Below are 61,694 nucleotides of genomic sequence, written 5' to 3' on the forward strand. Positions count from 1 at the left end.
AAATTTTAAATTTGTCTGAACATGCTTGAATTATGACACTAGCAGTCTGCTTAATAAAATAAAGTGAATAACTAAAATGAATTTCCTTTTTGTGAAATATGCTATCATAGTTCTGTAAGGTTAGTTCATTTTTGCTATTACCATAATTTAACCTGATATGTACAACACCGAATTTAGCACAACTTGAATTTTGAGATCATGATGTGTATAGGTGGTTAAAGAGATTTATGCTGTCTTACAAACAAGTTTCAAAAGGAGCATTACACTTTTTCCATGCATCCTACGACAAATCATTTGCTGTGCCAAAAACCCTGTTAGTTTGCAACATTTTAATTTTTCAGAAGCAGACTGCTACTGTCATAATTCAAGCATGCTCAGACAAATATGTTTCCATTTGATAATTCAAATTTCACTTCTGCTGCCAGCCACAGCTCGCTCATTGTAGCTTAAGCTGAAGGTTTTAAACCGTTGTACGTGAGCCGCATGGCTAAACGTCAGCTGGCTTTGAAACAAACAGCCTGCAAATGCTTTAAGTATATTATCAGCCAAGTTCTTTTTAGGGATGTATTGCTAAAGCAGCTTACCATTTAATTAATGTAACTTCAGCGAGATTACACCCGGCCCAGTCTTGTAAGCAGAGGCAGAGTCTTATTGACCTCCTATGCAAGAGCTTAAACACACAAGAATGGAGTTTTTACTCAACTTTGATGGGATAACTAGTATAATCTTTCACAGCAATGGGAGGAATAAAGTGTTTTAAACATAATACTCTTCCCAATGCTGAGTGGGCCCATGTGACACTCAAGAGTCACGCTGTGACACAGAAATGTTGTTATTTTGTCAACTTGACTTTTGAGTCTTCTTTATTTTTCTTTACTGCTGACAGAAACAAGTGTGTTGACCGTGTGTAACTGTGAAAGCATCCAGATAACCTTGTTTTCAGAACTGATTTATTAATGAATAAATTGTAAAAACACCATATAGATATTGTTAGTAATATATAGTTAAGTAACAAGCATTTTATTATTATTATTATTATTATTATTATTATTAAGCATTCATGTATTAAGTGGACTATTAAGGTAGTAAATGCTTAGTGACACATCTGTACCCTCCTGTTTGAAACACATTAGTAAAAACAACACTAGACATTCAAAGTCCATTTTCGGTTTCTTACATTTTAGAAATGTTGTTCTATTTAGTGTTCATATTCTTTTGATTTTAGGTAAATAGAAAATTAAATTTATACTAGAAAATATATGCTTTGTTTAATGCTCACACACTTTTTTTTTTCTTTTTTTAGTGTTCAGTGTCACCCTTTCAAACATTCTTTAAAAGTGGGATAAAGGGGACGGGAGGGATTGGTGGAGATTAGGCTACAGGATCCTCCAGGCATTGTCTGAGAATCTGCAGATAAAAAAAGAAAGAAAGAAAGAAACGCATTGGTTTAGTTTTGATTTGGGGATGGGGGCAGGGACAGAGTGGGGGTGAGATGAGAAGGGGGAGGATGGGGATAGCACATTTGGAGGCAGGTGGTGGTGTTGGTGGTTGGCCGCCTGGTATCTGGGGATTCGGAATAAAAGGAGGTTGGATATCTGGAATTGATATGCTGCTGTTTCCTGTTTAATGGCAGAAAGAGTATTTTCTTGCTTTAATATGGTTACTCATTGAGCTTCATTATTTTTGAATAATTAGTGGAAATACTAGTTTTACTTTTTTAAAGGGCTCTGTCCTTATTTGTTTTATTCAACTTTTTTATTCTTTTTTTTTAAGCAGAGGGAAATTTGCTTTATTTCAAAGACTTAGATAAGTCTCAATCTACTCTAGTTCTCTCCACAGGAAACAAAATCCACCTATTGTCATGGTATCACATTATAGAGTTATAATGATATGTATTCAGTGTTATTGCAAGACGGCGTTTAAGGAGCAGGAAGTGTGACTGGATGCTGTCAGAAGCACAAAGAAAATGACCAGCTTCTTTTTTTAGTTTCGTATGAAAACTGAGAAAAAGAGTTTGGATGTGAGAAGCATCCCAGAAGAAGTTAAAGACTATTTTCCAGTGAGTAACTATTTGTCAATGTGTGAGGGAGCATTTTGAGAGACAGTATATGGAGTTCAAACATCAAACTCTGGACATCATTGTTTGTCAAAATGTGCTAAAGTAGGTGGTGGTGGCTTAAGCTGACTTCAAACATAAAGTTGAGACATTTGACTTTTCCCAGTAAAACATGAGGGAGCAATTACAACCAACAACCACAAAAGAAAAGACATCTGAATACAAAGATAAATACCACATACTCATCTTATTTGGAAACCTTGCAGTTACACACAGATCAAGTTATTCATATACTGAAATTTGCAAGATTTAGAATCCCAGAGCAGTCACCTAACTAACAGTCAATAGTATAACAGTGACAGGAGGAAAGACTTTTGTAGCGTCTGTGACACCAAGCATGTCAAATCAAATCCACATAACCACCAAGAAAAAGGCATAGCATTAATATGCTAGAGTGCAACTCCTACAACACGTACTGGCATGAGCCCAGACAAACTGCTCATGAGATGAAAAATCCACACCACTCTCCTTAAAAATAAACTGATTCCAAAATATTCAGATAAAGCTCTAATCAGAGGCAGAAATGCTGAAGCAAAGCAACAACAAGGCCTTTAGTTTAACAGAAGACATGGAGTGTAAGACTTTCCTCCGCTTCAGTCAGGAATCCAGTCATGGTGGAGCTAATTGAGGATACGAAATGGAAATGACTGGTGTGCTTGTATCAGTTGTACTCTCCAAGAGAGGGAGAGATGAGAAGGAACAGACAATATTTGCAGCTGTGGATATCATCAGAGGAAGCCACTGAAACCATGCCAATGAGGTCAGAGCCGGTAAGAACAGAGACATGTCAACAGGACTCTTGTCAGAAAGACAGTAGCAGTGATGGATGTAAAACTGGAAAGTCACACTAAAAATCCTTTTGGAAAAATCCTATAAACCTGCTGTGAGACTATGTTGGTTCAGAGAAATCAGAAAACTTAGGAATCTTTAAGTGGAAAGACATGAGATCTTTATGTCAATGCTTTTATGTTATGAGAAACTTTATTAGTTAAAGTTAAGTTACTAATTTTAAGAGAGAAATATTCAAGTATGTATTTGGTTCTTTAAGTGTTAAGATTTAAGGTCACAGCATTATTATTATTATTATTATTATTATTATTAAATTAATGTTGCTATTTACAGATTTATATAACCAACCTTAAGACTGTAAGAGATCAGTTTATGGAGAACATGTCAAGGATTAGAATATTTGATATTTAATTACTTGTGTAATTGCAAGATGATTCCAAGGACCATTCAAACGTACATACACACCAAAGGACACATGTATGTAAAATAGTTGTGTATGGAGCTAACAGAGTTACATACTGAGTACAAATAAACGTTTTTTTATTCTACACCTGTCAGCATCTCTGAGTTCATTGATTAGCATTTTACACCAGAGCTGTTAAATGTCTGTGAAGGTACATGTGCTTATGTAATGCACAACTAATTAATGACTCACAGTGACCCAAAGCAAGATATATGAATTTCATGCTCACAAAAAATTATCACAGGTTTATTTGATTATTATCATTTTTCCATTGACTTCAATTATTAATGACTGATAATTCATCAATTTAATCCATTAAATTGATTACATAATCTGTGTCCATCCATGGGTCAACAACATTGCAACACTGAAACACTCAGTCAGAGAGAAACATAGGTTTGGCAATCAGAAAAGGAACCAACATGTCATCCTGTACCATGACTTTGACGGATGGATGGATGGATGGATGGATGGATGGCATTCTGCAGAACAGTAGACAGAGTGAAACTGGCATAGGATCATTTTAACTCACTTTCATCTAATAAAGGGATAATAAAAAGTGATAAATTACAAATGTTCGCTTGTTGAATGTCGATGTTCTCTTGCATCAAATGACCTTCACTGATATGTTTGAAATCTGATGGAAAAAGACTAGAGTTCAGAAGATGTATATTTGTCAGGCCATTTATACTTGTACTATTGAAACTTGTAACACTGATCAGAGGTTAAAGACAGTTATGCAGTTAAGTGATGATTAATCAGCTCCTGTGTGGACGTCACTGAGTGAGTTCTTTCTTTCTCACCAAAATGCATTTTAAAACGTCCTGCAGAAGGTTTTAAAGATGCATAAACGTCTACTACGCTACTTTACAAATCTTAAAGCAACTCTAGCACCCATCCCATTTTCAAAACACAATGTAGGTTTAATGTGCAAAGATTGTGGATAAGAGAAGTTCACTTGTCAAATATTTGTGCAGAGCAGGTAGATAAGTTTAAAACATAACAACAGTGCTGATGGATCAGCAGGTGGCTATCAACTGCTTGCCGACAGCCTGTCATCCTTTCCATATCAGTTAATCTGCAAAGACTGAATCTCTCCCAGTAATCTGCCTCCATTCACATGCTAAAAGTACCCATCACTGCCATTTGTCAACAGTGTTTCAGGAATTGTGATTATCACAAATGAATGATTTTGGTTTCCAATCGAACCAGTCCTTGAGCTAAATCAGATATTATTTTTTGTTTGGTATGACATGCTGAACATGAATATATAGATACTACCAACTAACTGTCTTTCAGATTCAGAAAGGTCAGCACTCAGAAAGTCACTACTAATTATGTATTTATCTATTTTGTTATAAAAATTAATCAATTAAAAAAGAAGAAAAAACAATTAAAAAAACAAGAAAATAAAAATGATGTTCTTGCATCGCTATTATTTGAATGTCAACGCCGTTGAAGTTCATTTATTTATTCCCCCAACTTGTTCATTTTATCCGTTTCCTTTATTAGTAATATCGTGATTTTACAGATGAGGTGAAATCTTCCTTCCCTGGTGGAATCTGACGCCTCAGACGGCTCCTTGTGCTAATGGAGTTAGATCATCCATTAGCAAAGCAGATTGATTCATTACACTAATGTGAGTCTAACCCTGTTGGCCCTGTTGAAATGCGTGCAATATGACACTTCTCAAATTTGTTCTAACACATGCCCTGGGGAGCCAAACAGAGCTGCGCTAATGGGGGAGGTGGAGTCAATTATGCAGGGAAGAGCTGACTGTCAACATATATTAGCGCTGTGTGCTATCAGCTGGCTCAGCCCACTCAAACACAGCAACGTCTCTTCTTCTCTTAGTCTGCAGAAAAGCAGTTTTACAGTTTCACAGTTGATAAGAAGAACTTTTTTTAAGTAAAAAGTACCTCAAACCCACCTGTTACTATCTTTAAAATTAATGATGATTGATGACGAGTCCGTCTGTAAGAACTGTTAGATACAAGGCCTTTAGCTTGTATTTATTGCATACCTTTATGAAGGTCTGCATCTGCTTACATCATTTAAATAAGTCATATTTAAAAGTATATATGGCCACATATAGATTTTGGATATATCAGTTACAAAAACATATAGGCATAAGTGATTTATTTTTCATAAAAAAGTATATAAATAGGAAGATAACTTCAGAGTATTTTAATTCTTTGCTTTTCCCTATGAGCTAGGAACTTTTTAAGTGATTTGTGTTGTTTTGACTAACAAAAGTATATAAAACAAAATTCTTGTACACAAACCTACCCTTGCTGCAAAATCCATACAGCTAGCACTGATGAAGACTATCAAAGTCACTGATGTCACCAAAACTGTAATTTTTATGTTATGTTCTTCCTGCAGACAAACTTATGGAGTATTTAAGTGTTAAAAGCATAATCCGTCAGATTCATAATCAACAGTGAAAACAGTAGCCAAAGCTGACCTGCTCCAAACATGGGTTGAGAAGAGAATATGCTAAGGCTGGGGGAGTGGAACAAAATCAATTTAATGGTATATAGTTCAATATAAATGCCAAAAAAATAAGTAAGACAGAAACAAAATATAATACAGATGCAGATCTATTCAATAGATGTGTTGCTTTTGGCCAGGACCAAAATAAATATCCTATCTACATAGGACCTTGGCAATAGTCCTGGTTCAAATGTAAAACTTTACATTTACATTGTCAGTGAATTTAAGAAAAGTCTGGCACTGAAAATAAACAAACTGGAACTAAACTCATACAAGACACACTTTCCTGCTTCAACATACGTTTCAGGCGTGTTTTTCTGGGTTCTTTTACCAGTTGCAGCTTAGATAATCTGCATAAACTGTTTGCTCTTTAATAGCATGTTTGATCATCTTTTTGTAACAATCTTTTAATAAATTAAACTTTGTAATAAACTTTCATATCTTTAGTTAAAGATCATTTTGTAACACTAAACTACAAAAGCTTAACTGTATGGTTTTGGGCATATTCCTCCATAGGTTTCCTCCACAGAATTATAGGTTGACTGACCTCATTCAAGATTCAAGCGTTTATTGTCATGTGTACAGAAAAGCATTTCTCTGTACAATGAAATTCTTTCTCTGCTGTCCACACACAGATGCTGGTTAATATGTACAATAGAAGTAGAATAGATACTTACAATGAGTATATGTAAGTATTTGGTTAAAGCTTTATAGTCATTCCCCATCGAATGACTGGGAAACAGATAACATTAGTGATTCCATTATTGAGGTTGATACTAGTGTCTGAAAACAAACCTTGGGTTCAGCAAACCACAGATTGTTGTTTGTTTTGTTTTTTGTTTTTGTTTTTTTATTTTATTCTGTAGGGAAACGATGTCTGCGGCAAGTGGAGATAAGGCCAGTTCTTGTGGATGTGAGGGTGGGTGGTCTCTATTTACCTGTAACTGAAGGGGATTTCAGCTCCCTGCAGGTCACTGCTTTACATTGTGTCCCCCTTTTGTGCTTCGTCAGCACTCACGGCAAGCACTGCAGAGTCAACGGACTCATACACAAGAGACCAAGGAACATATGGTCACCCTCTCCTCGTGAACGCTTTCATGCAAACAATGACAGGGATCAAAACATGGTGAAATGAGCTCAAAGTTTGCAATTGAGACTATAATATTTGGCTGTGGTGTATTCATAGTAGTAACTGACTATGGGACCGCACTGGTCTTCAAAAAATCCCAATGTGTGTTAAATAATAACTAATAGTAGTATGTTTTTTATTATAATTTTATTCTGATGGTTAGTTTCTGATGTTTTTCACAATAATTGTTTTCAGTAATAAAATATAGAACATTGGGTCTAATTTGGGTACTAAAGTAGATTTTCTGATAGGTAGTTACAGTATGCTTAATTGTAGAATAGTCACTATGCAAACACACTGGATATATTAATAATGTAGTATAATCCTAATGAAATTATATAAAAGCAAATTTTTTACATAGTAGTTTTTAATTTTGTTGTTTCTTATTGTACCATTTATTATATTTCTTGTGGAAGTGAAGTGTATTTTAAGACACTTGGACAATATGACTGCCAAATTAATGTAATGCAGTGTTTATTAGTTGTTGCTGTTTTTTAAATTTACTGATTTCTCATTCTTTGTGTGTTTGCTTACTGAGAGGATTTTTAAATGAAAGAGTTTTTTTGTAAAACACTATAAAACATCCTGACTCTTCATTTATAGTCAGTTTCTTTAAATGGGTAGACAAAACAAATCTGGTGGCATATATGTTTGAACCCATCTATTTAAAATCTTTTATGACAGAGCTTGCATCTTTGTTTACATTTATATCGATATATTTAACAACTTGTATGAAACACTCCAATCCAATCCATTATGTCTGCTTTAATTTTTGTAATGGTCACAATATTTTTTGGTCGTGAACTTCATGAATTAATTTTGAATCATGAAAAGTGTAATTGTTTTTGTTATATTACTATTGCAGAGCAGTGTAGTATCAAAATCTAAACAAAATTATTTTGAAAAAAATGGCACCTGTGACATTTCCTATAAATTAGCAACAAGTGCAGTTTGTTGAAATGATTTTCATAGTTTAAGAAAGTCAAATGCAAAATGTAAATTCAGCAATTTCCACACTGTGTTAAAGTTATTGTAGCAGTTATTAAAAATCTTGTGCAAATTTCAGGAGAATCTGAGAAAATCAAACCACTTCAGTTCGTCACCCCAGCTCCAAATTTATAAATTTTTGGCCAAGCAGTTCCTGCACTGTTTGTTCATTTGTGTGAATGGGGAGGTGTCCGTATTGCAGTACATCTGCTGTTTTAATAGCATAGCAAGGTCTGGCTGCTATGCCACGCAGGTGCGGCTCCTTCCCCCCAGAAGGCCAAATTCTTCTATAGCCATGTGCTGCCTGAGCAAACTGTGCTTCTAAGCAGGCCTATCCCATCGCTGACTGCCCACTGCCCTAGCAACATGCATTGTTGCTCTATGCAAATCCACTCACACTGGGACAGAGGGTTGGGGAGGGGTATCCTCAGCTCAGGAGCTGAGATAGAGAACGGAGGCCGGCCAATAAATGAAAGTTTGCCTTAAATCCTTTGGATAATAGAGGCAGAGGTTGGGACTGAGCTTCGAAGCCGAGATAAACAGAGGGATTACTCCTCGGTTTTGCATCGCTCAACCTCCTCTGGGTGGCCCTTAACCATCAGGAAAGCAAAGACGGGTGTGTGCGGGGGGGGGGGGGGGGGGGGGGGCAAGAGAAGAAAAAAATGTTTAGCTCATAGACATTCACACACCACATACGTGGAAAGAAGTGAGCCTAATTCCAACAAAGACTAAGAAATTAGCAATTAATTTATTCCAACCTCCCTGCCCTGGCTCCTTTTCTATTTTCAGCCCAATTGTTGGTTAGTTCGGCAACATCTGGTCCAGAACAGTCAGTGCGCCTGATGATGGATGCACCCTCCATTAAAGTAGAATGGCAGAGAAAATCTTCCCTTTTTCATTCATTTCTTGTCCATGGGAGATTAGTTTGGTTCGATGTGAAAAGTAATCATTAAAAATGTTGCTCTTTTTGCAGGCCATGCATATCCACCTCAGGCAGCACCTTTATTTGCAATTGTAATTTGAAGAATAATTAAAGAAGTTAAATGATTCTGTAAATGTAAAACAACTTGAGTCTTTGTGCTCAAGGGTGCATGAACCTGCGTCTTATGGCTGGTTGCTCTGATAAACTCAGTAATGAAAGAATGTCATTTGTGTCTAATGACAAATTTTGAAGTGTTTTGGATTTGCTCACTCCCCTGTCTTCAACTCATGCGCCCTCTCATGACTGACTTTAATCTGGGCAGGCTCTGGGGAAGACGAACCGCAAAGAAGCCTGCATCAGTCATTTCTATCAACTGGTCACTCAACTGGTCAATTTAGGATTTTATCTGTGAAATATGTTTGTTTGTTTTTTAATTGTTCATTCATTTGCAGATTATCAACACATCTGTTTGGTTTGTTTTAAAATTTATGAAATCCATAGAGTATTAACATATTTGAATGCTTCACTTGAATAAAAGAGAGAAATTTGTTGACTCAGCACCAACAAATTAAATCTCTAGCCGCTACTTTATTCAGTAAAGTGGAGAGGTGGCTTAATATCAGTCACGTCAGTCTGCTTTTGAGCTGCATCACCAGCACTTAATATACGCCTCTCCATAACAAACACTCTCCTGCACACACACACAAACACACACACTGAGAACGAGAAGGCCAGATCTCGTGGAAATGAGCTGTTGACATTATTTAGTGTCATTGTCTATGATAACAGGACCAACTGCTGGGATTTAGCAGATAAACCCTTTGAGTGAAACCCACATCCATTACAGTTTTCCATACGTCAGTTACTGTTGCCCCATTTAAACAGAAAGATTTTGGTAACATTTACATGGTTTTTAGGAAATTACTATAAGGAAATATGTTGAAAATCTTCCTAACGAGAAAGTGAGGAATAAAAGAACTCATGACATCGACCTTGAATGAAATAGTGTCTGACGCTAAAAATAGATCTTTTGCACTATTGCAGTCATCCCTGGAGAAATTTCTTTAACAGTTTGAACAATAAAATATCAGTTTTAATTTGAAATACTGGCCATTAACACACACATACACAGCTGAGTCAACAAACATGATGTTGTGACTACATTTGCAACATTTTTTGGCCATAGGGCCAAATTACATACAAAATAATAATAATGATACTCTCTGCTTGAGTAAAACCGCTATGCTGGATCAGAGAAAAATGATCACTGCAAGTTAGCTGCTCTTAATTTACTTTATTTTATAATGCAAATCCAGAAAACAGTTCATAAACCTATAATGGACTAAAGATTTTTTTTAATCTCTATTTTATCTCTCTCTTTAATCTCTGCTTTTAGCTAATTAGGTTGCCAAAATCCCAGGGCTGAAGGATGTTTCCATTGTTTGTCCTCATATCCCTGATATATCCACATATCCTGACACCCATTATTATTTTATTTTTTAATATAACCATACTGTTTCATTTTATTTCATTTATATCACTACATCTCTGCAACTACCTAAGCTTCATAGCCTGACACAATTCAGTGTTGGTAGTGTCATAGCAATGATGACACTATGGAAAACCAAGAGGAAATCAGTGTGTCCCATGTAACTAAAGGGTATGTAATCATACTATTTTGAGTTAATGTTCTAGGTTAACACAGTTGACTTTATTTATATGCATAAAGTCTGAGACACAAAGTCATATATTTAACACTAACCTGGAATAAAATGGGCTTATATTTAAATGTATACAAATCCAAAATAATCAAAGCTTTCTTCTGACCCACTGAGTTCACTTTGGGTACCTAATGTCTATTTGCTTTAACCAGATTTATTGCTGGAGTCTTCCTCAAAGCTCCCAGTACTTTTCCATTTGGAGATAGGACAATAATATGACTTCACTGTGTTTCATTGTGTAATTTCACTTTTATTTTGATCAATCCATTTTCCCATGATCCTATTTGCAACATCCCACCTAGAAAAGCAGCCGGACATAACAAAAAAAAAAAAAATCTTGAAAGAACACAAAGGCACAAAGAGGAGAAGGGTACAGCAGTTGAGACAGCCGTCTCAAGCCTAACAGGGAACTTGGTCTTGCCATACAGCCGGGCCACTCCAATTCTGAGCGAATGCTAATGAGATTGCTCTGATCCCTCCAGTGCTTCCCATGTTTTCAACACCTTCAAGGACCACATGGCGCTTGCAGCATAAAGACAACTAAATGAGAAATCTGAACGTTTTTTGTGACGCTAGGGGCCTCCTTGCTTTTCAACCTGGCCGCCCATTCAATGTACCTCCCCAAAAAGAAAGGATAAGAAAGAGAGTGCTGCAGGGGGTATGGATGAGTAAACTTTTCAGGGAAAATGGCAAATTTGTGAACCTGAAGTAATAATCAATTTATGGCCAAGATAGGGCAAAGCCTTTGACGCAGGATGAATCATGAGTTGGAAAGACTGAAAGGGATGCGAATAGGAAGAGAGATGCTCAAATTTGGAGGCTGTTTCTCACAACCGCTGTAATGAGATCACTAACATCTTGAGCTTGCCTTCACTATAGCCACCAAACAACAGGCTGCTAGATGAAAGGTGAATCCGTCTAGGTTCCTGCTGGCTGGTTCAGAAGCACTTTAATAGCTGAACGCCCTATGAAAGGTTCCTGGGCAGTAGCTCATATTAGCGGCAGAGCACACTGCTTAATGGGATGATGCCTTTTGGCTTTTGTCACGAGATGATTAAGGGCTTCGTTGTCACCGCTGCCTGTTGAGCGCAAAGGCACTAGAATCCACTTTGACTGGCTTATTGTGTGAGTCTATGTGGTAGAAAGAGGACCTTTTGATGAATACACCTCTCAGGGATCTATCAGGTGAGCTCTGCATTGGAGTCTCACATCTACTCCCCCTTCAAAATTTCTTAAGTGCTTTGTTTTCCTCTAAAGACCCTTGAATCTGTCGTCATCTTTGGGCAAAGACAACTGCCTGAAAGGGGAGCAGCAAAGAGAAGAAACTTGAAGAAAAAATTAGTACATATGTGAAATCAGTTCACTTTATATAAGTTTATGTGGGTGGGAAGTATAGTTGATGTGCTTCTTCAAGTGATTTTAACAGTTAAAGACAGTCATCCAATAAAATTCATTGTCTTGCTACACTATTCATGATAATTGCAACGGAACAAGTTCAACAGCCAGAAAAAAATAACGAATTTAAAGAATAAATTTGTTGTTAAGCTACATCAAAGCCAGTAAGTCAGAATTAGTTTATCACAATCCTTTGTCAGCTTTAGCAGCGTTCAGGAAACAGCACGGGTGAAAAGACAAAAAATTTGAAAGCTTTCAATACAAGGACAAATGTGTGTGTGATACACTGCAATTTACCCCAGAAAGAAGGTTATTAAACCAGAGGACATTAAACAGAGAATGCACCATGTTCATTTTTTGCAATCAATGCAGGTCCTTTCAATTGGGAGAGCTTCATACCCGGGATTACTTTGGTGACTTAAGAAGCTAGACTACCTCTGTACCCCCACCATCTGCAACTTCACCCCCTCCACCCTTCTTCAACCTCTCCACCCCCCCTCAAAAATAGCACAAGGATACTGCCAGCCTTTTCATTCCCTCCTAACAAGGCAGCTCCAAAGCACAGGCCCACTCCAAGTAATTAAATCAATCCCTTTGTATTGCCCAATATTCCCCTTCAGTGAGTGAATGCCCAAGATCTGATTATGGCTCTTCATGCATATTCAGGCTGAAGCTACAACTTGTCTATAGCAGCCTCTTATGTTCTATGTTCATCGTTATGAGCAGTTAACATGCAACAATTTCCTTTTTTTCCCTTTTCCCCCAAACTTTTTTTTCACATACATCAGTTTGCTCCAGCAACACTGGGAAATGAAGAGCAGTCACTGACTCTGGAGGCTCCGGCACATTTAAGAGAAAGCTGTAAGATAAGGAGAAGTTAGGGTTGGAGCCCAAAAGACAAATTGGATTAGCAAGTATTGGATTAAAGGTAAAACGGAGGGATAACAAACAAGAAAAGCTGCCTGTGATCACAGGGTTTAATATATTTCTTTTCCTCTCGGATCCCTTTCTTCTCTCCCTCCCCCTTTTTTTTTCTTTCTTTCTTTTCGAGCAAAGATCCCAGGCTTAAGACAGACTTATTAAAACTGGGATTAATGTGTAATGCTCTCCTAACCCTCGGGGTCAACGAAAGATTTGTTATCTAAAGCAAACAGGAAAAAATGTACTATAACAACACGACACACGCTTTAGGGCAGTATCTGTGGGGCTTCTGAGAGATTGTAGCTTTGTGCGAAAGCTGTTATCCCTCAGATATTTATTTAAGCGGTGAAATAAAAGCCTTTTGGGATAATCTGTGTAAATATAATAATTGCTCCAAATCTTTGGAATATTGTATCCTTTTTTTATTTCAAATATAACATATGAAATTGTGACTAATAAAACATTTTCATAGCTATAATATCATATATTATTATATATTAATAATCTATAATAGCAAAAAAAAGGCTCTTCTTTTGTTCAGCAGACAACGAGACATAGCTGTTCTCATAGGCCATTCTCATTAGCCTTATCTTTTTAATGTAGCACTTGGCCAGATTGTGATCTTAATCTTATTTGCTTATGGAGGCTTTGTCCACTCAGATAAGTACTAAGTTCTTTGGGGAAAAAATCAGCACCTCTGCAGAAAAGAAATAAATATCAGCCAACTGTTTTCTGGCCTTTGGGTTTCTTCCTCAGGGTTTGCAGTTCAAGGGACCAAATCTCTTGGCCCATTGCCCATTCCTGTGTTGTTGAAATATCTAGTCTTCCTCAGTGTTGTGTTGTACAAGACTATTACTGCACTACAAAATAAGATTTAAATTAAAAATAAATAAATCTTACAGTCTGTAAGTTACAGTCTTTCACAATATATCAAGATTTTGTTATTGTCTTTGAAATTAGGGCTAAGGGCTAAAATAATATATTTTAAAAAATTATACAGCAGTGAGACATGACATTAAATGCCATTCACTGTAAATCTGATTCTATAATTTTAAAAAAGTGTAAAAAGTGTAAGTTTGTTGAGCAATTTCTTAGCACAGAGCAGAAAACCCGTCAAAATCAAGGCACTGGACAAACAAAAAAATTGAGATACTGTTTGCTTTATATATCTGTTCTTTGTCTTCAGCTGAACTAGACTGTATGTGCAGAATTTTATAAAGTGGGTCTGGTAGATGATAGTTTCATCTACATCACTTTTGTAAATGATCAACCTGTAGAAGGGATATTTTTGTTTCTTTAACTGACAGAAAAGTGCTGAAGCCTCTGATTTTTTAGTCTAAATCTATGGCCATCGCCAAAAATATAACCTAAAAATGAAGGTTTTGTTATTGGGCGAAAAAAGGTGATATTAGGATTTTGTTTTAGCTGACCTAAAAAATGCCTCCATCCTGTTTTAAAAACAACATAAAATTATGTTGCTTTTATTAATCATTTTCTTAACCAACTTTACAGGTCAGGGTCACGTTGTCACGGTTCTGGGTCAGTTTTGACCCAGTATTTTGAGTTTCTCGTGTCTTGGTTTAATTTTGTATTTTGATTCTTTTACATTGTTGACCATTATGAGAATTATAGGTTTCTGTTTATGTTTTAGGATTTGCTCCTTGGTTGTGTTCTCATGTTTATTGCAGGTTTCGTTCAGTGTCTAGGCTGTCTCTCAGTGTTGTGTCTGCATCTTTGTTTAGTGATTCATGTTTCCTGTTTTATTGTGAAAGTCCACGTCTTATGTTAGTGTGTGCAGCTTTGCTCCCCCTGTCTCGTTAGTCCAATCCCTCCCAGCTGTGTCTCCCTCCTGTTGCCCATTCCCTGATTACCACCCTGTGTATATTAGCCCTGTGTTTTCCTGTGCTTGGCGTCGTGTCGTACCATCAGATTATGCCTATCTGTTCTCAGTAGTCAGTGGTCACTTGTCAGTAGTCACTTGTCACTTCATGTTTTGTTTTTGTGCCAGCAATAAAGCTGTTTTGAGTTGTATTCAGTGTCCGAGCCTCGCATTTGGATCCTCCTCTCCATCTGCCTGCACACAGAGCCCTGACACACATGGGTTGATGGTAATACCTGAAACTAGTACACTGATACTATAATCTAAAATGCACAATAATTCTAAACAAGGACACTCAACAGCCCTCATTCTTACTTCTATTTTTATTTTTTTTACTTTCATCATTCATCCTCATATCTCAATAAAACATCTTCTAGTAAAAGTGTTCAAAATAATGTATTTAGATCATTAGGATCTTTAGTTTGTACCATCTGTGTGCAAGTGGACAGCTGCCCTGACATGTCCGGGCATAAAATGGAAGGCAAGGAATAAATCTGGCCTCAAGCACTTGTGAAGGTCTATGAGATCATAGTCCAACATGTGTTAAACAAGAATATCATAAATTTTAGAAAAAGCTAGAGAGGCAAGGTTGAGATAGTTTGGAAATAAGCAGAGAAAGGACAGTTGTTACGGTAAATATGGAGCTGCTAGACAAAAGGAAACGAGGAAGACCACAGAGGAAATTCATGAATGGCGTGAAGGTTGGTGTGACAGAGAAGGATCCTAGGGATAGGGTGAGATGGAGGCAGATAAGCCGCTCTAGTGACCTAAAGTGAGCAGCCAAAAGACGAGGACAAAGTAAATAAATCCATCAAAACATGTTAAACATATTTACGTTAGATTTAAATACCTCAGCTCGTCCTGTGATGGCCGGCATCTGGTGGGGTCAGCTGCCCGTGGCCTCTGGGTCTCTGGGGTATTTCTGTTTTTTGTTTTGTTTTGTTTTCTGGTTAGTTATTTTTTGTCTTTGAGGTGCTATTTATTTTTTTTAGTGTGTTTCATTAAAGATGCAGCAGTTGAAGACCTAGTGTGCTTATGTGTGCTTTGTTATTTTTTTCACTTCCCCACCTTTTTTGTATCTCACTTTCTGTCCCTTTTCTTTTCCTCCTCCTTCTTCTCTCTTTTACCACCTGTCAGCTCTGGCTTTATATAACTACACAGAAAATAATTTAAATAATTATATAAAATAGATGTATAAAGAAAAAAGAGGGACCTATAGAGAGTCTATAGCACTCCTCTTGGCAAAGCAAATGTGTTTGGTAGAACAAAGCATTCAGACCATGAGTCTGCTTGCTAAAACTACTGGATACAACGGGTTAAAAATAAATAAATAAATGATCACCTATAATTTCTGTAAATCTTACATGAAACTGGTCAGCTGTAGAAAATATGAGCTACACAAAACTGAAAGAAAGTCCCAGTCACACACTTGTTTTCCCCACTCGCCCCGTGGACGGTCTTTACCCTTCAAGCTTGAGTCCTCTTGGCCAGGTTACTGAGTGGGAGAAGCCACAGAACAGAACAGAGGTACAAATGTTTGAAACACACATATTTTAAAAAGTCACAAGGAAAACTCCATAAAGTTACAATTAAAGAACTTTTTCCCACAAGCGTTTGATGAATTCTAGAGTCTTTACCTTACAATATAAATACAATTAAACTGAAGAGAACTGAACTCAGCATGGTGGCACAGTGGTTAGCACTGTTGCTGCAGGACGGCGCTCTTCTGGACAGCGATCTTGATGTTAATCCTGGGAGTAGCTGGAGCTACTCACCCAAGTAATCGAAGCACTTGGGGCAGTGCTTCGATTACCTGGGTGGGGGAGCACTGTTGCCTTCACCCTCCACATCTTCTCAAGCTTTCAGCCCTTGGTATTTCTCAAGTTTCTCATTTTCCTTCCTTGTGATGAAGGAAGGATGGATAGCTACATCTTCCTCTGCTTGTCCACCACGACTATTCTTTATTATCTCCAGTCTTGATCCATCCCTCAAGACTGTAAGACCAGACTAACCAACCTGCACTACCTGGATTAACTACAACAAAGCCTATGACTCACAGTGCCTCACACATGGATCCTGGAATGCCTAGAACTGTACAAACCCAATAGGACCCCAAGAGCCTTCATCTGGCAATGTGGTGCCAGGATAACCACCTCCAGCTGAACATCGGCAAGACCAAGGAGCTGGTGGTGGACTTCACAAGGAGTCAGCACAGGAACTACAAGCCCATTATCATCAGCAGAGCTCCAGTGGAGAGGGTGCAGTCCTTCAAGTACCTTGGTGTCCACATCTCCTCAGATCTGACATGGGCTGCCCACATTCAGATCCAGTTCAAAAAGGCTATTCAGAGCCTGCACCACTTACGACAACTGAGGAAGTTCAGGGCCTCTCCAGGGATCCTCAGGACTTTCTATACAGTTGCTGTGGAGAGCATCCTCACACAGAAAGTCCTGGTATGGGAACAGCTGTGTCAAGTACAAAAAAACTCTTCAGTGAGTGATCCATACAGCAGAACGCTGCTGCAGGACTGCTCCTCCCTCCCTACAGGACATTTACACCAAAAGATACTGGACCAGAGCCACTCAGATACTGAAGAACCTGTTCCACCCCAGCAATAAACTGTTCCAACTTCTGCAATCAGGCAGAAGGTTCTGCACCATCCGGGCAAGAACAGAGACCCTCAAGAGGAGCTTCTACCCCCCCCCCACACACACACACACACACACACTCAACCATAACAAACTGAGTCACATATTCCCAATCATGCCTGATCCTTCTGACTTCATTGGGGCACTTTAAGTCACTTTAACACCCCACTCACACAATGTACATTCCCAGATTTTTGAACTGTGAATTTCCAGGTTGTTTTATTCTATTTTAACTTAGTGTATATAATCCACTCACTTATTGCACATAATGTTTTCTTTGTATATATCTACTTACTTACTGTATAATGGGGGGTTTTTCTCTCTCTATTTTGCACAGTCGAGGAGCGTATCAGGTCACATTTCACTGCATGTTATACTTGTATAACTATGTACGTGATAAATAAAAGGATCTTGAATCTTGAATCAGGAATTCAGTGGAAATAGAAAACAACACTAGTGACCAACGTCAAACCAACAGCACAAGTCACCATTAAGTACAGGATTGAAATGAGAACCATGAAGAGGCCACTAGGAAAACTGCAACCATCAAATCCCTGTAGAGAGTAAGTCCTGAGGAGTCAGCTGAATGGGAAGAACAGGATCTAGGAATTCAGCACCTATCCCCTGCCTGTCATCAGATACCCTGCTGGGATAATAAGCTGGTTAAAGGAGGAGACAGACGCCACTGGCATCAAGACAAGAAAGCTCCTTACCATACATGGAGGGCGTCACACCACATCCAGCAGTCTGAGACTGTACACTAAACAGAAGAAGGGTGGCTGGGAGGGCTGGTGAGTGTCAGAACCAATATCCAGGATGAGTTAGTGAAGATGCTCTCTCATTGCGACCATCAAGATGCTAACAACTGATAGTGTGCTTAGTGAATATCTTTCCCTATGTGTTCCCTATGTGTAAAATGTAGTTCACAGTGCTAAACATCTGTTTTATTCATTGCAGCTTTAAAAGCCAAATCCAGACCTGTTAATATTGTGACTGTAGGTGGTCTTGTTGAGGATGACACTCTTGAAAAATGATTCTATTTTTCAATAACTCTCTTTTAGAGAGTATCTTCCTTTTAAACTTGCTGAAATCATCAGAAAAAGTGAAGACTTAGTCATCTTTTGACAGAGTCAAACTGCCTCGTTTCATTCCTGCTACTGAAAGAATGATCAGTGTCTTTGACATAATTTTTCCTTTTTAGTAATCCTGCACAAATTGCCCTGTGTTGCAATTTGTGTATCAGCTATTTGCACTGGATTAATGTGACTTAATGGTGGCGAGTGTTCAAATCAATGTTTATTAACGGTTTCTTTAAGTGTTTAAAGATTAAGTCATTAACATATTGATGAAGTTTTCAAAGTTGCTCAGGGTGAAAAAAAAAAGTGTTGGAGACCTGGAGAGGGCCTGACACTAGCCACAGAAAAACAAGGTGGAAACAAAGAAAATCTTTCTTCAGAGGAAAGCATCAGGCAATGTTTCTTCTCTTTTATAAAATACAACATATCGCCAAAGAAATTTTCACTTTACAGTGTACATTATTCTCCCTGGCAAGATCTGGTGATCCGTTCATATTTACTGAGTAATGTCATGTAAAAAAAAACATGATTTTCAGCCTTTTTAAAAGAAAGTGTTTTAGCTGTGTTCTCCTTGGGATGTGACACACTCAGCTTAGATTGATTTTCTCATTCAGCAGTGACCTGCCGCAAACCTTTGGCTCAGAATGGTAATTCCCTCTCTTACCTGATAAGGTACCTGATCCATAATAAATCAATTGTAATTAGTTTTATGTTTGCAGGGAATGAAGGAGGGGCTGCACTTTGCTAAGGGGACCCTCTGCTTTTTTGCCCCACCCTACCCACCATCCCTATTTGTTTCTAGCCACCATCATCTGCACACCTGATATCAGTTAATCTCCTGATTATTAAGTGGGGATTATTGATGCAGGAGAAGTGGCTGTATTTGCTGTAGTCTCTTCTGTCGAGGACATGATGGTTTTGTTTGCTCTTCACTGTTTGTGCTAAGGGTTTTATGTGTTTGTGTGTATGCATGCATGTTTGTTTTGTTTTGTTTTGTTAGTCCAATAAAAGTTTACTGCCTAACCTTATTTCACTTTTTTTTTTGGCATGACATTTATGATTTAACATCCAGTCTGTCAGCATTTTGTCTCAACTAGTCTAAAACTAGTCTAACTCCTGGAGCAGCCAGTTTGTCATATGACTTGCTTGTGTCGAGGTCTGAACATTATCCAGTACTTTCTCATTTGAAAATGGTAGGCAGTCGACCAAATGACTGTGAGGCATACAAAGAGGAGTCCATTATTTTATATGTATTGTTTTACATCTGTATTTAGTACAAACTACATACAGAATCCTGAATCCCCCTTAGTTATGATGCAATAGGTGTAGGTTGCTGGGGGAGTATTTCTTCTTCAGTCACCTTTTTCACTCACTATAGGGGTGTCCAAATTCATAGGCCAGGTCTACGTGGGCCAGGTCCTCCGAAGGCTGGGTAGGCCGGACGTGAGCGGCTGTGAAATTGGACGGTCTAGCCTTCAGTTTTGCGTCACCAGCTGTCTCGGTGGAGTTTAATAAACTCAGCCGTTTGCTCCTTTCTATCTAAAATATAACAGGACACTGGCGTAAATTCTCGATCATCTTAGACTTCTGTTCAATCAGTTTTCCGTTTGACATTTGTTCAGCTGTATCCTCAGCCAAACCGATTTACTCAAGAACAAATAAAACACTAAAAAAAGCCAAACAATAACAGTTTTAAGTTTAACCTAAGTAGCGAAAGACCGCAGGAGGTTTGAAAACGATGTGTGAGGAGTTCGCTGTTATCGCCCCGGCTAGCTATCGAGCTGGTGGGTAACAGACGTCTCCAAAAATGTTGGAGTAGTTTTGCAAATATGTGATGTCTTGATAAACCAAGCAGATATTTGAAGTTTACACAGCTACATTCTCACCTGAAAATATCTTAAAAGTTTATTTTGTGACCCAGAAAAAGTAATAAGAATAATATTAAAACTAAGTAGCTGCCACCATTGTTGGAAACTGGAATTGGCTGGGCCGCGCTATGAATCCTGGGATATGGTGGGCCACGAAGGATTACACCCGACCCATCCTTCAAATCTGAGGAAAAGGAGGACGCATTTGTAGGAGTCTATGAATTTGGACAGCCTTTGTCACGTCGCTGTGATGTAATCGGTCTAAAAGTGCAGCGTCAGGAGGATGCAGCCTATGAATTTGGACACCATGTGTTAATAGACCTATCTGCATTGAATCATACTTGCTCTCTTCCACAGCATGTCTTTTATCCTGTCTTCCTTCTCTCACCCCAACCGGTCGCAGCAGATGGCCCCGCCCCTCCCTGAGCCTGGTTCTGCTAGTGGTTTCTTCCTGTTAAAAGGGAGTTTTTCCTTCCCACTGTCCCAAAGGGCTTGCTCATATGGAGGTCAAATGATTGTTGGGTTTTTTCACTGTATGTATTATTGTAGGGTCCACCTTACAATATAAAGCGCCTTGAGGGAACTGTTGCTGTGATTTGGCACTGTATAAATAAAATAGTGCATATTTGATATTATATAGTTACACTGAGCAGGACTTTTGTTCCCAATATTTTTTTAGTAACTCTAACACTTTTAACTAACTAAACCAATCAAACTTACAATCACCAATAAAGGACATCAGAAAACAACAGCACATTTTATAGTAATAATAATGACATACAACAGATGGTGTTGGTTTTGTACAGAATGTGACTCCTCTGTTTATCTGACAAAAATGAATTAATCCGAAGATTGCTCCTCTGGGAAATATGAACTTGTTACAGAGAATTCATCTTGTAAATCTTTGAATCAGTGAAGTGGAAATGGAAGTGGAAAAAAGTTTTGTTTTTTCTTGGATTAAAGATTATATAACAAGTGATCAGTCCCAGGGCATTTACCCAGGCCCCCCAAAAATTTAATTTGGTCACTTTTAGTGCACTTCAATACAACACTGAATGACTAAAACTGTTTGCAAAAACCATAATGAACTTTAAGGAGATGTTAATTCACTTTCTCCTGTTGTTATCATCATTTAAAATTGTTTTAAATATGAATACTATGCATGTGAGCCACATGATCACTCAATTCAATTAGTATACAGAAACATCTGTGCCGAGTATGTATGAGAAATGGAGTATGAGTTTGAGTAATTTAGCTGTTTCATTTCCATTATCGATCACTTATTGATTCAATTTCTTAATCTATTCCCTTATCGATAGGGATGGGAATCAAGAACCGGTTTTTGTACTACTCGTTAAGTTACTTTCATGTTACTCTATAAAATTATCTGAAACACACTGTCTCATAATTAACAATTAACAATATACACCTACAGGCTGCAGTCCCACACACCAACTCAAATCCCTGTCCTAATGAGGACACACACACACACACACATATATATATATATATATATATATATATATATATATATATATATATATATATATATATTAGGGGTGCAACGATATTCGTATAGATATTGAACCGTTCGATACAGTGCTTTCGGTTCGGTACGCATATGTATCGAACAATACAACATTTGTAATTTATTTTATCAACTTTCCTTCTGACGATGCTGTCTGTGTTGAGCGCTCAGTGAATCTGCGTTCGACTACTCCGCCTAGGCTGCACTGTCGAGCGCAGATCCACTGAGCGCTCAACACAGACAGCATAGTCAGAAGGAAGAGCGCAGGGCAAGCTAGCAAGACAGAAGTTAAGCTCTCCTTGCAACATGGACCTCCCCCACTCTCATTCAGATCTGGCGTTTGGAATTATTTTGGTTTATTTTGGTTGTGACGTATGACCCTGAAGGTAAGCGAGTCATGGACTAAAGTAAAACAGTATGTTGGATGTGCCATGCAATGCTCAATTACTAGTGGGAACTAGTGTGTTAGCGCAGTTAGCTCGTTAACGTGTTGGCCGTCTAGCCCCATGCACGGGGCGATCGGCGGTAGCTCGTTAACGGAGATTTGCCGTGTTGTGGCGTTAAGGTCATTTCAACGAGATTAACCTGAAAGCACTAGTGGGAACACAACGAATATGACTGCACATTTACGCCGACATCATCCTAGTGTAGCCTGGTCTCAAATATCTATTTTAGACACTACAGGTTAAGAGGATATAAATATTGTCATGTAAAAACTTTATTATAAATATTTCATATGTGTTTAAAAAACAAAACAAGAGTTCAAATGCATTAAAAAACGTGTTTAAAATCACAATAAATAGAAGTCAAGTGTTCATGGAGTTAAAGTTACAAGAAACCCAAAGGTTTGTTATCTAATGTAAAACAAGGAAAACTTTGTATTTGCTTCAAGTTGTTTTACAAGCTCATTTTGGGTTGTCAATCTTGTATTTGTTCTTATCCCATTGGTTGATGTAAACCTATTGTCCAATCAGACGTAAGGGAGGCGGGATCTAAGTGAGGCGAAGAAAAGAAAAACTAAGCTAGTGAGAGTCGGCAGCAGCACGTTACCGGAGGAGGTTGTGTACCAGAGCTAACGGGAGAATAGTCAAAACAATAGCCGTGGATGCAGAGTCTACGTTCCTGTTATGGACTGTTTTGCCCTGTGATGATGGACCGAGAGGAATTCTCTGGACCCTTCTGCTGTGGATAGGATTTCCGTGGGTTTGTCCCAGTGTGCTCAGCAGCCCATGTATGCCGCTAATTCCGACCACGTTGCCGAGTGGAGGCCGCATGGTCACAAACCGAGCCTGCCCCTCAGCTTGTCCTCGCACTTAGCCCAAAGGATTTGTGAGTAGCCACGAGCACGTGCGTTTTGTTTCTGCTTGTTTATCAAGCGAAGCGGCCATTTGTGTGTTTTTTTCTGGCCCAACGAGCCCGAGCAACGATCAGGCCTGCAACGGTTTCAGTAAAGGAGCTCTAAAAGGTTACAAATTTGAACTGAACTTGAAAGGGGAATATCTTGGATAAATGTGTTGTGTCTAAACATTGACTGTGAATTGTGAAGAGGGAAAAACCATCCAATTGTAAGGAAACACTTCAGAACTTGGAATATTGTTTTTTTATTTAAATCATACTTTGGTTTGACTAAATCTTACATTTTGAATTTAAAGTTTTGTGTTGTGTCATATTTATGATTTGCAGAGTTTATAAGGATAAGGGTTATTAAAAAGGTAAAGAGAGGTTTAGCATGTTAGATAAATTCATTATTCTTAGTTGAAGATTAAACAGAACTCCTTATTTTCACTAAGTGGAGGCACCGCCAACATTAAGATTTCTAAGTACAAAGGTTAAATTGGTTAGCTATCGTTCTCCTGTTACCAATAAAATAAGTAACGTACCCAGGGCCCCGCTCAGAGTACTATCACCATCTTACCCGAGGGTTAATCCAGAGCTACTTGAGTTGGGTGCTACACTAGTGCAAAGACAAAAACAACAAGCATGCTACTAACTTTTAGCCGAGTCATTTAGACAGCTGTTAGCACATGATTCTCCTTATGCTGCTGAGAATATAGCCCAGAAGAAGCGGATAGTATAGCTTTTATTTTGGAAAGAGACATTTCTCTGTAATAAACTCTCTTTTCCAAAGATGAGTGATTCCTCAATCAGATACAGGGCTTGCAATATCGCTAGCCCGACGTCCTGGGGCTAGCGATTTTTTCAGTCGGGCTACCAAAATCTATCTCTTCCCTGCCCGTCGGGCTATTGTAGGAAGGAAAAATATGTCAATGCTTTTGCATTCTTTCAGAAATGTAGCTGGGTAATTATGTCATTGGCATCGGTGAGCCACTGTCAATATGTGACATATTGAAATCGCGTTTGAATTTGCGCTTGTTTTTTTGCTTTCACTTTGCAATCGTGCGAACTGTGTATAGAGAGCGACAGCACTGATCTGTGAGTGATGATAATTTGCGCACCAATTCCTCTGACATCGTCTTATTAATCGTTAGCTTACTATGCAAACATGACAAGTGAAATCTCCCGCAGCAAGCTTAAACATGTGAGAGGTTGATCGCGCAGAGAATCGCTGAGCTTATGTGAGTGAGCGTGTAAAGCAGCAGGATATATATTTTAGTTCTGCTGAGCCAAATAAGACAGGTCAGGGTGAAGAAGTGACAGCCAAAGAAAAGCTTACCACAAAACGGAGAAGTTATGACAAATCAGACTATAAGGCAAAAAGAAAGTGCAGCTTTATGGTTTCATGGACAAAATAATTTCTGTGGCTGCAATATGACGAGCTAAATAACCAGGGCTGCACATAAGTGGTCCGCAGGTGCGCATTCGCTGTCAAAATAAAAAACACGCACAAGGGTTAGGGTTAAATTTAAAAACTGTACTTTTGAGTTAAAATATATATTTATAATTTTAATAAATGACAAATTAAAAAGGCATGAACATTTTTTTTGTATCGAAAAAATATCGAACCATGACACCAAAGTATCGAACCGAACCGTGAATTTTGTGTATCGTTGCACCCCTAATATATATATATATATATATATATATATATATATATTAGTATTTAGTTATGAACACAAAGCCAACAATACAAAGCAAAGATGAAAACCAAACTTTAAAGTGATGGTCATGTTGATTCTACTATAGAAACATGAACAGGTTGGAGGCTGCAGCCTGACTTCTCATCCCTTTTTTACCTGTTGAAGTTTAGCAGTGGCTGACTTCACCACAAATAACGGCTCACTTTATGACGATGCTGGGCTGGGGTCAGCATTCACTCAGCTTTAAGATTACTATGTGTTCTTGGCTAGCTTAGCATTAGCATGCTGTCTTCGCAGGTGCTTGCAAGGACCCGAAGTTGTATTATCAGCATAATTGTTACTGTCCTGGAGCAGCCTCCACTTTACCATCATGCTCTCATCCTTTTCTGCGGTAAAAAATCAAAGTAATATCCTCCTCTTCACACACCGAGGTTAATTATGGAGTTCCACAAGGTTCAGTGCTAGGACCAGTTCTTTTCACATTATACGTGCTTCCCTTAGGCAGTATCATTAGAAGACATAACAGTTCTTAACAGTTGACCTGTCACACTGCTCCCACTGCCAGACTGCAACTGCACCTTATGTACATTTTGTAGTATTCATTCCACCTCATTCATTTCTGTATTTTATGTATATAAGTTTAGATTCGTTATTTATAGTTGGTTTACATAGCTTTGTGTATGTATGTGTAATGTGTATATATAGACACGTGTGTGTGTGTGTGTGTGTGTGTGTGTGTGTGTGTGTGTGTGAGATTTACATTGCTGTGCTTGAGAGCCACCATCTACCGGAACCAAATTTCCTGTATGTGTCTGCACATATACTTGGCCAATAAACATGATTCTGATTCTGATTCTGATAGCATACATTTTCACTGCTATGCAGATGACACTTACCTCTGTCTGTCCATGAATCCAGATAACACACAACAATTAGTTGAACTGCAGGAATGTCTTAAAGACATAAAGACCTGGATGTCCTCTAACTTTCTGCTTCTTAATTCAGACAAAACTATGGTTATTGTACTCGGCCCTGAAAATCTTAGAAATATGGTATCTAACCAGATTCTTACTCTGGATGGCATTACCTTGGCCTCCAGTAACGCGGTGAGGAACCTTGGAGTCATTTTTGACCAGGACATGTCCTTCAGTGCACATATTAAACAAATATGTAAGACTGCGTTCTTCCATTTGCGCAACATCTCTAAAATTAGAAATATCCTGTCTCAGAGTGACGCTGAAAAACTAGTTCATGCATTTATTACTTCCAGGCTGGACGACTGTAATTCATTATTATCAGGATGTCCAAAAAACTCACTGAAAAGCCTTCAGCTAATCCAAAATGCTGCAGCAAGAGTCCTGACAGGGACTAGAAATAATCAGGCCCCATCTTATCTTAATGACCTTGTAGTACCATATCACCCTATTAGAGCACTTCGCTCTCGCTCTGCAGGCCTACTTGTTGTTCCTAGAGTATTTAAAAGTAGAATGGGAGGGAGAGCTTCCAAACTTCCAGTTTGGATTCGGGAGACAGACACTATCTCTACTTTCAAGATTAGGCTTCAAACTTTCCTTTTTGCTAAAGCATATAGTTAGGGCTGGACCAGGTGACCCTGAATCCTCGCTTATTTATGCTGCAATAGGTGTAGACTGCTGGGGGATTCCCATGATGCATTGAGTATTTCCTTTTCAGTCGCCTTTCTCACTCAACATGTGTTGATAGACCTCTCTGCTGAATCACACTTGTTATTAATCTCTGGGTCTCTCAACCAGTCATGGCAGATGGCCGTGACTGATGCATCCTTTTCCTTCCCACTGTCGCCAAAGTGCTTGCTCATAAGGTTTGATCATATGATTGTTGGGTTTTTTCTCTGTATATTTTATTGTAGGGTCTACCTAACAATATAAAGGCGCCTTTATTCTAAAGACTGTTGTTGTGATTTGGCGCTATATAAATAAAATTGAATTGAATTGAATTGAATATCCACGCTGTAGACTGCCCCACTACTTTCCTTCTCCAACACATGACCTGAAATCAGCTCAGCTGATTGTAGGAAGAGTGCAAGAATGATAAGCGGGATCGATAGGGAGGCAGACTAACAATTCCAAGGAATTGTTCTAGTCCCAAAGTCAAAATAGGAGACGCCCCCTAGGGTGGTCAAGAATGACCGAGCTAAGATCCTGTGGGACTTCCAGATACAAATGGACAAACTGGTGATGGCTAACCAACCAGACATGCTGGTGGTGGACAAGCAGAGGAAGACGGCCTTAATGATAGAAATAGCGAATGACAGCAACATCAGCAAGAAGGAACACGAGAAGCTTGAGAAGTACCAAGGGCTCAGAGAGGAGCTCGAGAAGATGTGAAGGGTGAAGGTAACAGTGGTCCCAGTGGTAATCTGAGCACTCTCTGCAGTGATCTCCAAGCTAGGTGAGTGGCTCCAGCAGATCCCAGGAACAACATCCGAGATCTCTGTCCAGAAGAGCGCAGTCCTAGGAACAGCAAAGATACTGCGCAGGACCCTCAAGCTCCCAGGCCTCTCGTAGAAGGCCCCATCTTCTGCAAGAGGGGAATATATCTATATAAAAAACAAACACCCAGCACGCCCCTGCAGGCGGTTTATCCTTCAAGCTCGGGTCCTCTACCAGAGGCCTGGGAGCTTGAGGGTCCTGCGCAGTATCTTAGCTGTTCCCAGGACTGCGCTCTTCTGGACAGAGATCTCCGATGTTATTCCCGGGATCTGCTGGAGCCACTCGCCTAGCTTGGGAGTCACCGCACCTAGTGCTCCGATTACCACGGGGACCACCATTACCTTCACCCTCCACATCCTCTCGAGCTCTTCTCTGAGCCCTTGGTATTTCTCCAGCTTCTCGTGTTCCTTCTTCCTGATATTGCTGTCATTCGGAACCGCTACATCGATCACTACGGCCGTCTTCTTCTGTTTGTCTACCACCACTATGTCCGGTTGGTTAGCCACCACCATCTTGTCCGTCTGTATCTGGAAGTCCCACAGGATCTTAGCTCGGTCATTCTCCACCACCCTTGGGGGCATCTCCCATTTTGACCTCGGGACTTCCAGGTTATACTCGGCACAGATGTTCCTGTACACTATGCCGGCCACCTGGTTATGGCGTTCCATGTATGCCTTGCCTGCTAGCATCTTGCACCCTGCTGTTATGTGCTGGATTCTCTCTGGGGCATCTTTACACAGCCTGCACCTGGGGTCTTGCCTGGTGTGATAGACCCCAGCCTCTATGGCTCTTGTACTCAGAGCTTGTTCTTGTGCTGCCATGATTAGTGCCTCTGTGCTGTCTTTCAGTCCAGCTTTGTCCAGCCACTGGTAGGATTTCTGGATATCAGCCACCTCCTCTATCTGCCGGTGGTACATACCGTGCAGGGGCCTGTCCTTCCATGATGGTTCCTCGTCTCCCTCCTCTTTCTTGGGTTTCTGCTGCCTGAGGTATTCACTGAGCACTCGGTCAGTTGGGGCCATCTTCCCAATGTATTCTTGGATGTTCATTGTCTCATCCTGGACTGTGGTGCTGACACTCACCAGTCCCCGGCCCCCTTCCTTCCGCTTAGCGTACAGCCTCAGGGTGCTGGACTTGGGGTGAAACCCTCCATGCATGGTAAGGAGCTTTCTTGTCTTTATGTCAGTGGCTTCTATCTCCTCCTTTGGCCAGCCTATTACCCCAGCAGGGTACCTGATCACGGGCAGGGCGTACGTGTTGATGGCCCGGATCTTGTTCTTACCATTCAGCTGACTCCTCAGGACTTGCCTGACCCTCTGCAGGTACTTGGTGGTTGCAGCCTTTCTAGCGGCCTCTTCATGGTTCCCATTCGCCTGCGGGATCCCCAGGTACTTGTAACTGTCCTCTATGTCTGCAATGTTGCCTTCTGGTAGTTCAATCCCCTCAGTTCTGACTACCTTCCCTCTCTTTGTTACCATCCGACTACACTTCTCCAGTCCGAACGACATTCCAATGTCATTGCTGTATAGCCTGGTAGTGTGGATCAGTGAATCGATGTCTCGTTCACTCTTGGCATACAGCTTGATGTCATCCATGTACAGGAGGTGGCTGACAACTGCTCCGTTCCGTAGTCGGTATCCGTAGCCAGTCTTGTTAATGATCTCACTGAGGGGGTTCAGGCCTATGCAGAACAGCAGTGGGGACAGAGCATCTCCTTGGTAGATCCCGCACTTGATGGTGACTTGTGCTATGGGCTTGGAGTTTGCCTCTAGTGTTGTACGCCCCATCCCCATTGAGTTCCTGATGAAGGCTCTTAGGGTCCCATTGATCTTGTACAATTCTAGGCATTCCAGTATCCAGCTGTGGGGCATTGAGTCATAGGCCTTCTTGTAATCAATCCAGGCAGTGCACAGGTTGGTCAGTCTGGTCTTGCAGTCTCAGCTGACTGTTCTGTCTACCAGTAGCTGGTGTTTTGCGCCTCTGGTATTTTTGCCAATTCCTTTCTGTGTCCCGCTCATGTATTGACCCATGTGCCTGTTCATCTTAGCCGATATGATGCCTGACAGGAGCTTCCATGTAGTACTGAGGCAGGTTATTGGTCGGTAGTTGGAGGGGACCGGTCCCTTCTTGGGGATCAGGACCGTCCGACCTTCGGTTAGCCATTCCGGGTGTCTCTCGTTAACTAGCAGCTGGTTCATTTGTGCTGCCAGACGCTCGTGGAGTACAGTCAGCTTCTTTAGCCAGTAGGCGTGAACCATGTCGGGCCCTGGTGCTGTCCAACACTTCATACTGGAGACCCTTTCTTGGATATCTGCCACTGTGATGGTTACTGGACCCTGTTCAGGGAGGTCGCTGTGGTCTGCCCTCAGATCCACTAGCCACTGAGCATTGCCGTTATGGGTTGCGTCCTTCTCCCATATGCTCTTCCAGTATTGCTCCGTCTCCAGCCTTGGTGGTGCTGTTCTCTTATTATTATTGTTCCCTTGCCACTGAGAGTACACCTTTGCTGGTTCTGTGGAGAACAGCTGGTTCATTCTCCTGCCTTCTATCTCTCTGGTGTACCTCCTCAAGCGGCTGGCCAAGGCTGTGAGTCTTTGCTTGGCAGTTTCCAAGGCCTCAGGTATGGACAGCTTGCTGTATTTCTTATGCACCTTCTTTGTCGCACCTTTCTGCCCTGTTTTCGTCTCTTGCCCACCGATGCCTTCTTGTTCCAGTAGCCCACTTTTCGTCAGGGTGCCCTGGTTCCTCAACACCTGACGCGGACCTTGTTGATCCGGGCGACGTCCGAGCCGGCATGCCTTCATATTTATCTGTCTCGTTCATGTCTGCGGTAGGCTTACTTAGCATAGGGGGTCTAGCCTTAGGACCCTTACTGGATACAGACGCCCCAGGCAGGAATCGAACTTGCGATCCTCTGTTCCAAAGGCGTGTAGTGTAACCACTACGCTATCCAGTATATATATATATATATATACTAGGGGTGCAACGATACACAAAATTCACGGTTCGGTTCGGTTCGATACTTTGGTGTCACGGTTCGATATTTTTTCGATACAAAAAAATGTTCATGCATTTTTAATTTGTCATTTATTAAAATTATAAATATATATTTTAACTCAAAAGTACAGTTTTTAAATTTAACCCTAACCCTTGTGCGTGTTTTTTATTTTGACAGCGAATGCGCACCTGCGGACCACTTATGTGCAGCCCTGGTTATTTAGCTCGTCATATTGCAGCCACAGAAATTATTTTGTCCATGAAACCATAAAGCTGCACTTTCTTTTTGCCTTATAGTCTGATTTGTCATAACTTCTCCGTTTTGTGGTAAGCTTTTCTTTGGCTGTCACTTCTTCACCCTGACCTGTCTTATTTTGCTCAGCAGAACTGAAATGCTTTTACACGCTCACTCACATAAGCTCAGCGATTCTCTGCGCGATCAACCTCTCACATGTTTAAGCTTGCTGCGGGAGATTTCACTTGTCATGTTTGCATAGTAAGCTAACGATTAATAAGACGATGTCAGAGGAATTGGTGCACAAATTATCATCACTCACAGATCAGTGCTGTCGCTCTCTATACACAGTTCACACGATTGCAAAGTGAAAGCAAAAAAACAAGCGCAAATTCAAACGCGACTTCAATATGTCACATATTGACAGTGGCTCACCGATGCCAATGACATAATTACCCAGCTACATTTCTGAAAGAATGCAAAAGCATTGACATATATTTTTCCTTCCTACAATAGCCCGACGGGCAGGGAAGAGATAGATTTTGGTAGCCCGACTGAAAAAAATCGCTAGCTCCGGGACGTCGGGCTAGCGATATTGCAAGCCCTGTATCTGATTGAGGAATCACTCATCTTTGGAAAAGAGAGTTTATTACAGAGAAATGTCTCTTTCCAAAATAAAAGCTATACTATCCGCTTCTTCTGGGCTATATTCTCAGCAGCATAAGGAGAATCATGTGCTAACAGCTGTCTAAATGACTCGGCTAAAGTTAGTAGCATGCTTGCTTTTTTTTGTCTGCTTCCACTTGTCTTTGCACTAGGATGATGTCGGCGTAAATGTGCAGTCATATTCGTTGTGTTCCCACTAGTGCTTTCAGGTTAATCTCGTTGAAATGACCTTAACGCCACAACACGGCAAATCTCCGTTAACGAGCTACCGCCGATCGCTCCGTGCATGGGGCTAGACGGCAAACACGTTAACGAGCTAACTGCGCTAACACACTAGTTCACACCAATGTAATTGAGCATTGCATGGCACATCCAACATACTGTTTTACTTTAGTCCATGACTCGCTTACCTTCAGGGTCATACGTCACATGAAAACCAAAATAATTCCAAACGCCAGATCTGAATGAGGTCCATGTTGCAAGGAGAGCTTAACTTCTGTCTTGCTAGCTTGCCCTGCGCTCTTCCTTCTGACTATGCTGTCTGTGTTGAGCGCTCAGTGGATCTGCGCTCGACAGTGCAGCCTAGGCGGAGTAGTCGAACACAGATTCACTGAGCGCTCAACACAGACAGCATCGTCAGAAGGAAAATTGATAAAATAAATTACAAATGTTGTATTGTTCGATACATATGCGTACCGAACCGAAAGCACTGTATCGAACGGTTCAATATCGATACGAATATCGTTGCACCCCTAATATATACATATAAACACCCAGCTCGCCCCTGCGGGCGGTTTATCCTTCAAGCTCGGGTCCTCTACCAGAGGCCTGGGAGCTTGAGGGTCCTGCGCAGTATCTTAGCTGTTCCCAGGACTGCGCTCTTCTGGACAGAGATCTCCGATGTTGTTCCCGGGATCTGCTGGAGCCACTCGCCTAGCTTGGGAGTCACTGCACCTAGCACTCTGAATAGCAGCTGGATAGCGTAGTGGTTAGACTACATACCCTTGGAGCAGAGGAGCGCAAGTTCAATTTCCGCATGGGGCGTCTATATCCAGTAAGGGTCCTAGGCTAGACCTTACATATATATATATATATATATATATATATATATATATCACATGAACAGTCCCTTCATGATGCTTTTCATTGTGAAGACCCTACAATAATACTGAATGACCAATTTGAGCAAGCAATTGGCAACAGTGGGAAGGAAAAATTCATTTTAACAGGAAGAAACCTCTGGCAGAACCAGGCTTTACCCACGCCCCCTAAACCCAGGCTGCTAGTAGAACGTCAGTTGTGTACCACATAGTTGCTTTCTCACCGTGTGAACTAAACTGACTCACCTTCCATCTAATTTTTTGCAACATGTTTTCACAATGGTAAATGGCCTGTATTTGTATAACGCTTTACTAGTCCCTAAGGACCCCAAAGCGCTTTACACATCCAGTCATCCACCCATTCACGCACACATTCACACAATCACTGAAAAAAGCTGCTATTTTGCTTTTTTAATCACGTAATCATTTCCAATAAAGGCCTATTTACTTCAGTACTTCCAGCCATTTATCAATTTCCTTCCACTTATCCAATTCAAGGTCATAGGGCCCTGGAGCCTATTCCAGCTGTCATAGGATGACACCCTGGACTGCATACATATTTTAATCATTCATAAAACCATTAAATTGTTCAGCTGTACTTGAGTTACAAACTAGAACTCCCATAGAAACGGCCCATCGTCAAATATAACGTGAGAAAGTTTTAGGATTTACAATAAAGTAGTCATCACAATCAGAAGAAGCAAATATACCACCCTCTCACCTCCAACATGAAGAAGTGAGGGAGACTTGTGATTCCCCAGTTAACAATGTGCCACCATAGTTCATCCCTGCCATTGATTTCTCCTCCATTTATTTCTGTTTTAATTCATGCTCGGGGTCTCTGTATTTGAAAGTTCATGCTCCTCTCTGAAAGACAGATTCATGAATAGAGTCCGCTACTTTTGTAGTCTGCTGCAGTTTTATACAATAAGCTTTTTTAGACGTTCAAAATCAATATTTAATCCTGTGCAGAGGCTAATCCCCAGGACTGGACCATTTGTGAGGTTCTTTGAGCTTTGTTACACATCTTCTGGCAGCTCTGTGCTGCAGATTGATTAGCTGTAGTGCCAGAATCCTATCAAATGCCCAGCCCTGATGATAGAGCAAACTCTCTCACTGCTTCTAGTTGACTGGACTACAAGATAAGGACAAATGGCAGTTCCCTTTTTCGTGTACACTAAGGGCAGGGTGGGAGTGTCATGTGCATAAGATCAGCAGTTGTTTGGGAAGGTGTAAATTCACATTTTAGACGGCTCTTTTCCAAACAGTTATACAGTGAGCAGCTAATCAGTCAATCCAAAGACAATATATAGATGACTATTATTACCAAAGTAAAACAGGAAATAACTATGAATACTGAAAATGAGTGAACATAAAACGGTAATGAGGAAGATAGAAATTGAGATTGAAAGCACTAAGGAAATGCAAGAAGATAAAGATATGAACAATAACTAACTTGAGAATCAAGCAGAAAATACTTAAACAAGTATTTGAAACCAAGTATTCAAAAACCCTTAGTCCAACATCTAGGACCATGAGAAGACATATTGCTCATTTATACTTATCTGATAATCATACAAAGGTTCCAGATCGCCGCATGAATGTTCCCATTTTGTGCTGTTGTGCTGTGATGTGTCAGAACTGACAAATATTCCAACTGAAAAATCAAGTTATTGATTTGTTTCTAACATCCAAAACAACCCATGAAAGTGCCCTGAAACAATTATGTTTCCTCTGTTAAGGGTCTAATGAGGACCTTCAAAAGAAAACTATTTTGGATTTGGTTTTAAGCACCAATACTAGCTGGTTTATTCAGGGGTTTTTTGTTTGTTTGGTCAGTTGGTAGGTTGGTTAGGGTTTTTTAATAAATAATTAAATAAATAAATACACTCTTTTACACCCTTTTATAACTGTAAATTTAAAAAAAATTAAAAACAGCTTAGTTTTCAGCAATGCAGACCAACTATGGACGAAAGATTTGGCCTGTCTAAGCAATGCAAAGTCCCCAGCATCCAACATCAGCATGGAGGAGAGAAAGGCATTCACATTGCTTAGTAATGACGACAACATTATCATCCATCTGGATTGTCCGGATTGAACAATTGTCTGTAATTATCAATCTGTTGGTAGGCAGCTCTAAACACCAAATCCAGAACACTTTGGATTTTTTTGAGAAAATGAGAGATGCCATTAGGGAGGCAGATGAAACAATGGCCTCATGCGACGTTCTCTTTACTTGTGTTCCAGTCAGTGAAGCAGTTTAAGTAGTTCGTAAGAAATTACAGGACAACCCCAACCTCAGCAACAGAACCACCCTCAGCACCCACGAAGTGTGTTTGCTCTTGGAACTGTGTCTTGATTCTGCATATTTCACATACAAGGGTTGGTACTACAGGCAGAAACATGGGTGTGCCATGGTTTCCCCAGTTTCACTTATTCTGGCCAACTTATAAATGTAAGAAGTGGAAAAGAGGACTCTGTGATCCAACCCTGGAGCACCAATAAGTCATCGGTTCAGGTACAGTGGCTTGCAAAAGTATTCGGCCCCCTTGAACTTTCCCACATTTTGTCACATTACAGCCACAAACAAGAATCGATTTTATTGGAATTCCACGTGAAAGACCAACATAAAGTGGTGCACACGTGAGAAGTGGAACGAAAATCATACATGATTCCAAACATTTTTTACAAATAAATAACTGAAAAGTGGCGTGTGCGTAATTATTCAGCCCCCTTTGTTCTGAGTGCAGTCAGTTGCCCATAGACATTGCCTGATGAGTGCTAATGACTAAATAGAGTGCACCTGTGTGTAATCTAATGTCAGTACAAATACAGCTGCTCTGTGACGGCCTCAGAGGTTGTTTAAGTGTCATGGTTTCGGCTGTGTGGCAGGCAGGAATTGGACCCAAACGCAAACTCACGGGGACACGGGGGATAAACTCAAAAAGCACAGCTTTATTGCTGGAAAAGCACCTCACAAGTTATAGAAAACTAAACTGGGAAAAACTAAATATAAAGCTCACCAGAAAACACAGGTAGAATCACACACAGTCATGAGGGAGAACGCGACACCGAACTGAGGGAGACGCGGACGTAAATCCACAGAGGGTTAAGGAGGGAAGTGGGAGCACACGGGGAACACAGCTGACACAGATAATCGTAACGAGACAGGGCAGGAGTGAACACAACATGACGCATACTGATGAGAGACTGTCAAAGTAAAACAGGAAGTACACAGAGGTTCAGACAGGAGGAGAGAGAGAGAGAGAGCACAGACATAACGGGCTGGGGAAAACATTGAATGAAACACAAGGAGGGGAGATGAGGGCTCACAGATACAGAGGGGCACACAGAGGGTAAAAGTCACAAGGGGAAATCAAAATAAGGAACAACTTAACAGAGCAACCCAGGAACCGTGGCCTAAATGTGGAAGAAGCTGCTCTGGTTAGATGAGACCAACATGGAACTTTTTGCCCAAAATGCAAAACGCTCTGTGTGGCAGAAAACTAACACTGCACATCACTCTGAACACACCATCCCCACTGTCAGATATGGTGGTGGCAGCATCATGCTCTGGGGGTGCTTCTCTTCAGCAGGGACAGGGAAGCTACAACTGTATGCACATACAACTGTGTATGAATGTGAGAGTGAATGAATAGTGGTATTGTAAAGCGCTTTGAGGGGTCCCGAAAAGCACTATATAAATGCAATCCATTATTATTATTATTAAGCTGGTCAAAGTTGATGGGAAGATGCATGGAGCCAAATACAGGGCAATCTTGGAAGAAAACCTCTTGGAGTCTGCAAAAGACTTGAGACTGGGGCGGAGGTTCACCTTCCAGCAGGACAACGACCCTAAACATAAAGCCAGGGCAACAATGCAGTGGTTTAAAACAAAACATATCCATGTGTTAGAATGGCCCAGTCAAAGTCCAGATCTAAATCCAATCGAGAATCTGTGGCAAGATCTGAAAACTGCTGTTCACAAACGCTGTCCATCTAATCTGACTGAGCTGGAGCTGTTTTGCAAAGAAGAATGGGCAAGGATCTCAGTCTCTAGATGTGCAAAGCTGGTAGAGACAAACCCTAAAAGACTGGCAGCTGTAATTGCAGCAAAAGGTGGTTCTACAAAGTATTGACTCAGGGGGCTGAATAATTACGCACACACCACTTTTCAGTTATTTATTTGTAAAAAATGTTTGGAATCATGTATGATTTTCATTCCACTTCTCAAGTGTGCACCACTTTGTGTTGGTCTTTCACGTGGAATTCCAATAAAATTGATTCATGTTTGTGGCTGTAATGTGACAAAATGTGGAAAAGTTCAAGGGGGCCGAATACTTTTGCAAGCCACTGTATGTGGCAAACACCTGGGGGAAAGTCAAATCTCTAATTGCTATGATTTATACATCCAGGGAAACCAAACAACCTCTGGTTAAGCAGATAGCACAAACAGAAGAGCTAACTCATTAGGCCAGGACTCCGCAGTCTATTTACACCTACAGACAAGTGGACACTCTTTCAATGATTAGGCTGTACACATCCTGGACAAGGGAAAAGACCATCTCTGAATCGAGGAGGGGGCCTAAGGGTACATCTTTCACCATCTTACAATGCTGTGATTGCAACCATTCCCCAACTCTCTGTGAATGGTACTCATGACCATTGATCAGTTGTCACTGATCAATGTTCTTTGATCAGTGGTTGTTAATCAATGGTCATGTGAATTTGCATATTAACGATCATAAAACTGACCTTACAGCCCATTGTTCGTAAGTGGTGCTAATTTCAATCAGTAAGCAAATGTACTGTTTATAATGTTGAGGAAACCTCCAGTCAGCTGAGACTGAAGAAGTTAGTCGGATGAGCGATGACGTTTCTCCCAATGAAAAACGTTACATCCAGTTGAACAGAATCAACTTTTTGGGCAGCTTAACTCAAGCATTATTATTCGTATGAAAACTGAAAAACAATTAGGTTTTTGCAGTGCAGACTTTGAAAAAAATTTATTGTTCCAACTGTTAGCATGCAGTGTAATTCTGACCCTTTGTTGGCATCCAGAATTGAAAATGACGTATTTCCTGTCTCCCTCCCGTCTCCCCAAACAGCTCACTGCAGATGGCCCCGCCCCTTCCTGAGCCTAGTTCTGCTGGAGGTTTCTTCCTGTTAAAAGGGAGTTTTTCCTTCCCACTGTGGCGAAAGTACTTGCTCATAAGTGGTCATCTGATTGCTGGGGTTTCTCTATATTATTGTAGGGTCTTAACCTTACAATATATATTAAGTACTTTGAGGCGACTGTTGTTGTGATTTGGTGCTTTATAAATACAATGTAAATGTTTTATGCAATACTTTGAATTTACTAATAAAACTGGTGAGGGGGAAATAAGAAATTATGCTAGTTTGCCACATTCTGATTGGATGGGACTGATTTAAACAATAAAATCAAAGAAATTCAAAAGAAAGAAAATTATGATGAACGAACTTTTTTTTTTCTTTAAATCAAATCAAAGGTGCTTTTATAGGGGGGGGGGGAAGCAGGGGATATTTTTTTAATGACCCAAACCTTTTTCAAGAACTGTAACTTTTGCTCTGCAAAGATCACATGCAGTACACACATCTTATTTCTCTTTCAAACAGAGAAGTACTTTAAGGTAATAACCATTTTAAAATAACCATTCCTGGGAAATGCTTCATCACCTTCAGTATGTTTTTTTTTTAATCCATTTACAGGGAGGGTTACAGGGAACTGAATTTGTGCATTCCTGCATGCCTTGCCAGCATTCACATGGTTACCACTGCTACACATTGTTAGAGACATCTGAATGAGTGCTGGCTATGCAAGTTTTAAGGTGATTGCCCGAGGGGCAGTAGAGTGAAAGAGCGAAGAACAGAGCCAAAGGGGGTGTGGGGTTGGAGGGGGCATAATCCTAAAAGGATTGGAAGTCTACCCCCCATCCCACCACTCACCCACACACACAATATGCACATACACACATCCAAGTCATTCCCTCCATACATATCCCTCTCTGTGTTTCAGGGGGTGATGGGTACTGGATGGGGTCAGTTGGTTTTGTGGCCCTGGTGTCTGATTTCTCCCTGCTTGTAAACCCCACCACCCCACCACACCCTCCTTCTATCTTCATTGTTTGTCTTCTTAATGAGAGGGGTGTGGCCATAGGGGCCAGTGACTGACAGCTACATACTCCTCACTCACTGCTCTTCACTTTGTCTCTGTCAGTGTTCGCTGCTGTCTGTTCTGTACCTGACACTGAATAACGAGACATTTTTCATTTCAGGTTTCTGCCTTCTGTCAGTCCAACACCTGGGTGGATTCGTAGCAGTACCGTCAGAGTGTGAGAAAGGACACTTTCTGGAGAGCACAGTTTCTTAAGGGGGAATTAACAGAGTATTAACAGAGAACACACTTTCATGGAAACTACACAGGTTTCAACAGGAGGCACTCGGGGATCCACCCTGACTGCCTCCTGTATATAGATGGGTCTATACTGCTCATGCTTTGGGTTGACTTTTTAAAAGGCATGTTAACCAACGCATTGCCTTTCCATTTGCCAGAATTAGCGTGTGTAATAGAGATATGAGCAAGGCATCCTTTAGCACTGAGGCTTAATCTATTAACATAAAATCAAAAGAATATTTCAAACCTAGTTTCAGAATTTCCCTAAAATTTAGTGATTTAGTCACACAGAGTTATACTTGACAAAACCTTAGGGGGTTAACAGTGTTGATAAAGTGCACATTACCAGATTTCTCAGGATTTCTTTTACTTACATAATGGAAATGGGTTAATGAATAGAAAGGTTTAACTTCAGACTTTAATCAGTCCACTATGTTGCATTTTCTTTAATCAAGCAGAGCATGTTTCTCTATTTGTTTAAAACTCTGGACAACGTGTTTAAACATTTCCCTCCCTGTTTACATTTTGAAATTCTGGTTTTGATTTACAGATTTAAAAAAAACTTTCGTTTGAAAAAAATAGAAAAAAGATAGATGTCCTTGGGCACGGGTCCTCTTTCAGTGCACTTTTTGGAAACTACAGGTTAAATCTTTGAAATACATGAAATCTAAAACTCTTGAGATGCCGATGGCCTGAAAAGAAATGTTGACACATACATGGCTAACGAAAGTATATCTTAGAGTGACAGTGTCCAACTTGACAGATGGACACCTCTAAACAGATAAATCTTTTCATACCTGTGCACGCCCATTTGGTGATCATAAAATGTGTATTCTCTCTGTTACATATGCACATAACCAAAGAGATTAAAAGGTAATCACCAAACGGTATTTATTATAACCGTAGCAACAGCCCCCTCACTCAATGTGCAATATCACTGATCACACACTGCACCTCTCAATGCACCTGCTCCTCAGATGGCATGTATGTGTGTGTGTGTGTGTGTGTGTGTGTGTGTGTGTGTGTGTGTGTGTGTGTGTAAGCATGTATGCGGAAGTATGTACATACGCATGCATATATGCATGTATATATACATGTATGTATACATGTATGTATGTGTATGTATGCAGGTGTATGAATAAGTTGTACATATCTTTCTTGTGTAAATGTAAATCTATCTGTGTTGTTATGTAAATACTTACTTACGCTATTGTGTATTTCACATGGAGAGATGCCAAACTGCCTTTTATTGTTCTTGTAACAGTGACAGTAACAGCTATTCTATTCTATTCTATTCTATTCTATTCTATTCTTATCAGATTTAGGGTTGTGGTATCATACAAACTGTGTGCCTAAATGACATGATCTATAAATCAATATTGCAAAAATATGTTTACATTTATTGGTAGTATTTTCTGATATTAAAAAAATATACATGTAAAATGTAAAAAAAAGGCTTGACTGCTTTTAAATATAACAGATAATTTTAAAAGATTTTTTTAAACTGTGTACTTCACAGTATAAAATCGCTGTGTTAACTGCAGATGGTCTCTTGAGCTTGAGCCATCACGATATCAGATTTTCATATGATTTTTCCACATCATTGTGCTGATGAAATAAATCATATTTTTCTGTAATATGTCTGGGAAAAATACTAATGATGCTCTCAGTCAAATTTATCTTTGTTTACTGTGTGCTGTCTGTTTTTGGGGGAAAAAATTAATTAAACTCAAAATACCTTTGTCTGGTAAAAGAGTCTATAACACATCCAAAAAGGACAGTTACATGATATTTTGAAAATTCAATATAGGTCAGTACATGTAAAACATTTCTTGTAGTAGCGTCTCCTCAATGTAATTGTCCTGAGGAGGTGTTACATAATCACATTCTCATCATACTGAGAAATTTCCAGAAAAATATATGAAATACAAACTGCAGATCAGCTGTACAGACTCATTTCCTGTAGCGTAAGAAAATAGTTCAAAGACCCAAAGCTCAGTAAGAACTAGATCACTCACACTTACCACAGCAGTTTTCTACAGATTATCACATGACACAGTCTTGGGGAAATAATGCACTATTAGAGAAACAATCCTAAATTTACATCACCTAAGACAATGCATCAGATTAGAAGATTTTTGTACAGTTTTGCCTCTTACTGAGGCAATTTTTCAGTATTATCAAGTTTTAGTATTGCTTACCTGAAAGTCCCAGCTGGGCAAGAACTGAGGAAAATCACAGTGATAGCAGATAGTGTGTTTTAGTTATCCAGGATCACGTGTTCTCCCCCTAAAATCTTCTCTGCACACTGAAGATTTTAGGGGGTTTCTGCCCTGTCTGCATGGAAGGTTCTATGTGAGATTTTCATATACAAGGTGGGAAAATGTGCAGCAACCTAGCCAAAGCCTCCTCCATGCTTTCTGATAACCTGGGGTTTTATGCATCTTGCTTTTAATAAGCACCAACACCACAGATGAGAGCCTCTCCAAACTTAACCCCCACCTCCAACACACACACACACACACACACACACACACACACACACACACACACACACACACACACACACACACACACACACAAACCTCTTCAAGCTGCTTGATCCCTGGATTTACGGGTTTAGTATTAAGAAAATACTCCTGCAATTTGGGATTAGACCCACAAAAACCCTCCACAACAATGATTCCGTCCATTTGATATCTTGATACTAGTGATCAATCCCTGGCTTTGTCACCTTCGTCAACAGCCAATTTCCGGGGGAAAGCGATGAGATAGATTACAAACTTGTTCATACTCATTTACCCAAACAACATACCGATTTTATTCTTTTTGATTATTATTCATTTTTTTCCTCAAGGCCACAAGGCAGACTTTCTCGGGTGGTTGTTCCTCCATTAACATAGATTATTTGGTTATTTACTTGATATGTTGTCAATAGAAGAACAAGGTTGTTTGAGATATGCTTGTGATTAACTCGGAATAAAACAGGTTTATTTTTTTCTATTATTACACCTTAAATGAAACACTACAATGTGTTTTTCTAATGTGATAGTTAATAGTTTGTTTATTTGTGTTTTCTTTCGTTTAACTGTTTTTAAAAGCTCTGCCATTTTTATTATCTGATGGAAATTCTTTGAAGTAAATATTAATGCGACCTAAGTGTGAAACCATATTGGAAATGACTTAACACTCAAAACACTACGCCTAATAAATATCAATGTTTTTCATTACTCTTCAAAGCCAGATTAAAGCTAACGTTTAATTTAATGAATGTTAACATTAATTATTATAAATGTTTCTTTAATTATATCAAGGTTCCATCTCAGGTTTTGCACCTGAATCGTGGTTTTCTCGCTGTAATGGCAGCCGAACCACTCTCCAACTTTCTGACCTGAACTTTTCACTCATGTCACGTGATGTGACTTAGATTCGCAAGGGGCGGGCTTTTCGGTGTCAAACTCGGGGGCTGGTTGGTCGCTGTCGTGCCTTGTATAGGCGCAGAGTGCCGTGATTGGCTCGCAGAAAGAAGGCCCGTGTGCTTTCTGGGCTCATAGAAGCTAGGGCCCTAGAGACGTTCATTAATCTCCATCCGTCAGCGTCGGCTGGAGACAAAACGCTCGCGGAAGAGAGAAATAAGGCCTATTTTTTATTTTTAGTTTTTGTTCATTTCTCCGTACGCATTTGTTTAACAGATCGAAGACAGGTGTGGTTTTCACGTGGAGCTTCCGAACCTTTTTTCTTACCTCTGCCAAATAACAAAAAAAAAAAATTGCGCTTCATGAGGATATTTTTCTTGAACTTTGGATCTTACTGTTTTGACACTTAAAGGGAATTTTAAAATAAGGAGCCCGAAGAAGGTGAGACTGAAATGTGTTCCTAATTTTAATTGTTCTTAATGATCTATTTTTCTTTTCCCTTCGCTTGTGAACGTGTCTTTCTTTTTCCATTTTGAATATGTAATCGTTTTATCAACGAAAACTATCTTTAAAAGGCAATGTTTAAAAACAAGTCAGTCAATCAAAAAATATAATTATTTATCAATGACATATTTCACAACTTTAACAACACAAAACTTTTAAACGTATCAATCGCTCCAGCTAAAAGTTGTTTTGTTTTTAGGGGGGGGGGTCTTACTTTCTATTCTGTCGGTGGACTTTCAGCCCGCAGCCTACCAGTTACTTTCCTGATAAGGGCACTCTGCTAATTGTCGCACTGTTGACCTAATCTAAATTGTAATGGAGTTCATTTGCACACAAGTTTAGCATTTACATTGCGCGGTTTGTCTGCTTCCTGTGGTTATGGAAATAAGTCGGGCTTTATTTGGCGCTTGAGGCCTCAGTTCAGATCCAACAGGAGGCCCGCGGCACCTTCCAGGTGCTGCCAAACGGACCCCAGTGGATTTTGGAAATTCTCAGCCAATATTTAGCCCCACACTAATGTAGACTCGAGTTTTACAGAAAAGGATAAATGAATCAAATCCAACATGATGGATATTCCCTGTAAATGTAGATATGGAAGCTTTCTGTATTTTATCATGTCTTTATTGTTATATTTTCTTACCCCAATTTAGGTTATGTTACTTATTTGAACTCATTTTCAGCGAAAAGCAGTAATGTTACATGTGTCAGATGATTACGTGTGCCATTTTGCGCATTCTTTTTTTTTTCAGAAGAACTGCTGGAGAAATATAAAAGAAATAATAAAATATGAGCTAGGACAGGAATAGCAAATACTTCTTTTTTAATTTATAATATTAAGATCTAGTGAGCAACCACTTAAGACTCAGATACTTGCAAAGACGTCTGCTTGAGAAAAAAGTTCATTTGGACTGATGCAAACCTACGTTGCTGCAGGTCGATTTTATTGATCTATTGAATTAATGAAATCATAATGAAGATCTGAGTGATAACAGGGCTGTTAAAACATCCTGGTGGATGTTTAAGAAAAGTCAAAAATGTGATTACTAGATTAATAGTTTAGCGGGAGTTTGAGGTTTTCTTTATGAGAAAAAAGAATTCAGTTTCCCCCGTAGCCTAAGCATTTTTTGGGGCGCGTGGGGGGGTCTCTAAACTGATGTTATCTTCCAACACAGGCAAAGTTCAGGCGTTTTGTAACACTTTGTTCCAGTTTATTTTACTGCTGGAGTTGGGGGTTTTCCCCAGCACAAATATGTGAAAAGGTTCATATGTTTGTGTTTTCCTTTAAAGCTTCTTGGTGGGTAATTTGGTTTTCAGTGATTATTATTGTTCATAATACATTAACATTCATGGGCTAAAATGATTTTAAACGCCCCAAATATAAAATAAAAATATAAAAAATCAAATGTTTAAATTGACGATCAATATTATTATACTTTTTCTAACAGCATGAAATTGTATTTGTGTTTGTCGTGTTTTCAGAGTGTTAAAGGCTGTGATTAATGTTTGGGGTTATTATTATTGACAGGCTTCTCCCCAAAGTCAAGTTTTGCATCGTTTCTGCGTGTGTGGTTTTTTGTTGGTTGTTTTTTTGTGTTTGTTTTTTGTGAGTTTTATTTCTCAGCGAACACTTTTTTTTTTTTTTGCTTGCGTGATAAGCTTTGAGTGTTCACTTACGAAATTACCTCTTTTCAATAAGTTTCTTTTATTATGAGTATTAATTGTCGCGCATCTGCGTTTCACAACCAGAGCCGGACACAGGGGAGCTGAACACTCGACAACCGGGAGATCTACACCTGCCCTCTCCGTCCAGACTCCGGTCTCTCCTCCCGCTTGCTTCTAGCATGATGTCCTATCTCAAACAGGCCCCGTACGGCATGAACGGGCTGGGCCTGAGCGGAGCTGCCATGGACCTGCTGCACCCGTCTGTGGGATATCCCGGTAAGGATCCGTGAGCTGCAGGGTCGGTGCCAAACTGACGACTACGTGAACTGGAGATGCAACATACTGAGACGGGGAGGGAATCGATTCACCTTCCTATTCCATGAAAAAGCATTATAAAATTATCATTTGCCGTCTGTAACGTAGAAATGGAGCCGCAGTTAGAAAGTCCACAAATATCAGTCTCAGATTATAGAGGCAAAGCAGGAGAGGCGTTTTCTCTAAGTGCAGAAGTGGATTAGTTAACTCACCAGGACACCAGAACATCTGACTAGCGCGCGCATAATATTCCTCCACGCTTTTTTTCTATTTGTTTAGCAGTTTTCAAGCTTTAACCGTGCTTTAAAACAAGTGGTACAAACTGATGAAAGACCTCTTTTTAATTTCAAAGACTCTGACCTGCACAGGCCCATCTGCTCAGTGTCCTCCTCAGTCATACCCCGATCGCTGCAGAGACTCTATACTGTGAACTGAATAAACTGAGTGGCAGTGGCAGATATGCAGTGGCATATCTGGGATATGAGTGTTTTAAGTTTTTCATTATCAGACTGTAATAATTAGTGCGACTTATAGTTCGAGTGTATTACTAGTGACATTACTTGGTGGGCCCGGACCCCTGAAGCCCGTGTTAACGCTGGTTAGCTGTGAGAACCTAACGCAGACTACCGCATGAGTTTCAGCCAAATTATTCCTAATAATATCCTTATAATAATAACCAAATTGCCATAGCCTAAAAAGTGTTTTGCTTCAAGCTAATGGGAGGTTTGGTTTGTTTTCCGTTTTCGTACTGCTAAGCAGTGAGTGTAATGATTGTGACAGATCCCTGCTAAGCGTCATATTATCGTCCTTTAACATTTTTGGAATTTCGATGGTGAATTTGTAAGGAGCACTGTTATCTGGTAAATGTTCTTATTAGATAAATTACTTTGAAATCCAAAAGTGAAACTTCAAGACCGAACTTTGTCATTGCTTTATTTCGCAGTACTTCGCAAGACCTTAATATGATATTTCATACAGGCCTATCACTCCCCTTTGTCTCGATTGGAGGAAATGGTTATATGCCAAGATTTAAATAATCTTAAAAAGGAATATAACTTCTGCATCCAAAAATTAAAAGCAAAAGACTTAATGAAGGTGCGATATGCTCGAGGTTTGGAAATTTGTAATTTGGGACGAGCAAACTAGTATTATACGGTGTTCAATAGACTTCAGTCCAATGCTAAACAAGCACTTCGTTTTCAGCCAACCCGCGGAAGCAGCGCAGGGAGCGAACCACCTTCACCAGGACTCAGCTGGACATTCTGGAGTCGCTGTTCGCCAAGACCCGTTACCCGGATATCTTCATGAGGGAGGAGGTGGCGCTGAAAATTAACTTGCCGGAATCAAGAGTGCAGGTCAGCCACACACAAAACCTGTTTCCTGGTTTAGAACTTAAATGTTTAAATGTAGGACAAGAAAAGGCACTTCCATGCACCGAAGTTGTCGTTTTACATTTCGTGGCACCTTTCGATGGATTTTTTAAAACCTCAGGCATCTGCATGATTATGAGAAAAGTCTTTAATGTAAGGGAAGGATTTGGCTGGGCTGTGGCAGAACGCAGGGCCACCTTTTGATGTGGTGAGCTTTCTTTAAAGAAGGCTCTGAAAGGTTTTCCATGGCTGGCTTTAGCAGCCCTCTGCTGGGATTATAGCATATCTGGGATATGACACTATGACAAGCCCAGATATCTGTATTATTATTTCAGCTGCAGTGGTTGATTTTCTTATGGAGATTTGCATTTAAAAACGCTTTTTAAATTGATGTTATAAACCACAATGTCATAGAACACCATTTTACATTAATATACTCATCGTATAGTTGTGACCATAAACGCCATCACAGGATTTATTAAAATAAAATGTGATAAAAAGGTTTGCTATAAAAAGAGTTCTTAGGCAGTTAATATAGTTTAATGCAATCTTTTGAACATTATGAAAGCAGTGTATCAGACTTACAAGATGTAATGTTTCAAAACGTAAAATTTATTTACATTTAAAAATCAAAATATTTTATAATACTTTTATTTATCAGCATTTTCCACTTTTTACAAAATATTTTCTAAAGCATGTCATCACTTATATACATCACCACAGCACTTACTGAAGGAGGCACCAGACAAAAGTTTAAAGTTAAAGATGTCGCTGGCATGCATCAGGTATTTTTAAAATATCATCAACACTGGACATTGCATTCACCACAATTTGTAATTTACATAAACATCTTATTGTTAGATGCCTTAAATCTTTGGCAAGTTTGAAAAAATGAGTAAGAAACAGATTTGTTTTTAATTGTTTTTGTTTTCATAATTTTTATTCATTTCATTTGAAATATTTTTAGTGCCAAAAACATCCCATATTTACACATTCTAAAGATTAATTAATTAATTAATTTATGTATTTATTGTGCAAGTGTGTACAAGAGGTAAGGTGGGATTACATGAGGAAGTATAATAACGAACAGCAACAGCAAGTGTTTCCTTCATGCTATTTCAGCCCGGTTTTACAGTTTGTTATTTCTGACCTGGTGCATGCATGACGATGACCTTTTGACCTCTTCTCCTTTCTCAGGTCTGGTTTAAGAACAGACGAGCCAAGTGTCGGCAGCAGCAGCAGAGCAGCAACAGTGCCAAGGTAAAACCACTGAAGAAGAAGTCATCTCCAACCAGAGAGAGCACTGGTTCAGAGAGCAGCGGTCAGTTCACTCCGCCAGTAGTGTCCAGCTCCTCCTCCACCTCTTCCTCTTCATCCGCCTCCTCTTCCTCATCTGTCTCCTCTGGTCTAAGTGGACCTGGTCTTATTAGCACATCTACCTCCATCACTGCTCCAGTGTCATCCATCTGGAGCCCGGCACCTATCTCACCAGCACCAGCACCGGCCACTCTGCCTGACCCTGCCGCCCCTACCAGCGCGTCCTGCATGCAGCGCTCTGTGTCATCATCTGCGACAAGTGGAACGTCGTCCTATCCTGTTTCCTACAGCCAGACAGCAGCAGCGTACAGCCAGGGATACCCGGCTTCAGCATCAGGTTCCTATTTTGGTGGCGTTGAGTGCGGCTCATACTTGGCACCCATGCATTCCCACCACCACCCGCACCACCCTCACCAGCTCAGCCCAATGACTAGCAGCTCCATGTCAGGACACCCACATCATCACATTGGCCAGACGTCAGGACACCACCATCATCACCACCACCCACCGCACCACCACCAGGCATACAGCGCACCCAGCCTCGCCTTTAACTCCACAGACTGTCTGGATTACAAAGAGCAGACAGCAGCTTCAGCCTGGAAACTCAACTTCAACGCCTCCGACTGTTTGGACTATAAAGACCAGGCCTCATGGCGTTTCCAAGTGCTGTGACTTCCTGTATTTTTTTTTTTCTTCTGTGCTTTTAAAGAAGTATTTTTTTTTGTTGTTGGTGGTTTATTTTTGGAGATCCTTTAAAGTAAAAGTAGTGACATTTGAAAAAGGAAAAAAGTTTAACTGTGAGCCAATCAATATGATTTGAAGCCTCAACTTTGACTGTGTGCTTTTCAGTGGAGTGATTCATCCAGGATTATTTTTCTACTCCAAGATTCAAGACAAACTGACGCTATACCTTTTGAAGGCCTTTATTAGTGAAACTTCAATGGAACATTTGTTATAGTCCAGTCTGGGATTGCCACACAGATCATTCTTCAGAAGATAAACACATCCTCTCTGAGATTAATATACATTGGACTTTTGAGTTGGCTTTTCTTAGATCTGAAACAGGATGCTGCTATCATTTTCCAACATGATTCTTGTTGAGGAACTGTGGGTATTTTATTTTGGAGACTTAATTGCAGCAATTGTTTGTAAGGTGAAAGATTCTGCTATTTGTTCTCTGCAGAGGAAAGAAAATTAAAAATGTGAATTTAGACACGCAACGTTAGTATTGCATTGAAATTTGAGAGATGTACATTCGTGTCTTTATAATAAAGTCTTGTATAAACATGAACAGTCTAACGAAACTTTTATTCCTAAATACAGAATGAATCTCATCAATTTTAGCTAGTGAACAGCAGTTTAGAGTATCACACAATAACTAGCTTAGTTTTAAAATAAACCAGGCTAAACTGGCTTAACTGGTTTGAAGGTGTAGATATGGTCACATGAACAACAGTTTGAACATTTTACTTGTTTTATTTATGGTGTAAGTTGTTGCTATGGCACCAAAAGGCATTTTTTTATGCTTGGTTGAAAAATATTGCTTTAAATTTTTTTTTTTTTTCAGAAAGATTTCACCAAGTGTTTTATTTTTCATTTATTCTATTTAATTTATACATATTAGCACCTGGAAACTTGGCCAATCATTTCACCATGAGCAGGAGATGGACTAAATGCCTAAAAAATGCCTTATAGAAAAAATAATGGAATTATAGAAGCAGCAAATGAATGCAACACCCTGAAAGTAAATCTCTGGGGTGTTGCATTTAAATTTAAGATCATTGTAAATGTATTACAATGTGTGTAATTTGTTACATCGTTTTTTACATAGTTTGGTCATAGTCCTGACAAAGAACTACGAGGAACTCAAGGACATTCAGTGAGTCAGTGATAAAATATGTTTCAGAGTGAGCCATGAGAAAGTTCAATTCATCTGAATTTGTGAGCGATTACCATCTTGGAGAATTTTCTATCCTATTCACTAACTCTTTATTCAATGAAAAAAATGAGCATGTCTGAGAACAAAATATACCTAGTAGGTAAATCAGGTAGGAACGGGATTAAGTAAGAGACTGATTAAAAAGATTAAAACCAACAGCAGCAGATCTATCACTCTAAACATACTGCGGCTGAATGTTAATACAACCATATATATATATATATATATGTGGTTTATTACCAAGGGCTCAGAGAAGAGCTCGAGAGGATGTGGAGGGTGAAGGTAACGGTGGTCCCCGTGGTAATCGGAGCACTAGGTGCGGTGACTCCCAAGCTAGGCGAGTGGCTCCAGCAGATCCCGGGAATAACATCGGAGATCTCTGTCCAGAAGAGCGCAGTCCTGGGAACAGCTAAGATACTGCGCAGGACCCTCAAGCTCCCAGGCCTCTGGTAGAGGACCCGAGCTTGAAGGATAAACCGCCCGCAGGGGCGTGCCGGGTGTTTTATATATATACATACATATATATATATATACATATATATATATATATATATATATATATATATATATATATATATATATATATATATATATATATATATATATATATATATATATATGTATGTATATATATATATATAGAGAGAGAGAGAGAGTTAATATTTCATTGAACTAAATACACGTTAATTTTAAGAACTATCAGCTGCATGCATTAGCTTTGCACTCAGTTGTAATGTTATCTCTGGCAACCAGAAGAAAATATCCAAACAGCATGTCAATAATCAAACCCCTCCTTCCCCCCTGCAGTGATGGGCTCATAGCCGGGCAGGTTAGCAAACATGTACACTGGCATCCCTGCTGTTTGTTTGGCCATGTCGACAGTAATGTACAACTTATTTGATCCAAGGGAAAAAGGGACGAATCACGATTTTAATTAAGTGGCGTCCCGCTTCCTCACTGTGTCTGTCCAACAGCTGGACAAACAGCTTTTTGTAAACATGGCATCAGTGCTGTGTGTTTGCCCGCTCTGCATCCCGCTGGGCTTTAGCTGCACGCACCACAGATTCACGCAAACATGAGCCGAGATTTAGCACATTAGAACAAACTAATCTTCAGGCCATGTTCAGCCAATAAATGCAGTTTCATTTAGAGAAAGGACACTTCCCTCTGAACGCCTGCTTCATATGCCTTATTGTGCAGTGGGCCGCTCCCTGAGGGTATGAATATTTACTTTCTGAATCCTTGTAGTGACTAAGTGACTCTGCTTTTTAGCTTCTCAGTTTTCCTGAAGGCTGCTGAAAACAATGACTTCACAGGCGATCACCTCACTTTTCCTGATGTAACTGCACTTTCAAGGATATTAAAGTTTCCTCATGAGTGTTGTTGATTTAAAATAAATGATTCATAGAGGAGATGGTAGCAACACAGAAACTTCCTGGACTTACTGACAGGAGATCAGTCTTTATAAAAATCTTGCTAAATGTGCAGGTGAACGCAAATGTTTTCAAATTCCTCAGACACAAATAAGCACGTACTCATATTTCAGTTTTTATGTTTGTTTGTCAGTTACAGAGTCCACGATGCATTTTGTCTAAGTTAGCACAAAGACGAGAAACAGAAACTATATTACATCGTGTCTTTACTAGAGACTGAGACCTCTGTCAAATAATATGAATTGTTGTCAGATAAGCAAGTGCTACACACAGCTAATATGTTTTAGTAACATATCAGTTATGTGCAGATTTCAATTTTATTTTTTAAATCATGCTTTTTATTTGTTTTTGTTCCTAATGTCTCTGTAAAGCACTTTGAATCACCTTGTTGTTGAATTGTGCTATACAAATAAATTTGCCTTGCCTTGCCTTGCCACCCAACAGATGTTTTTATAAATTAATAGCACTTTCATTTAAAAAAAAAAAAAGCATCAATTTTATGACACAGGGATGATGGAGTGTATCCCAGCTGTCACTGGGTGAGAGGCAACGTACACCTAGGACACTCTCCAGTTTATCACAGGGCTAACACAGAGAACCATTCACACCTACAGACAATTTAGAATCAGTAATTAACCTGCAAAGCATATATTTAGGAGGAAATGAGGGTACCAAGAGAGAACACAGACAAGCAGACTCTCCTCCAGCTCTATACGAACAGAAGCATCTCTGTAAAGTCCTGGAAATTTCTAACTTATTCCTAAATTTACCTTGATTGCATTCCTCCAAATTTATTGCTGCACGTCATGATAGTGCATTGATTGTTAGATACACTATCACAATATTTGTGTGCATGTGTGGTGGGGTTTGTGTGTAATCATGGCAAAATGTCATCTAAGAGACACTATAGCAAACATGTACTATACTTTGGTAGGTGTTCATCTGTGAAAACATTTATTGAATTCAGGAATTAATTCTCTTTCTCAAGTAGAGAAACTAGAGAAAAGCAAAATTGTGTTTCAATTTTCCTGCAACAGATAATTTGTTTACCCCACGTTTTTGTATGCTGTTAGAATTTAAAAGAAGAAAAACATCAAGGAAAAGTGGATAAAAAAAAACAAGTTATAATTTTGAACATTTACAGACTGCATCTCTGTGTGTATAGTTTCATATGGAAATCCCTTTTAGCATGGTGGGTAAATAGATTACTACCCTGAGGGATTAGGGATTGCCTTACTGCTGGCCCACTAATCCCAAGCGCAGACTGTCAAGAGCCCTGACATGTCCGGGACTCCTTCAGCACAAAATGGCTTCTAACCTGTTTAAGAAGCCAATCTAGTCCCACACACACCAACTAACAACGCCACTTCCTCCACCACCAACATGAATGTTCCTATCAGAGCTGTCACCAATGGAAAAGACAATGACGTTTGTCTTCAAAGTGGGAAGATTAGATGCTGCATGAGACAAAAGCAGACTCTTTGAAGTGATTTCTCTTCAGCAACTTAGCTGCACAGGAAGTTGGTGAGATTTATAAACTTCAGTCAAACTTAAAGACGTTTATGATCAAACCTATGAACATTTGAACAATTTCAGGGTGTGAATGAGTTTTTAATGTCTTTCAATTTCTTCTCTTAAGCACTTCAGTTTGCTTGTTCACAACATATTTGTAATAGTAAAGTAATTGTGTGTGAATTTTTATTACTGGCTGACAAAATGGAACGATACGATAACTAAAGTCCTCTTAACCATCACGGACACACGGACTTCATATGCATTTTGAATGTAACGATTTAGATCAATTATTTTTAATATTAATTTGAGAGAGTGGGGACAGCATGAGTGACATAGCTAAAAGTTTCTGTAGTCTTTGGATGGAGGCATCATGTTATTTATGACATTTATGCTTACATTAATAATATGACAGTGTGATATATACTATCAGTGCTTCATTGATCTTTTAGCTTGTATGTCATTGTAAAACCCCTTGTAAATGTTTATCTATGCATTTGTAACAAGTTAACATTTTGTCTTTGTGATTCTGTGTGTAAGGTGTGGACATTACTAATTAGTTCACCGCTAACCAATTCAATAAGTGTATCTGTACAATTCCAGGGCAGTAACCTATTGTAACATGAAAACAGCATAGGCTGCACCAATACCGATACCCTAAATCAGAGAGAGATGGAGTGTGTCTTGTTTTCAGTTTCCTACGTTTGATGCATTTTCTTTCCAAGTGCCTCCCAGTTCTAAGGTTGTGCTGGCTGAAGCACGGTCTCTCCTTGAAACAAATGGCGATAGGAAATCTCTTTGTCAGGACCGTGGCTAAGCCTAATCTAATGATTCTGATGACTGGGGGCCGTACTTAGCAGATTGCCACTGGCCTGCTTCAAACGAGCCGCTACGGATGGAAGTTTCCCAAGGATTAACACTTAAAGAAGAGCAAAGAGGGAGAGAGAAAGAAAGAAGACAGTCTGTGCCTTCTAGGGAATCCCCATTAAGTTGAGACTTGGGGTGGCAAAGAGGAATGTGTTTCTGCTGAGCTGTGATCCTGGTCTGTTTCACAAGTAATGGAAAAGCTGGCCTCCTCCATTTGATCTGTGACCGCTTCCAAGACTGAAACATGCAACTGCGATCGTTCCCCTGTCATATAATCTGACTGTAAACATGCACCCATTGATGGTAGATGTCATTTTGGTCTCTGTTAAAGAAGTAAGTAAGAATCTGCATCTGCTTTCTGCCATTTTTAAACGTTTGTGCTTCAACAAAATACTACTGAGGTTCAGAAGAAATCCTCAGTAGTACAGGCCTTTATGCAGAAAAGGACATCCAGTGGGAAATGGTGATATGCAATCAGATATATCAGCTAACTAATTTGCCTAATCTTCATGGGGCTTTAGAGTGTGTTGAAAAAGAAGATAAAAGGGGCTAAAGGAACCATTCCAGACATTAGTCCCTGGAACTAAACATTATGAGGACTTCTGGAGAAAACACAGCATATGACAATAAAAACTTTGTTTGACAAAAATCGTCACTCAGAATGGAAACAACACCTGGCCAATATCTTGAAAGATTTTTACATGACAGATGGCATAATCGTAGCGGTCAAAACACACAAGGGCAGCATTTACCCATAAACAATGATTAACCACCGTAACTGTCACTGGCGCTGTATTGACTGGAGTAATGGGGGTTTCAAAATGGGAAGCACTATTTAAGCAACCCTTGGCACTACAAGTAAAAATCCCATTCTCTTTTTCCCAGAGGCAATGTCTCACGTCACAAGTCACTATTATGGCTTAGGTTGGAAGTAGCTCTGCTCATTTAATCATTATTCTTTAGAAAACATCTAATGGTAAAAGATACAAGTGTAAGCATTTGTGGTTTGCATAAAACCTGATTTCTCACAATGAAAAATGTATTAAAACTGGTGGCAACAATTTCAATCTCTGTGATCAGGAAGTTAAGGAAGTGTGACATGCAAAAATGCTGTTTATTTTATCTTTCCATTTAAAATCTAGGACTTATGATGACAATCATAAATCGAGATTACCTTTATCATAGTAGTTTTTTAAACTCAATGAAACTGCCATTTCAACCTGATATTTCCTGTACCTGGTGTCCCTGTACTTATCTAAAATTTACCCTGACAAGTGTTTTTTAAGCAGCAATTTTTTAATTTTATCCCATGTCAACAGCATCCACAAATGACACAGTTTCACTGGTAACCTGCAGGATTTAAAAAATCCCAAGTCGTCTTAATGTTAGACAAAGACCAAGTAAAACAGACTAAGACTAGCCTGGGAAATATCTGCTATGAGAATAACAAAAATAAAAACAACACAGAAAAATCACATATTAATGCAAAAACACTAAAAATATTATGTTAATAGAGAAGCAACAATTAGAGTCCTTCTATTCAAGATCATAGTGGACATCTTTAAATTGTTTGAAACCTGTAGCCACGAAACAGAAGACTCTATTTTTCATTGTTTCCAATAAAACAGTTAGTCTCTGTGACACCATTCTGAAACGAAACAGTTTCTTGTCCACAAATTTCTATTGTATTGTTATTCAGTCACTATGAAAGTTTTTCATTAATTGAGCATTCCCGGATGGTTTTGTTTCTAGAGCACCAGTAACAAGTCAGAGCATGTGTATGCAGGTTTCATTGCTGCTGTCACTGCTTTGACAGACAGGCTTGTGCAACACAAGAACCCAGGATTAAATTTAGCCAGGCAAAAACAAACACTGATGTTTTAAAGAGACTTTTGACCCACTTTAAACTTCAGCCATGTTCCTTTTTTGCAGCACTAAGTCAGATCTGTTGGCTGAAATCAGAGTTAGTGCCTGATCTGTTGCTAACTACTGCTATACACTTTGTTTTTGCAAACTCTCCGAAGTTAATATATAGAGTAGAGAAAGTCAGCGGTTTGATCCCTGGCTGCTCCTGGCTGCATGCCAAAATATCTTTGGGTAAGATACACTAACCAGATGTGTTCATCAGAAACAAAAAGAAAGGGCTTAGACAGTCTCTTAAAATTTGGCAAACTTATCCCATTTCAACTTAGAGAATCGTGGGAATATTTCACCAGATGCCGTTTGGGCCACAACGTTGACGCTGTGTAATATCACTACCTGGTTAATGATATTACGCAACGTGTCAGTGTTGGTGTTAGCGCATCTTTAAAGTAGGGAGAAAAAAAACTTACGTTGAAATCAGATTAATTACATGATCTAGATTTTTCTGTGACAGCTGGGTTAGTTGGAATACACAGGATCCAGTGTTCTGTCAAATCAACATACACTGTTGGATCCGCATACGTGTAGCATAATGTGACAGCTATATTTGTTGTGACCAGCAGCAATCCTAACCCTAACCATATATCAGTAGAAAGAAAAATGTGCCTATTTTAAAATACACATCATTTACAGCTTGTATGCTGAAATGACAGAAAACTCCCCTTGACTCTGACCTGCATAAGCACAGGATGGATGGATGGATGGAGGTAATGTAACACAAGATATGTGCTAATCTTATTTATTTAAGAGCTTTAGAGGCTCACAATGAGGAGCTTTATTCTAAGCAAAGTGGCAGCCTTATCATTAGCAGAGATGGAAGGCGATTAAGAGCAAATTATAAAACAAAGAATTAAATTCTGAGAGTCAATCTAGATTAGATCTCAGTTAAAAGGAATCAATTTGGAAAGTGTGGTGGCATCTGGACCTCACGTAAGGGAACGTCAGTCCTAAATGATAGAAAGCACACACTTTTTTTCACTCCCAGTATGACTAATACTGTCATCTAACAAAAAATGTGGCAGCCCATCAAATAACAGCACTCTTGCCTTACCATTTTCAATATGAGGAATATGAAAAAAAAGACATCTATTCATTCCTTGATCTTTGGTGCCTTTTTTACTCTGTTCATTGCCAGAATATACTAACTACAATTTAAGCTGTTGTCATAGTCAACTTTTATATATTTATAAAATTCTTTACTTTTTGAGTCAGAAGCCTGACAACTTGAAAGTAAGAGTCTTTTCTAATGAGCCTTTATTTTTTTCCACTTGGAAGATGACCACATGTGATATTAAGGTACATTTTATTTTATAATAATAATGGATTGCATTTATATAGCGCTTTTTGGGACCCCTCAAAGCGCTTTACATTCACTCTCTCTTTTTTTTTTTTTTTTTTTTTTGCCTGTCCCGTTTGGCTCTTTTGCCATCAGAATTATTGTCTAAAGGCAAAGAAAGATGCCCAACGGATTTACTTTACCAAATTGACCATCCCAGCCTTGCCATAATGGTCCATATGATTCACCTTTTATTGTTTATTTTATTTTCACTTGCTGAATACGGGACAGACTTGACTGGGGGAAAGAAGGGGAGAAAGAAAGAGGGAAAGAAACAGCTGAGAAGAGGGACGGGGGAGAAGGGCAAAAAACAAAAACCAACAGAATGAGCAGAAAAACAAAAAAGAAAAAAAAATGCATATATCAATCACCTGGATCACCTGCTGAGAAAGAAAAAAGAAAACAAGCAGAAGAGAACAAGAGTAATAGAATAAACAACATCACAATGATATATGGGAATATGACAGTAAATACTAAATATTAAACATTATTGTGCAGCACATAAGATCAACAGGACACAGTGTGCTTTGAGGTAGGAGCCAAAAAGGGTGTAGTTTGTGGGTGTGATCACCCGTGTGTACACCTGTGAGCATGGACGCGCTTGTTTTTTTTAAAAGGTTCCTTCATGTAATGCTTTACATTCACTCTCACATTGGTGAAGGCAAGCTACAGTTGTAGCCATAGCTGCCCTGGGGCAGACTGACAGAAGCGAGGCTGCCATATCGCGCCATCAGCCCCTCTGGCCAACACCAGTAGATGAAGTGTCTTGCCCAAGGGCACAACGACCGAGACTTTCCTAGCCGGGGCTCGAACGGGCAACCTTCCGATTACAAGACGAACACCCAACTCTTGAGCCACGATTCGCTTTACTGATTATTTTCATTTTGTGTTTACTGCAAATGCAAGGGTATTCATGAAAAACAGCAGACACAGTGTGTCTGTGTGTGTGCATTAAGTGTGTTCTGTGTTCCACATAGACAATAAATGTGCAAATCTAGATTGAGTGCTGCAGAAATCATACATTCATCTTAGAGATGTCAGCGTCTGAAAGGGAACTCAAACCAGCTACCTGTGGGTTACCAGTCAGCGAATGTCTAATTTCCTGTGTATCAGATGCTCAGTCAAACATAGCAGGTTAGCATTAGCCCCAGCAGATGTAGAAATGCAAAACCTTTGGAGTGATAAAACTCTCCGAGGACAGTGTTTTGTAGTTTGGAAACTCACTTTCTGTAGGTTGTTTCTTTACATAATAATGTAAAACATACAAACCAAGTGAAGGTTATACTGAATTCACTTCCATTCCTTCCATGCCTGTAACTAACTGACTTGTGTTAAGTTGATGTTTAGAATAAAAAACAAATTTAAAAATAAGTTTGTGTAATGATCAGAGATGGGCAGTAACACAAAATCCGATTACGTTTTTTCAAGTAGCGGGTAAAGTAAGGGATTACTATTGCAAAAAAAGTACTTTCCTGTAAGCATGCTGCTTTGCTGCGTTACTAAACCGTGATTTTGTTTGTGAGAGTGTCTCATGACAATGACGTACGAGTGCGAGACATCTGTGGCAGCAACAGACGTGTGTAGATCAACAATGCATAATATGGAGTACGACCATGCAGCGTTTACAGCTTGCAAGTACTGACATTACTTTGAGTTTGACTCCGTAAAAAGTGACAAAAACATTATCGTCTGCTGTACACTCTGCGTGGGAAGAAAACGTCTTTCTAAAAAAAAGAAGAAGAATAGAATTGGGCTGAAAGGTCTATCGCTTTATTACGTATTCAGGTTGTGTATCATGTTTTTTTAAGTAACTAAGTAGTAAAGTAACTAATTACTTTAGAAAATAAGTAATCAAGAAGGTAATGGGATTCCTTTCTTGGAGAAGTGATTAGTAACTAATTACTATCTTCAAGTAACTTGACCAACACTGGTAATGATCAGATTTAAACCAGATAAACTAAGATGATTAAAGGAATTAGATTTACATCTAACTTAAAAAACATAATTTCAAGGTTTTTTAAAGGCTTTTTTACCGTTTAAAAAACATCAGATACATTAAAAAAATATGAATGCATTTTGTTTCTATTTCACTGAGTATCTGCACAATAGTAAACACTGGGTTTCATTTAGGCAAACATGCAGCAACTGGATGAGGAGACAACTTGCATCAGTTTTTAAGAAAGAAAGAAAGAACAGTGTCACAAATTTCAACACCAGCTGACCCAGAGGACAGATCCAGGCCAAACGTTAAGACTTTCACATCCGAATCAATACTTCTAATGTGTGAGCCAACTTTTCAGCTTTAATTAAAACAAAGTTTATATCAAACAAAAGAAAAAAAGCACTTAAATTATCATATGTGTATCCTAGTGTGTATTTTTGTGTTTGCAGTGGGTTCATTTAGAGACTAATTAAAGTAGAAATTGACCGACTGGGTGAAACATCAGTGCCCCAACCCCACCCCCACCCACACACACACACACACACATAGCCTCTTTTCTCATCATTAAAGTGGTCGTAGGAGTGTTAACAATTTGACTCCCCCCTAAAGGGTCTCTTAAGTGGTGGGGTGGAGGAGGAATTGTTTGAAGACTGACCCTCCCTTCTTGTTTTTTTGCCCCCCCACCTATTTCCTTTCTTCTTATTCACTTTTCTCCTGTTGTCTTCTTCTTCTATCCTCTTTCATACTCCACAGCCTCAGCTCCTCCTTTTCAATCTGCTTGGCTCAGTGGACGATTCTTACAGGACGAATGGACTGGAACTGTTGCGGTTCTTACTTGTGTGTTTGTAGGAGTGTGTAGTGTAGTGTAGTGTGTTTTTTCCTTCTTTTATTATTTATGCTCGTGAAATCAGAATTAAAACACTAATATAAGATTTAAACCAACCCAAAAAATCTAAAATTGAGCCATTTAAATCTACAGGGTGGGCCATTTATATGGATACACCGTAATAACATGGGAATGGTTGGTGATATTAAAGTCCTGTTTGTGGCACATTAGTATATGTGAGGGGGCAAACTCCTCAAGATGGGTGGTGTCTAAGATGGCCATTTAGAAGTCGGCCATCTTGGATACAACTTTTGTTTTTTCAATAGGAAGAGGGCCATGTGACACATCAAACTTATTGGTAATGTCACAAGAAAAACAGTGGTGTGCTTGGTTTCAACGTAACTTTATTCTTTCATGAGTTATTTACAAGTTTCTCTTTGTTCACAGCCATTGACATCTGGAAGAGGTTAACACGTGAGGAGCGGATCGAAATTGTGTTGATATCTGGTGAACGCAGTAACCGGGTCATTGCAGCAGATTTCAATGCAAGACACCCTACGAGACCACCCATCTCCCATGCTACAGTTAGCAAACTGCTTGCTAAGTTTCGTGAAACTGGTTCAGTGTTGGATTTGCCAAAATGTGGACGCAAGAAAACTGTCACTAATGAAGAAACATCAGTGGCTGTCCTAGCTTCATTCAGCAAGAGTCCACAGCGTAGCACTCGCCGCACGTCACTGGAGAGTGGCATTAGTTGAACATCCCTTCGGCGGATATTAGCTACTCACAAATGGCACCTTTACAAACTCCAGCTACTGCAGCATCTCAACGAGGATGACCCAGATCGGCGCACAGAATTTGCAGAATGAGCAAAACAAAAACTGGTACAGGACCCTCAGGTCACGCAGAAGATTTTGTTCAGTGATGAGGCAAACTTTTATGTGAATGGTGAAGTTAACAAACAAAACACCGCTATTGGTCTGAAACTAACCCACATTGGATGGATCCCTCCAAGACTGTTGGACCAACAAAAGTGATGGTTTGGTGTGGTATATGGGGTACAACAATAGTGTGTCCATTCTTCATCAATGGAAACCTCAAGGCCACTGGATATTTGAAATTGCTACATGATGATGTGTTTCCCTCTTTAGATACGAGATGTGCAGCACCTGAAACTACGGATACTGGATGCCTGTGCTGGCATTTCTCCTGCGGTGTTGCTATCACTGTGTGAAGAGTGGGAGAAGAGGGTTGCATTGACAATCCAACACAATGGGCAGCACATTGAACACATTTTATAAGTGGTCAGAAACTTGTAAATAACTCATGAAAGTTACGTTAAAACCAAGCACACCATTGTTTTTCTTGTGACATTACCAATAAGTTTGATGTGTCACATGGCCCTCTTCCTATTGAAAAAACAAAAGTTGTATCCAAGATGGCCGACTTCTAAATGGCCACCATGGTCACCACCCATCTTGAGGAGTTTGCCCCCTCACATATACTAATGTGCCACAAACAGGACTTTAATATCACCAACCATTCCCATGTTATTACGGTGTATCCATATAAATGGCCCACCCTGTATAACCAGGATCCAGCAGTCTCCATTAAGGCCAACACTTTAATTGTTATAAACAAATCGAAAACATAATTAAATACAAACAAATTGATTTTGTTAACTATTGCTTTCACAAGAAGTGATGTAATATTTATTAAAGATAACCATCTGGTTAAAACCTGATTTGTAAAGTATCTATGAAAACTGTCTGGATTGTAAAGTTGTAGCTTTTTTTTGGAAAATGTATTGCATATGCACGCAGTGTGGCATAAATTATTAAAATTTTAACCAGCAAACTGATTTGCGTCCTGTTTGGGTTTTTTTGGTTCCAACCTTTTTATATCCATTCGTACATTTTTTCGTTTGATCCTTAAAGATCACTTAAAATGAAAAAAATGTGCTTGCTGTGGAAATGAATGGTGCTGAATGACATGAAACACTACTTTAATGCCAGTTTCAGAGTTATACAGTTAGTACCTTTAAAGCTTTATAATTGATAATATGACAGTTATTTTATCCTCCATCCACTCTACTTTCTGTTATTCATGAAGCTCATTATAGAACTAATAGTAATTTCTTCCTTTTTCTTTTCCTTTCCTACCTTTCTTCCTGTACTGTAGTTCTATATTTCCCTCTGTTTGGGAGGCTGCAGGCAGTCGAGCAGCAGCAGCAGCAGTCTAGTCACTGGCTGCCAAAACTAGAATTAAGTCAGTTGCCTGGCTGGATAAGAAATTGGATTCTCTTCCTCTCCTGTTATCCCTCTGGACCAGATCCTGTTTCCCCCTGAGGGGTATGGGGGAGGGGGTAGGTTTAGTGGTGATGAAGTGGGGTGGGGGGTGCAGGTGGCACGAAGGGGTTAAATCTTTGCCAGGTTGCTGTCACAACCAGTGGCCACACCTGTCCTACCAGCC

At 39.6% G+C, this 61,694-nt stretch overlaps 1 protein-coding gene and 1 long non-coding RNA gene across 3 annotated transcripts; one reads left to right on the top strand and one right to left on the bottom strand.

Moving 5' to 3' along the window:
• Positions 1-26,561: 26,561 nt before the first annotated feature.
• Positions 26,562-40,114, bottom strand: LOC120716742. The gene is made up of 4 exons (XR_005692034.1): positions 40,101-40,114; positions 36,610-36,615; positions 28,905-28,909; positions 26,562-26,739 (listed from the first exon to the last, which is right to left on the bottom strand). It is a non-coding gene; the product is annotated as an uncharacterized LOC120716742 (long non-coding RNA).
• Positions 40,115-42,401: 2,287 nt separating this feature from the next.
• On the top strand, positions 42,402-48,715 carry LOC120716602 (homeobox protein OTX1 B-like). Of its 2 annotated transcripts, XM_040004146.1 has the most exons (4): positions 42,402-42,717; positions 44,527-44,718; positions 45,961-46,112; positions 47,325-48,715. In XM_040004146.1, the coding sequence occupies exons 2-4, from the start codon at positions 44,622-44,624 to the stop codon at positions 48,114-48,116; spliced, it is 1,041 nt and encodes a 346-aa protein (XP_039860080.1). In that variant the 5' UTR covers positions 42,402-42,717; positions 44,527-44,621; the 3' UTR covers positions 48,117-48,715. The 2 variants fall into 2 exon arrangements, with proteins under 2 accessions (XP_039860080.1, XP_039860081.1); XM_040004147.1 differs by lacking the exon at positions 42,402-42,717 and having other exon boundaries at positions 44,234-44,718.
• Positions 48,716-61,694: the final 12,979 nt, after the last annotated feature.

Source organism: Simochromis diagramma, unplaced genomic scaffold (genome assembly GCF_900408965.1).
Source record: "Simochromis diagramma unplaced genomic scaffold, fSimDia1.1 OVJJ01000565.1, whole genome shotgun sequence".
NCBI lineage: Eukaryota > Metazoa > Chordata > Actinopteri > Cichliformes > Cichlidae > Simochromis > Simochromis diagramma.

Excerpts from the sequence above, each read along its gene's own strand:
- LOC120716602 (XM_040004146.1), top strand. The coding sequence starts at position 44,622 with ATGATGTCCTATCTCAAACAGGCCCCGTACGGCATGAACGGGCTGGGC. Across the intron at positions 44,719-45,960 it reads CCCGTCTGTGGGATATCCCG|CCAACCCGCGGAAGCAGCGC; the intron begins GTAAGGATCCGT and ends CTTCGTTTTCAG. Across the intron at positions 46,113-47,324 it reads TGCCGGAATCAAGAGTGCAG|GTCTGGTTTAAGAACAGACG; the intron begins GTCAGCCACACA and ends CTCCTTTCTCAG.